The sequence below is a fragment of the Humulus lupulus genome, chromosome 3, assembly GCF_963169125.1.
Source record: "Humulus lupulus chromosome 3, drHumLupu1.1, whole genome shotgun sequence".
NCBI classification, from domain to species: domain Eukaryota; kingdom Viridiplantae; phylum Streptophyta; class Magnoliopsida; order Rosales; family Cannabaceae; genus Humulus; species Humulus lupulus.
In genome coordinates, this window is record NC_084795.1 from 53,174,481 (window position 1) to 53,246,569 (window position 72,089).

Below are 72,089 nucleotides of genomic sequence, written 5' to 3' on the forward strand. Positions count from 1 at the left end.
GGAGCTGCCCGTGGGATCTTGGAAAACCTCTGACACTTATCACATTTTCGCACAAACTCCATCGAGTCTTCATTCATGGTCGGCCAGAAATAACCCTACCTTAGGATCTTCTTGGATAAGCTCTGCCCCCCAGCATGATCTCCACAGAAGCCTTCATGTACCTCCCTCATCAGCTCTTTAGCCTTTTTTGGTGTAACACACCTGAGTAGTGGCATTGAGTATCCTTTTCGGTATAGAACCCCATCGACCAGGATATACCTAACAGCTTGTCTCTGAAGGGTCCTGGCTTTACTTCTATCTGCTGGTAGTATACTGCTCGTGAGATACTCCAAGTATGGTGCCATCCATGTATCTGCTAACCAGACTTCCATATTGGTTTCATCTGCTCCTATGCTTGGCTCGTGTAGCCGTTCGACTGGCACTATATTCAAAGTGTCAACATCCTTCGCACTCGCGAGTTTGGCTAAGGCATCTGCGTTTGAATTCTGATCTCGAGGTATTTGCTGGAGGTATATTTCTCAAATTGTACCAACAGATCTTTGGTTTTGTTCAGATAGGCCACCATTTTTAGACCTCGTGCTTGATACTCCCCTAAGACCTGATTCACTACCAGCTGTGAATCACTGTAAATATCCAGCACTTTTATGCTCATGTCTTTGGCCAACCTTAACCCAGCGAGTAGGGCTTCATACTCGGCTTCGTTGTTCGAAGCGGTGAAATCAAACCTAATTGCGCAGTGAAATCAATGCCCTTCCGGCGTTATCAATATCACTCCTGCTCCTGCATGAGATTCGTTGGACCATCTGTCTGTGAATAGCTTCCACGAAGGAGCTTCAACTTGAGGCTCAGGCGCACTAGGCTTTTCACCCTGCTCGCTGTCTGGGAGTTCAGTAAATTCAGCAATGAAATCAGCCAAGACTTGTCCTTTTACTACTGCTCACGGTGAGTATGTTATATCGAACTGCCCGAGTTCGACTGCGCATTTCAACAAACGACCAGCAACCTCTGGCTTTTGCAAAACTTGCCGAAGGGGCTGATCAGTCAAGACTGTGATTGGATGGGCTTGGAAGTAAGGACGTAACTTCCTTGAGGCCAAAATAAGGCAATAGGCTAATCTTTCGATGGGAGGATATCTCAATTCGGCTCTGATTAACCTCTTGCTCACATAATACATCGCCTTTTGTACGCCTTCTTCTTCTCTTACTAACACCGCACTAGCAGCATATTTGGTGATCGCCAGGTATATGAACAAAGTTTCCCCATCTACAGGCTTTGATAAGACGGGAGACTGAGACATATGGGCTTTTAAGGCTTGGAAAGCCTGTTCGCAGTCTTCAGCCCATTCGAACTTCTTGTTGCCCCTAAGTAGATTAAAGAAAGGAACACACTTATCTGTTGATTTTGAAATAAATCTACTGTGTGCGGCAATTCTTCTAGTCAAACTTTGCCCATCTTTGATCTTTACTGGCGATTTCATATCGATCAGGGCCTTGATCTTCTAGGGATTAGCCTCGATTCCTCTCGAATTTACGATGAACCCCAAGAACTTCCTTGATCCTACTCTGAAGGAACACTTGAGAGGATTTAGCTTCATTTGATATCTATTCAAAACATTGAAACACCCTTGTAAATCCTTCACATGTCCTTCTGCCTTTTTTGACTTTTCCAGCATGTCGTCAACATACACCTCCATGTTTACTTCGATCAGCTCCTTAAACATGTGGTTAACTAGTCGCTGGTAAGTCGCACTAGTGTTTTTCAATCCGAAGGGCATTACTTTGTAACAGTATAGCCCTGTATCGGTCCGACATCTAGTGTGATCCTCATCAGGGGGATGCGTACTAATCTGATTCTATCCTGAGTATGCATCCATGAAAGAGAGGATCACATGACCTGTAGTTGCATCGACCAGCTGGTCGATCCTTGGGAGTGGGAAGCAATCTTTAGGGCAGGCTTTATTAAGGTCTGTGAAATCCACACAGGTTTGCCATTTACCATTCGGCTTGGGAACTAGTACAGGATTAGAGACCCACGATGGATAAAACGCCACCCTGATGAACCCATTCTCCTTTAGTTTTTCAACTTCCTCTTTTAAGGCTTTAGATTTGTCTTTATCGAGCAACCTTCTTTTCTGTTGCACGGGTGGAAAGCTTTTGTTGACGTTCAGGACATGGCTGATGACTGCAGGATCTATCCCAGCCATGTCTTTATGTGACCAGGAGAAAACATCCTGGTTCTTCCTCAAAAATTCCACCAGTGCGTGTTTGGTTGTTGCTTCTAAATTTTTGCCGACCTGTAACGACCCAAATTCCCTAATAAGGATTAAGGGCCTTGATTAGTGTGCCTGGAGGGCATAATGGGAATTATGTGTGACTTTAATGAGTAAAATGCATGATTATGATTTAAAGCATGTTATATGACTATTTGAATATTCGAGATCCATGACTATGTGTATTAGTATGCATGTAGGCCCTGATTAGGTTAGAAGGGCATAATCGTAATTTTGGCCATCATGGGCATAACTGTATTGATATATGTGATAATTGTTGAGACCACATTATTATGTGGATATATCTGTGATCTGTGACTCGAGACGATCCTAGCGAGCGGTTTAGCGGAAAAGTCACGGCGGGGATTTATACCCGGCTCGGGGTGAGCCTGGGGGTATAAATGGGAATTTAGTGAGTATATTGGAGTCTATTTTGACATCGAGGAAGATAATTGGTGATTAATTAGGTATCGGGAGGTAAGCGAAAAATATTAGAGACACTCGAGGAATTAGAGGGAATTGGGGTGAAATGACCAAAATGCCCCTAAGTGGATTAAAGGTTTAAAATTAAAAGGGAGGGCATAAAGGTCATTTGGCTTTTAGGAGATAGGTATTACTGAGGCTTTATGTTAGTGGAAGTGGTAGAATACTATAGAAGTCCGAGGAAAGAAAGAAAAGAAGGAAAAGAAATAAAAGGGAAAGGGAGGAAAACAGAGCTGGTTTTCTAAGGGTCGGTTGGTGATTTCCTTCACCATTTCTTTGTGTCTTCTTGGAGAAAAATTCAGAGGAGAGCTAGGTAAACTAAGCCATAAGGTTTCTGAGCTAAGCTTGAAGATTTGGCAAGGGGTTTAGCAAGGATAGGCCATTTACTTGAGATAAGACTTTGTAGTACCTTCAGTTCTGGTTTTGGATTTTAGCTAAGATATCTAAGCTGTGTTGATGGGGAATTCTAGGGAAGTTGGAGCCAAGGGTTGAGGAAAAGCAAGCTAAAGAGGTCTAGAGGCAACTTGAGGTCGAATTTCCATCAAAGGTATAAACTCTGAGCTTTTAACTTTGATGTTTTAACTGGTTTCTGCTGAGTTTTGAAGTTTAGAAGTGGCCATGGTGGATTTTGAGATTAGGGATGCATGTGCTTGGGTTTTGAGTATTTGGGGTGCTTGGGATGATTGGAATGTCTTAATAAGCTTTTTATTTTTATTTTGGTGAAGGTTTGGAGAAGTTTTGGTTGAGTTTGGTTCGAGGAAATCGTAGGAAGGGAAATTGGGAGGTTGGTTGTCTGTGACTAGCGCTACAGTGCTAGCCTTTGGGCACTGTAGCGCTAGGCCATGCTTTCTAAGGGATTTTGCTTCTTCTTTTAGCGCCCTCCTAAGAGCGTTGTAGCGCTGCCCTGTTTCTAGAAAGGGATTTTAGGGTTGATTACAAGGGTTTTTGACCAAGGGTTTGGGGTGTGATTCCACCACCTTGTTTGGTGGAACTAGGACTTCCCGGGGGCTCGGGATTGGTCCCGAGGCTAGGTTTTGGACTTGAGGATTGGTGATTACTTTGACCAATGGTTGTAATTAGGTGAGCGCTAGGGCTGGAGAGGGATTGTGCTCAAGGAGTCAAGTGATCAAAGCTAGCGAATGGAAAGGTAAGAAAACTGCACCCGGTTATATGTTTGTGATGGGACTAAGTGCTTCCGATATTTGTATTATGTCAATGATGGTATTATGCCATGGGACATGTGATAGCGGCCTAAGGGTGTCGTACAGAATATTTGCGCACAGGGCGCGGCTTGGCCATTGGTAGCGGAGGACAGCTTAATATTCACTGAGCTCGGTTTAAGCGGGCCGGAGTCAATGGGATAACGGAGGGTGCGGCCTGAGGGCGGTAAACCTAGTTATCATATGTGATTTGGTGTATGATATGAATTGATATGTTTAGTATGCTGAATACTTGACTATTCTGAGTGTTGATATGATTAATAATATGTGATGCAACATGAGATATTGACTTGTCTGTTGATTGCTTATGCTCTGTTGTTGTGTTTTCTTGCTGGGCCTTGGCTCACGGGTGCTATGTGGTGTAGGTAAAGGCAAAGGCAAGTTGGACCAATCTTGAGATGGAGAGCTGCGGGGTTGAATGTACATAGCCAGCTGTTCGATCGCCATGGTCGAGGAGTGGATCAGGATAGGGATTGCCTAACTATCTGTTTTGCCTTTATATTGCTTGATATTGTATTTAATTCTTGAATCTTTTGTAAACGGTTCAATCTTAACATTTTTGGGATCGCGTGTAAACTAGAAATGTTTCTTTATGAAATTGTGACTTTTGATACCAAAACATTTTAACCCTAGTTCCTTTATAGTTTCAATAACACGATTTAAACTAAACGACTTGATTAGCAAGTATGGCACTTTATAAACATACAGTGTTACGGTCTTGGCTATCCAGGGCGTTACAACTTGGTATTAGAGCGTCCTAGGTTTATGGGTCCTGAAGACTGGCCGGATATGTACATTCGCCGCGAGAGACAAGCTCAACTCAGGGTTTGGTAATTGTGTATACTTGATTATGTGTTTAAATGATTTGAGTGAGATATGATTGGTTATATCTCCTTGGTTAATAGGGAGCATGAGATACTGATAGGGCCTGGCCCTTGACTATTGCATGATGATATTGAGGCGTACTTATTAGCACTGCTGTGCATGTGGATGAATATCTAAATAAATTGCTACATTTTGATTGCTTGTGAATGATTGGAGTTCCAGTGATGGATCATAAAAGGATTATTACCCTGTCATCATAGCCTAATTGACGAGTCGTTGATTGCAGATTGACTTGAATAGTTATGCGTTCAAGAAAATCTACGCGACTAGCCGGCAGGTCTGGGGCTAGAGATGATGATCAAGGCCAGACCCCTCCGCCAGTCCCTGAGAACTGGTAGCAGTTAATGGCAGACATGCAGGCTCAGCTTCAGAGCCAAGATGATCAGATTCGAATTCTGCGACAGTAGGCTCCATCAGGGAGTGTTGCCCCCGTCGTGCCACCTGCAGTGGTACCGGTAGTGCAGCCAGTTAAGGTTGGGAACAAGTGGGAACTGTTGTATGAGCGGTTCAGGAAGCAACAGCCCCCGATCTTTGAGGGAGGACTAGATCCACTGAAAGCTGAATAGTGGATGACTATGATTACTATCATTCTTGATTTCATGAGGGTGGAAGGACATGACAGAATGGCCTGTGCCACTTATATGCTGAGGGAGGATGCCCAAATCTTGTGGGAGGTGGCATCACAGACCAGAGATGTTACTACATTGAGTTGGGAGGGGTTTAAGGATTTGTTTAGTCAAAAGTATTATAATGTTGCCATCAGGGCAGCGAAAGTAAATGAGTTCGTGGGGCTGGTTCAACGTAGTATGATAGTTACAGAATATGCCTTGAAGTTTGACAGACTTGCGAAGTTCGCACCAGATCTTGTGCCTACTGATGCAGCTAGGCAGGACAGATTTATTAGAGGGCTGAATGTGATGATAGCCCAAGATGTGAGAATTACCACAGTTCCTGGAGGGACAACTTATGCCCAGGCTGTGGAGAAGGCTCTTACCGTTGAGGAAGCAGAGAATAAGATATGGAGAGAGAGAGTGCTGTGAGGAGAGAGGGCCGCAGGGTGGTGCCTCCATATTCTGGTTCTGGTAGGGGCGGAGGCCCCAGTGATTTGAAGAGGAAAACCCCTGAGGCTTCGATCGCTCTTGGCTCTGATAGGAGAGGTCGGGGTACTCAGGGTGGCCGTCAGGGAGGCAGTGATTTGTGGAGGACCTATCCGGAGTGCATGATGTGCAGGAGACGCCATACAGGTGAGTGTCGGGCTAAGGCCTGCTATGTGTGCGGGGTGGTGGGACACCTCAGGAAGGATTGCCCGAGAGTGAAGAAGGGAGATACAGGGAAGGTGGATAGCTTGACTCCAGCTCGAGTGTTCACCCTGACGTAGGCAGAGGCCTAGGCTAGTCCCTCGGTAGTGACAGGTCAGCTTTCTAGCGCTGGTACTCCTTTTACTGTTTTGATTGATTATGGTGCTACGCATTCATTTGTATCTGATAAGGTGATTGATAGATTGTGTAGACCTAGTGAGTATAGTACTTCAGGGTTTAGGACTATTTTGCCTACAGGAGAACTGGTAGTATCTAGGAGGTGGATTAGAGCACTGCCAGTGATAGTCGATGGTAGGGAGTTGTCAGTGGACTTGATTGAATTGAGTATGGAGGACTTTGATATGATACTAGATATGGATTGGCTAATTAGATATGGAGCTACCATTGACTGTAGGAAGAAGATGGTGACTTTTGAGCCAGAGGGCGAGGATCCCTTTGTCTTTGTGGGAGCAGTGCATGGACCCCGCGTACCCAGGATATCTACATTGTGAGCCAGAGACTTATTACAGGGTGGATGTATGGGCTTTCTGGCTAGTGTGGTGGATACCACCAGAGTTTCACCAGTAGGACCGGAGGAGACTAGATTGGTTTGCGAGTTCTTGGATGTGTTTCCTGAGGATTTGCCTGGGTTGCTGCTGCGTAAAGAGATTCAGTTTGTCATTGAGTTGGCGCCAGGGACAGAGCCAGTGTCGAGGGCACCGTATAGGATGGCACCGACAGAATTGAAAGAATTAAAGATACAGCTGCAAGAGCTTCTGGATTTGGGGTTCATCAGGCCTAGTTACTCGCCTTGGGGTGCTCCAGTTCTGTTTGGGAAGAAGAAGGACGGGACTCTGAGAATGTGCATTGACTACCGAGAATTGAACAAGTTGACTATCAAGAATAAGTATCCCCTACTAAGGATTGATGACTTGTTCGATCAGCTGCAGGGTAAGACGGTGTTCTCGAAGATTGATCTTCGATCTGGTTATCACCAGCTGAGGATCAAGGATGAGGACATACCTAAGACGGCCTTTCAAACGCGGTATGGGCACTATGAGTTCTTAGTCATGTCTTTTGGTTTGACCAATGCCCCACCAGCCTTTATGGATATAATAAACAGGGTGTTCAAGGATTTCCTAGATCAGTTTGTTATTATCTTCATCGACGACATCTTGGTGTATTCCAGTTCAGAGGCAGAGCATGAACTTCATCTTCGACAGGTTCTTCAGAGGTTGAGGGAGCATCAGTTGTACGCCAAGTTTAAGAAGTGTGAATTTTGGTTACCCGAAGTGACATTCCTTGGACATGTCGTAGGTGCAGATGGGATTAAGGTGGATCCATCTAAGGTGGAGGCAGTTAGGGATTGGCTGAGGCCAAGGAACGCCTCGGAGGTGCGGAATTTTCTTGGTTTGGCAGGTTACTACAGACGGTTTGTAGAGGGCTTCTCAATGATAGCAGCACCGATGACAGAATTGACACGGAATAATTTGAAGTTTATTTGGTCAGATAAGTGTGAAGACAGTTTTCAAGAGTTCAAGCGATGGCTCATTACAACGCCAGTGTTAAGTCTTCCTTCGGGGGAAGGAAAGTTTGTTGTTTACTGTGATGCATCGAGGTTGGGCTTAGGCTGTGTGTTGATGCAGAATGAGAAAGTCATAGCTTATGCATCACGGCAGCTGAAGGAGTATGAACAACGGTATCCTACTCATGATTTGGAGCTGGCAGCAGTGGTTTTTGCACTGAAGATTTGGCGACACTACCTGTATGGGGAGAAGTGTGAGGTATACACTGACCGTAAGAGTCTGAAGTATTTCTTTACACAAAAGGACCTGAATATGAGACAGAGGCGTTGGCTGGAGTTGGTAAAGGATTATGATTGTGATATTCTTTACCATCCGGGGAAAGCCAATGTGGTGGCCGATGCATTGAGCCGCAGGGGTCCAGGTCAGTTGTATAGTTCTATCCAGATCTCAAGGGAGTTAGCTGATGAGATGGTCAGAGCAGGGATAGAGTTGGTGGTAGGCCGGTTGGCCAATATTACTCTGTAGTCGACCCTACTAGAGCGGATTAGAGAAGGGCAGTTGATAGATGCTCAGTTATAAAGGATTAGAGAGGATGTCTTAGCGGGAGTAGCTAAGGAATATTCTGTTTCTGAGGTCGATTTTCTTCGGTATCAGGGACGGATTTGTGTTCCAGCTGATGAGGGAATTAGAAAAGAGATACTAGATGAGTCTCATACGACGCCGTACTCACTTCATCTGGGTACCACGAAGATGTATCAGGATCTACAGACTTTATATTGGTGGCCCGGGATGAAGAAGGATGTGGTGGAGTACGTTGCTAGATGCTTAACCTGTCAGCAGGTGAAAGCTGAGCATCAGCGACCAGCAGGGTTGCTTCAGCCTTTAGGTATCCTTGAATGGAAATGGGAGGATATTACTATGGATTTTGTGGGAGGTTTACCCAAAACAGTAGGACTTCATGACTCGGTGTGAGTGATAGTGGATAGATACACCAAGTCAGCCCATTTTCATCCAGTGAGGTCGACATATACTGTGGATCAGTATGCTGAGTTGTATGTGAGGGAGATCGTACGTCTCCATGGGGTTCCTAAGTCTATAGTGTCAGACCAGGATCCTATTTTCACTTCCAAGTTTTTGGTTGGTCTGCAAAAGGCTTTGGGAACTCAGTTAAAGTTCAGTACGGCCTTTCATCCTCAGACTGACCGACAGTCTGAGAGGATGATTCAGGTATTGGAGGATATGCTCAGAGCATGTGTGATTGATTTTGAGGGTTCATGGAGTAAGTATCTTCCGTTGATTGAGTTTTCGTATAACAATAGTTATCAATCAACGATTGGAGTGGCTCCCTATGAGATGTTGTATGGGAGGAAGTGTAGATCACCCATTCATTGGGATGAGATGGGTGAGAGGAGATATTTGGGGCTAGATATGGTTCAGAGGACAAGTGAAGCTATAGAGAAGATCAGGGCTAGAATGCTCGCTTCTCAGAGCAGACAAAAAAGCTACGCTGACCCTAAGCGTAGGAACGTGGAGTTCCAAGTTGGGGACCACGTCTTTCTCCAAGTTTCACCATTTCGAGGGGTGAGGAGGTTTGGAAAGAAGGGCAAGCTAAGCACTAGATTCATTGGACCATTTGAGATCCTGGAAAGGATTGGTCAGGTGGCTTATAGATTAGCTTTGCCACCATCGTTATATGGGGTTCATGACGTATTCCATGTCTCTATGCTTCGGAAGTACGTCTCAGATGTGACTGATGTGTTGAGGTATGAAAATTTGGAATTACAGGTAGATTTGGCTTATGAAGAGCAACTAGTTCAGATCTTGGATCGAAAAGATAAAGTATTGCGGAATAAGAGTGCTATGGAGGAATAGTAAGGTCGAGGAGGCGACCTGGGAGCTTGAGATAGCGATGTGGGATCAGTATCCCGAGTTGTTCAGGTAAATTTCGAGGACGAAATTCTCATTAGAAGGGGATAGTTGTAACGACCCAAATTCGCTAATAAGGCTTAAAGGCCTTGATTAGTGTGTCTGGAGGGCATAATGGGAATTATGTGTGACTTTAATGAGTAAAATGCATGATTATGATTTAAAGCATGTTATATGACTATTTGAATATTCGAGATGCATGACTATATGTATTAGTATTCATGTAGGCCCTGATTAGGTTAGAAGGGCATAATCGTAATTTTGGCCATTATGGGCATAACTGTATTGATATATGTGATAATTGTTGAGACCACATTATTATGTGGATATATCTGTGATCTGTGACTCGAGACGATCCTAGCGAGTGGTTTAGTGGAAAAGTCACGGCGGGGATTTATACCCGGCTCGGGGTGAGCCTGGGGGTATAAATGGGAATTTAGTGAGTATATTGGAGTCTATTTTGACATCGAGGAATATAATTGGTGATTAATTAGGTATTAGGAGGTAAGCGGAAAATATTAGAGACACTCGAGGAATTAGTGGGAATTTGGGTAAAATGACCAAAATGCCCCTAAGTGGATTAAAGGTTTAAAATTAAAAGGGAGGGCATAAAGGTCATTTGGCTTTTAGGAGATAGGTATTACTGAGGCTTTATGTTAGTGGAAGTGGTAGAATACTATAGAAGTCTGAGGAAAGAAAGAAAAGAAGGAAAAGATAGAAAACGGAAAGGGAGGAAAACAGAGCTTGTTTTCTAAGGGTCGGTTGGTGATTTCCTTCACCATTTCTTTGTGTCTTCTTGGAGCAAAATTCAGAGGAGAGCTAGGTAAACTAAGCCATAAGGTTTCTGAGCTAAGCTTGAAGATTTGGCAAGGGGTTTAGCAAGGATAGGCCATTTACTTGAGGTAAGACTTTGTAGTACCTTCAGTTCTGGTTTTGGTTTTTAGCTAAGATATCTAAGCTGTGTTGATGGGGAATTCTAGGGAAGTTGGAGCCAAGGGTTGAGGAAGAGCAAGCTAAATAGGTCTAGAGGCAACTTGAGGTCGAATTTCCATCAAAGGTATAAACTCTGAGCTTTTAACTTTGATGTTTTGACTGGTTTCTGCTGAGTTTTGAAGTTTAGAAGTGGCCATGGTGGATTTTGAGATTAGGGATGAATGTGCATGGATTTTGAGTATTTTAGGTGCTTGGGATGAGTGGAATGTGTTAATAAGCTTGTTTTTTATTTTGGTGAAGGTTTGGAGAAGTTTTGGTTAAGTTTGGTTCGAGGAAATCGTAGGAAGGGAAATTGGGAGGTTGGCTGTCTGTGACTAGTGCTACAGCGCTAGCCTTTGGGCACTGTAGCGCTAGGCCATGCTTTATGGGGGATTTTTCTTCTGCTTGTAGCGCTGTAGCGCCCTCCTAAGAGTGTTATAGCGCTGCCTTATTTCCAGAAAGGGATTTTAGGGTTGATTACAAGGGTTTTTGACCAAGGGTTTGGGGTTTGATTCCACCACATTGTTTGGTGGAACTAGGACTTCCCGGGGGCTTGGGATTGGTCTCGAGGCTAGGTTTTGGACTTGAGGTTTGGTGATGACTTTGTCCTATGGTTGTAATTAGGTGAGCGCTAGGGCTCGAGAGGGATCGTGCTCAAGGAGTCAAGTGATCAAAGCTAGCGAATGGAAAGGTAAGAAAACTGCACCCGGTTATATGTTTGTGATGGGACTAAGTGCTCCTAATATTTGTATTATGTCAATGATGGTATTATGCCATGGGACATGTGATAGCGGCCTAAGGGTGCCGTACACAATATTTGCGCACAGGGCGCGGCTTGGCCACTGGTAGCCGAGGACAGCTTAATATTTACTGAGCTCGGTTTAAGCGGGCCGGTGTCAGTGGGATAACAGAGGGTGCAGCCTGAGGGCGCTAACCCTAGTTATCGTATGTGATTTGGTGTATGATATGAATTGATATGTAAAGTATGCTGAATACTTGACTATTCTGAGTGTTGATATGATTAAGAATATGTGATGCAACATGAGATATTGACTTGTCTGTTGATTGCTTATGCTCTGTTGTTGTGTTTTCTTGCTGGGCCTTGGCTCACGGGTGCTATGTGGTGCAGGTTAAGGCAAAGGCAAGTTGGACCAATCCTGAGATGGAGAGCTGCGAGGTTGAATGTACATAGCTAGCTGTTCGATCGCCATGATCAAGGAGTGGATCAGGACAGGGATTGCCTAACTGTCTGTTTTGCCTTAATATGGCTTGATATTGTATTTAGTTCTTAAATCTTTTGTAAACGATTCAATCTTAACATTTTTGGGATCCCGTGTAAACAGGAAATGTTTCTTTATGAAATTGTGACTTTTGAGACCAAAACATTTTAACCCTAGTTCCTTTATAGTTTCGATAACACGATTTAAACTAAACGACTTGATTAGCAAGTCTGGCACTTTATAAACATACAGTGTAACGGTCTTGGCTATCCAGGGCGTTACACAACCTTTACAACTCTGTTCGGAAACTTTTCATCGAGTTGGACCTCCTCAAGGTCCTTGACAGGTCCTACATCTTCTTCAAAATCCCGAAAGCGAGGATCTAAGTTTCTATCCTCACTTTGGGCAACACCCTTTTTGGTGACTTCATCACCTGATTGGGCTTGTACATCAATGGCCATCTGCAACTTTTCCGGGGGAGCACTCCTCGACAGACCCTTCTTGGCCTTGGTGATTGAGGCAGTATAGCACTCCCTTGCTTCCCTCTGGTTTCCCAATATGCATCCTACCCCTGCGTCTGTTGGGAATTTCATCCAGGTGCCATATAGAGGTGACGGCCCGAAGGTCAACCAGTATGGGTCTTCCAATTACAGCATTGTAGGCCGAAGGACAATCGACTACTATGAAAGTAGTGAGTAATGTCCTGGTAGCGGGCGTTGTACCTGCTGTTACTGGAAGCCTGATTGACTCTGTTGGAGCGAGTCCCTTGCCAGAGAAACCATAAATTGTTTGGTTGCAGGGCTCCAAGTCCTTGACGGACAACTTCATTCGTTCCAGTGAAGATTTATACAGGATGTTAACTGAACTTCCTGTATCGACCAGCACTCTTTTCACCATCATGTTGGCTATCTGAACATCCAGGACCAGCGGATCGGAATGTGGGAATCGGACATGCTGGGCATCGCAATCAAAGAAGGTTATTTCACCGTCCTCTGTCCGAGCCTTCTTCGATGCCCAATCCTCCATAGTCATCATCTCGATGTCCTGTTCATGGCATAGGGTCCGAGCATATCGTTCCCTTGCCTTTCCGCTGTTTCCTGCAAGATGTGGGCCTCCGCAGATGGTGAGTAAGGTACCAGCCACGAGGTCAGGCTGTAAAGGTGGCAAGCATTGGCTGTTGGAAAAACTCATTGCAAGATCTTTATTTATTTTCATGTAATTTACATATTATCAAATAAACATGCAAATTCCTAGAACATGCTTCTATGAAATTGATACAAATACAAAGTAAAGTAAAAACTTACATTCGCAGCGGAACTGGAACAACTCCATCCTTCAATCTCTCTAACCCTTGATTCCTTTCTGTAGCAGAGTATTATCAAGAGATTGAACAAGATCAGCAACACAATCTTCCTCACCAAGCCTTTGATCAACCTAGAACTAGTGTGGGCTGGTTCTCAACACATAAGATAGAGATCTAGAAAAGAAGAAGAGATTGTGGCTAAGAAAGGATTAGAGTGTCTAGGTTTTCACTTACCCAAATCAACTGAAACTGACTTGCCTTCATATGAAAACTCTATATATCATATTCCTTATATAGGCAACTTAATGAGATTTATTTAAATTTAAATTAATTAAAAATAATAAACAAAAATAAAAGCCTTGGGCTGCCATAAATGGACTTGGGCCCAATCTCTTTGTTTTGAATTTAAATCCCAACTGGGCCTAAATTCAAAACCTTTTATTTTATTTTTTTAATTAATTAATTAAATCCTTATTCAAATTAACTAATTATAATTTGAAACTTGATTTAATATTATTTATTTATATTGATACCAATTTATCAATATTAATCAATTTACCCAAAGATTCTCTTTTATTCTCTAAATCTCATATCTCTGTAAATTTTCCAAAATTGACCTAGTCAACTTTAAAAATCCTAATTGATAATTAAATCAATTAATTGAGACATTCTAGATGATTTACTAAAAGGTGATGCGGGGACCATGGATCCATGAAATCAAGCTCCAACAAGTTACCGTGAATTTATTTACGAATAATTTCACTACCTTATTAATTCCTCGTGACTCTACTATAGACTCGGAATTGAACTCTTAAATTCATAGAATGTATTTTCAAAACCATAAATACATTATCAATTGTTATAACCATTACAATCAGTCAATTCTTTATCGATGACTTATTAACGAGCTGGGTACAAATTACCGTTTTATCCCTCATCAGTATTTTATCCTTAACTCCCACTAAGTTCCTTATAAATGATATTTTCGTGAACTTAATCACAGAAATGAGATCTCAATCATTTAACCTTTTGAACAAAGCAATTAAGGAAATCATCTTTTCACTTCTCATACAGAAGTTATAGATTTTGTATCTATGAATAATACTCCCACTCAATTACACTAATAAATCTCCAAGATGTAAGTACGAGCTAGACCGTAGGGTAAGCTGGTAACGAACAAGTCAAAAGATTTAAATAATATAATTAGCAGAATATTATCACTCAGAATTAAGATCGACTTAATATATGGTCAACGTTGTGACATTGATTATATTTGATAACAACGATACTTATTTATCAATCAATAATCAATATCGGTCTTAGTCCGATGTAACTAAATACATCCGATCTTATCTACTTGGTCGAAGCCTTGGACAAGACATCACACCCTGAACGTGTAAGTAGATCATATCGTAGATTGCCTAATCAGTGAAAATCCAATGCATTGATCTAATCTTAGGACTCGTTCTTTTGAACATATAATTACAACTATAATCCATTGTGACCTAGTCACTATAATTGTAACTATCCATATGTTCGGGATTTTATTAAATGTTTGTATTATTTCAATAATCATGTAATAAAACAAGCAAGCAACTCAATTGTCAAACTAAATGATTTCTACTACTTTTATTGATAATATGAAATCGTGCTACATGTCCGACATGGTTTTATAAGGGCATAAAACCCAACAAACTCCCACTTGCCCTTTTAAAACAAATAGGACATGTTTCTCAAAACCATGCATTCTACATGCTTCACAATTATGTTTTCTTCTTATATCTTTGTAAAGGGATATGAAAGATTGCCTTACAATGCTATCTTCATCACCTTCACTTCACACCTTCGCCACACGTCCTCAATAATGTGGTACTTTTTCTCTATATGCTTTGCTCTTTTGTAGCTTCGAGGTTCTTTCGAATTCGCTATTGCCTCATTACTATCACTAGAAAAAATGAGTGGTTTATCCATTTCTGGAATAACACCGAGATCCGTATAGAACTTCCTTAGCCAGACTATTTCCTTAGCCGCCATAGACGCAGCTATGTACTCAGCCTCCAAAATGGATTCTAAAATGGCAGATAACTTAACGCTTCTCCAAATCATAGCTCCACCCCAAGAGTAAACACATTTTTTAGAAGTAGACGTCTTGTTATCAACATCAGTCTAAAATAAGAATATGTGTAGCCTAACAGGTACAAAGATCCACCTGGAAAGACTAACATATAGTCTCTAGTCCATCAAAGATACCGACTTCCATCTATTGTTTATTTCAAAGGTTTTACTAACACTTGCTCACCACTCCCACTGCATAGAAGATCTTCGATCACAACACACAACATAGCATTCATTAGACTTCTAATTTCAAATGCATAAGGAATTCATTACATCTTCTCTTTCTCTTGATGAGTCTGTGGAGACTGCTGCTTAGAAAAATAAATTCCATGTCAAGACACTAAACATCCTTTCTCGGAATTTGTTACAGAGTAATGACCAAGCACCTCACTAAAGTAGGTCGCTTGAGTTAGAGCTAAAGTTTAGTTATTTATTTCCCTGATGTTCTGAATACCAAGAACACGACTTGCTACAACGAAATATGGAATTTCGTTTCTAGCCAGTTCTTTATGTTTGATAATTTCTTGACATTGTTTCCAATGAATAAGATATCATCTACATAAAGGATTCAAAACACCACAATGTCTTTTTCCCTAAGTTGTAAAACACAAGGGTTAACTACATTTTGTTCAAAAACTCAGGTCTTAATGTCTCCATTTAACCTTAAGTTCCAAGAGCGCGAAGCTTGTTTAAGTCCATAGATTGACTTACTCAGCTTGCCGAATTTCTTGTCCAACTACTTTAAATCCTTCTGATTGATACATGTTAATTGTCTCATCAAGATAGCCATTAAAAATGCTTCTTTGATGTCCATTTTCCTTATCTCTTAATCAAGAGATGTGGCTATGGATAAGAGTATACTTAATGAATTTTAACATGGCTACTGGAGAAAAAGTTTTCTCTAAGTCAAATTTCTCTCTCTGCCACGAGTTGAGCCTTTAATGTCTCGACCTTTCTATCAGCTCCTCTCTTCTTCTTAATGACCCTCTTGCACCCCATGGGCCTAAATTCCAATGGCACATCTACAAGATCTCAGACAAATTAAGAGTACTTAGACTTTATTACCTGGTACTTGGCTTTGAGTCAAAAATCCCTTTCAGACCTACCCATTTCCTATTTAAAGGCCAACGAATCATTGTTACTTGTGTTCCCAACCAACTTGTGGGTTTCACTATCCATATCATAGGTACCGGGTTCCAAGAAATCCTCCCACTATGACGAGGCATCGTAACTTTCTGACTTGGATTAGTGGTTTCTAAATGTACCTTGTTTTCATCGACTTGAGTTGATAAGGATGGAACAATAGTTTATCATTTTTCCATCTAATACTATTTTTCTATGAGACTTGAAATTCATTATGTAGCCGTTATCCAGAAAAGTAGCATTTGTAGAGCCAAACACTTTCTTGTCTACTGGACTATGAAATAGACCACCCTGAGTACCTTTAGAATAGCCATCAAACAAGCAAACCCTCAGCTCATTGTTCTAGATTTCTACATTTTTCCTCATGTAAAAAACATGACACCACCAAATTCCATAATGACGTTGTTGACGGTGAAATCTCGTCAACGAAATTAGGTCGGAAAACTTAAAGGTAAATGCGGCGGAGTTTAGATAAGAACTTAGAATTAACTTATGAAAGGATAAACACAGATGAACAATGGAGTGAAAAATGTATATTGCTTAATAGCCTCTGCATACAATGAATTTTCCAACCCCCTTTCAGGTGGTCTTAGAGTTCATTTTATAGTAGGCTCTAATGGCCTTAGGTACATAGTGGTCCAGGGGACCAAGTGGTACATATGTACTGTGTCAGGGGAGTGGCTTCAGAGGTTGTGGTCGTACATCCCGTACAGGAGCAGGTGTCAGGAGGATGTCTCCACTACTTGTCTGTACCCATGTCTGATGTGTGGTGGCAGGCGTAGTGGTGCAGGTGGTAGTGGTGTTGACTCTGACTCCTGGCGTTCCCACTACTTGTCTGGTAGGGGTACCATATCCGTACTCTGACTTCTTTAGGTTTGTAGGTACATTCCATATTATATTCATGTGTGTACCTTGCCCCTTATGAGTATTCTCACCTCCAAGGCCATGGGCACGGGACCATGAGGCCGAGATCATGGGCGTGAAGCCATGGGGCGAGGCCATGGGGCGAGGCCATGGGCGAGGCCATGGGGCGAGGCCATGGGGCGAGGCCATGGGCAAGGCCATGGGGCGAGGCCATGGGGCCGACGCCATGGGGCGAGGCCATGGGGCCGAGTGCATGGGCGAGGCCATGGGGTGAGGCCGTGGAGCCGAGGCCATGGGCGAGGCCATGGGGCCAAGTGCATGGGCGAGGCCATGGGGTGAGGCCGTGGAGCCGAGGCCATGGGGCGAGGCCATGGGTCCGAGGCCGTGGGGCCGAGTGCATGGGCGAGATGGGTCTCGCGAGGCTACTGAGCCTTGGCACCTATGCCTTGCCAACGTGGGCCACTTGGCATCGACTCCACGAGAAACGGACCCAGACTCGTGTTGTGATGGCGCGATGGTTTCCCGAGACGACGGTGGCCTAAGGGCCTTGCCTCGGCCTCATGCTTTCTCTTGATGAGATTATGAGCATCAACACTTGCCCCCCAGTCTAGGAAAGTACCTTTAGGTGCTCTTGTAGACTATTCACCTTGATTCCTATAAATAGGCCCTCATGCATGGCTTAATATTTTCACCTTACTCCCTTGGCTTATTGGTTGGAGAGCCCTTCTTTCAAGAGGCAAGGGGTTTAATCCCCCAGCACCTCACTTTTTCCATAGTTTTTATTTTTTTTTATTTTTTTTAAGTATGGGCTAATTTCTTGGGGTATCTATTTGGAGACTAATACATCCTTTTGGTCTATTTTTGCAGGCCAATACTGTGGCTCTACGGTTTCTCGACTTGTCTAGCAACCTCTCTGTGTCTACTGCTGAGAGGGACTGCCTTACAGCCCGGGTCCAGGAGCTCGAGAAAGAGCTTGAGAAAACCCAGTCTGAGCTAAAGAAGGTTCGGGCCGAACTTGCCACCTCGTCGAGGAGGAAGCTGAAGGCGGTTGCCAAGGCCAAGGAGCTAAAGGACCAAGTTTCCATCCTGAATAGCGAACTCCAAGCGACCAAGGATATCATGACGGTGTCGCAGGAGAGGGTTACTTATTTAGAGGCTGAAGTCGAGTCTATCAGGGTCGAACTTCAGACTGCAAGGGCCGAAGTCGAGGTTACCAGGACCCCTTGCAGGAGAGAAGTGCTTCCCTGGAGGCAAAGAAGACTGTCATTGAGTACAGGTCCATAGATCGCGCCCTTTACAACGTATGGAGGCAGGATCCCAATTTTGATTTTTTCTTCTTTTGGTGAGCATGCTGTCGCTCGAGCGGCCATGTGGGGTGTCTTTTATTCTACTGCATTCGAGGCCCTTTTGAGCCTGTATGATGGGGTTTGGTTGGTTCCCCTCTTTTATTTACCAGGCTGGAGGTCCTTGGGAGCCCATGTGAAAGGGTTCACTGGGACCTCTTTTAGTGCCCCTTGATTACTCTTATAAGGATATTTTGACCCCCTGGGTCCTAGCTATCCTTTTATATATTCTTGCGAGCGCTTATTACTTTTTTGCGAGAAGCGTCCCTCTCGTCATTATGCATAGTAATATTTTTGCAAGGGTCTCTTTTAGGACCCTTTTTGGCTAGACGGCTTGGTGGCCGCTCTAGACTTATCAGTGTTGTCACTATATATTTTTCTTTCGTAAGACCTTTTGGCCTCCTTGATGTTCACAAGGGTAGCTGATCCTTGTAAACCCAAGGGATGCCTTGCAAGGTCCTCTCCATGTTTTCTGTATTTAAGGACTTTGCCTAAGGCCCCGATATAAGGGGTCCTTCTAGGACCTCCCATTAAAGGGTCCTTTTTAGGGCCATGGTCCCTTTTGGGTCCTCCTGATGGAGGGCCCTTTTTAGGATCCTCCTGGTGCATAGGATCCTTTTTAGGATCCCGGTGCAAGGGGTCCTTCTTTGGGTTCTCCTGCTTGTTGCTTGCTTTGTCTTCACGGGCCACTTCCTCCTGATGGAGGGCCCTTTTTAAGATCCCCTATTAGAGGGTCTTTTTTAGGAGGGCGAGGGGTCCTTTTTAGGATCCTCCGTTAGAGGGCCCTTTTTAGGTTCCCCTTGCTAGCTGCATGTTATTGCCTCCTGTCCTGCCTCCCTGTCCTGCCCCCCAAGTGTTTGGTGAAATTTATTTTGGCTGACACTTTGGCTGATGCCCGCGTAGCGAAGAAAAATAACACATGAAGTTGCAAACAGTTTCATTCATAACACGCGGTTTACAACTGACTTTGTAAATAAAAAAGGGGGCTACATCTAACTAGGAGGTTACCTAGGTAGCCTCTTTGATTCTTACTTGCTTAAGCTAAAACAACGAAGAACAAACTAAACATAGGTTCTTTTGGCCCTGAGAGCTGAAGCCTTGCTGGTAGTACTTCTTGAGAGGCTCCGTAACCCGTGGGTCCAATCTTGTGCGGATCTAACTTGTGTGGGTCGCTCCTTCATACACAGCCATCGTCATTGGTATAGATGGTTTGGTGGCTGCGCGGAGGGACATGTTATAGCATTCCCTCACTTCCTTCTGCTCCCCTTTCACGCATGCTACTCCTCCAAGGGTTGGGAATTTCATAGCTAGGTGATACACAGAAGTTATCGCCTTCAATTCCCTCAGAGAGGGTCTCCCTAATACCGAATTGAAGGCTGAGGTGCACTCCACCACGACAAAGTTAGACATTATGGTGGTTTGCTTGGGTTGCTCCCCCATGGTGAGGGCTAATTTGATTTTCCCTATGGGTTGCATCGAATCTCCTGTAAACCCATACAAAGTCGTAGTGCAAGGTTTTAGGTGACGGAGGCTCAACCCCATCTTCTCCAGCGCTGGTCGATACAAAATGTCCACAGAGCTCCCGTTATCCACCATGACCCGACGTACCCTCATGTTAGCAAGCTGGGCGGTTAGTACCAGGGGGTCATTATGAGGGAAACGCACCCCCTGTGCATCTTCTTCAGTGAAAGTTATTGAGTCATTCTCGCCTTTGAAGCTCTTCGGGGGGCGCTGCTCCAAACTTAAAACACAAGGTGGTGGACTTCGTCTGGCCTCCTTGACGTACTTGTCTCGCCCCTTCCTTGAATCGCCTTCGACTCCTGATCCTCCAAAGATGGTCCTGACCTCTCCCTGCACTTCTAGGGCCACCCCTCGTGCCCGCGGAGGGGACTCTCCTTCTTCTAGCCTTTGGTTCTCCTTGCGCACATATCTGCCCAAATGTCCCCGGCGGATGAGCCCCTCAATTTCCACCTTCAAATGGCCGCACTACGCGGTGGTGTGGCCGATATCCTTGTGATATTGGAAATACTTGCCCGGGTCTCTTTTAGACCGATCCTTTTTTATTGGCGGGGGCCTTTTAAAAGGGACCCGGTTTTCGTTTGTAACGAAAATATCCTCTCTCGCATGGGTGAGGTCTGTGTAAAAAGTGTAGGGGCTCTGTATGCGGTCGCCAGAGCGTTGGTGCTTCCAGGGACGATCGTCCCTCGTTCCCTCATATACACCCTTCTTCTTGGCACGACTTTGGTTTTCCTAGGCAGAAGGTTTCGGGGGCGATGGGCCTTTTCCAACTTTAAGGTTTTTGTGACCATCCTCCACGCAAATGTACTTTTGCGCCCGCTGGTAGAAATCATCCAAGTCCGTGACCTCTCTCTTGAGCATGTTATCCCATAACTTGCTCCCTCGGCGTACTCCAGCGGTGATGGCCTTTTTCAGCTCTCGGCGGGTCAGGCTCCCTACCTTAGCCGCCTCCATATTGAACCGGTGGATATAGCTCTTCAAACTCTCATTTTCTCCTTGTTTCACATTGGCGAGGCTGGTGCTGCTGGAGGAATTCGTCAGAAAGTTGCTGCCAAGATCGGATGGACCCTGGTCTAAGCCTCCTGAACCATTTGTAGGTAGGTCCTCTTAAGGTGACAGTGAAGTAATGACATCACGCCCCACAGCCAATTCCCCTCAGCTTCATCAGGTCATTAAATGTATCTAGATGATATTTTGGATCTGTGTCTCCTTCGTAGGGGGTCATGTGGGGCTCTTTAAAGTTGGCAGGGAGCCTGATGGCCTAGATCTCCCTGACGAAGGGTTACTCATGGTCGATTTCTTCCTCAAAGACCTGGCCTCCTGATGCGGTGACGATCTTGCTTCGCAGGCTCCTCATCTCCGCGTCCAGATCCTGCCTCCTCTTGCTTAGAGTATCCCTCAGAGCGCACGGGTTAAGATCCGCCTTTCCCTTGCCTTCTCGAGGCACCACAGGGGGCGTGGTCCCTTTGCCCTTCCTCTTTTATTGAGCTCCTCCCATAAGTCTGAGGGTGCTCTTTTGGAGGTGACCTCATCCTCATTGCGAGGGGCTGCGTTGGTCCTCGACGCTGGCTTCTGGGTCTGCTTAGGCGGTTCAGGGTGATCACGTTGCTTCGCTCGGGGGGTGTTACTGGTTGTATGTCGGGTTCTCCCATCATCTACCAGTACAGTGGTCTCCACCCCATCCTTGCCCTTCTCCTTCCTCTTAGGCAAAGTTACGTTTGACTTGCCCTGTAGCAGGCCGTTCAGGACCTCTTGCATGTTTTCCAAGGTGGTTTCCAACCTTTGGTTCTTACGGTGGAGTTCACGTATTTCCTCCTCGTAAAACCGGGATTTCGAACTCGAGCTCACGGAGTGGACCCGGGGGTGCTTATCATGCCTACGGGCAGAAGGGCCCGGGTCTTGCCGGTCGGAGTTCGGTGCCTGCGGTGGTTTTGGGGGAGGGAACTCGTCAGTGTTTACCGGTGGTGCTCTTGGAGGACTTCCTCCAGGTGGAGCAGCTGGTGATGAGGCCACCCTATCACCTCCGTGAACCTCAGGGTCTTTCGGGGGCTCCACGTCTCTAGGTGGAGGAGCGTCCTTCATGGAGGCCTTTAGCTGGACTCCTTTCAGGTGAACCTCTACCTCCCGTGGCTCCCTCAGTCGCTTTGAGCGTCTTGGCATCTTCTTCTTGCCGGAAACAATGGTGGAACAGTAGCTTGAAACTAACGTTCCCACAGACGGCACCAAACTGTTGACGGTGAAATCTCGTCAACGAAAATAGGTCGGAAAACTTAAAGGTAAATGCGGCGGAGTTTAGATAAGAACTTAGAATTAACTTATGAAAGGATAAACACAGATGAACAATGGAGTGAAAAATGTATATTGCTTAATAGCCTCTGCATACAATGAATTTTCCAACCCCCTTTCAGGTGGTCTTAGAGTTCATTTTATAGTAGGCTCTAATGGCCTTAGGTACATAGTGGTCCAGGGGACCAAGTGGTACATATGTACTGTGTCAGGGGAGTGGCTTCAGAGGTTGTGGTCGTACATCCCGTACAGGAGCAGGTGTCAGGAGGATGTCTCCACTACTTGTCTGTACCCATGTTTGATGTGTGGTGGCAGGCGTAGTGGTGCAGGTGGTAGTGGTGTCGACTTTGACTCCTGGCGTTCCCACTACTTGTCTGGTAGGGGTACCATATCCGTACTCTGACTTCTTTAGGTTTGTAGGTACATTCCATATTATATTCATGTGTGTACCTTGCCCTTTATGAGTATTCTCACCTCCAAGGTCATGGGCACGAGACCATGGGGCGAGGCCATGGGCGAGGCCGTGGGGCCGAGTGCATGGGTGAGGCCATGGGGCCGAGACTATGGGCGAGTCCATGGGGCGAGGCCATGGGGCCGAGGGCATGGGGCGAGGCCATGGGGCCGAGGCCATGGGCGAGGCCATGGGGCGAGGCCATGGTCGAGGCCGTGGGCGAGGCTGTGGGGCCGAGTGCATGGGCGAGGCCATGGGGCGAGGCCGTGGAGCCGAGGCCATGGGGCCAAGTGCATGGGCGAGGCCATGGGGCGAGGCCGTGGAGCCGAGGCCATGGGGCGAGGCCATGGGGCGAGGCCGTGGGGCCGAGTGCATGGGCGAGATGGATCTCGCGAGGCTACTGAGCCTTGGCACCTATGCCTTGCCAACGTGGGCCACTTGGCATCGACTCCACGAGAAACGAACCCAGACTCGTGTTGTGATGGCGCGATGGCTTCCCGAGACGACGGTGGCCTAAGGGCCTTGCCTCGACCTCATACTTTCTCTTGATGAGATTATGAGCATCAACAGACGTAAACCAGGTTCACGACCATTTCATAAGTCTACTGGTGTCTTGGAGACAGCTTTTGAGATGGCACAAAATTAAAAAAAAAATATCACACGCGGTCTAGGTAGTATGTCTCCATAAAATATCAAGGTAAGAAGTTGGTAGAGTTTAATAGCTTATCATAGAACACACATTTTCATAAACATGCGATTCACATTGCTCAGCAACACTGTTCTGTTGCGGAGTCCTTGGGGCAGTTATTTTAAACAAATCTTCAAGTTCAATTAAATGATCTTGGTTCTGATTATCCAAATATCCTCCACTCCTATCAGATCGTAAGATCTTTAACGTTTCACCTAATTTGGTTTTAAAGTTATAGCAATGAATTTTTTGAACTTCTTAACAAATTCGCAGAATTCCTATGCTTTAGGTACTTACATGAGTCTCTAGAGCAATTGTCGATGAAGGTGACGAAATACTCATAACCACCCCTCGCTTGAACATTCATATGTCCCCAGACATTTGAACATACTAGCCCTAGTGGTTCTTTGGCCTTTTCTCCTATCACGACGCCTAACTCCTGCAATTAGGGCCATCATTTTGCCTTCGTCTCCCACTATTTTGGCTCCAGCAGCTGCTCGCATAAAACGCTGGACGTAGTCTTTCAGTGTTTCTCCTTCTTGCTGGCATATCTCGACCAGTTAGTTTGCTTTAGTTGGGTGCACACGACCCGCATAGAATTGTCCGTAAAACTCCTTTACGAACATCTCCCAAGATACAATACTTGCAGGAGGGAACTTAAAGAACCAGTCCTGTGTAGCATCAGAAAGTGTTGCAGGAAAGATCCTGCACTGAGCGTCTTCGGACACCTTCTGAATGTCCATTTGTATCTCAAATTTGTTGACATGAGATACCGGGTCACCATACCCGTCAAAGTTCGGAAGTGTGGGCATCTTAAACTTACTGGGAGTCCCTGCCACATCAATCCTCTGAACGAAAGGAGTGCCCCTTCTCCTGTCGTACTCGATGTGAGACATTCTTCCCTCGACCAGTTATTGTACTGCTTGGTTCAGGGCATCTATCTGGGCTTGAATGGCTTCAGGAATTTCCAGGGCCTCTTGTGCCGGGGGAATGTACTCGTCGTGCCGTTCGCGGCGGTCATTGAGCACATCCCTTAATTCGTCATCTCTTCGTCATTGCTCGCTGGCTCCGAGCCGGCTAAATACATTGTTTTGTCTGGGCTGCCCCCAGCATTACATCTCGCTCGTTGGTCTTCTCTAGGTGGTGGACTTCTGCCTCCACCTCTCTCTTCATTCCTTCGACCGGCATTCCCTCTGCCTGAGTCGGCCTCATTGTAGCCATGGCCATCTCTGAAACTCGATTGGCTATGGTGGGACCGACTGTCTCCTTGGCTGGAACTTCCGAAGCGTTACGGGGAGGCCTGTGCTGGTCAGTAGGTCCCCGTGCATTATCATGCCGTGGGGGGCCCCTGACCGCAGAGCCTGTCTCTGAGTTCCTTCTGTTGCCAGAAGGACGTGTCCCCTACTCGGTGGGTGCGACTCTTCACCCCCCTGGCGTCTAGGGCTGCGGGGCTGCTGCCCGGCCCTATTCTGCCTTGATTGTGGGGGATTACCGCGACCAGCCTGAGATGGAGGTTATGTCTCAGGGTCTCTAGGTGGGACGTCATCTTGAGGCATTGGTGGGTGCTCCCGCCTTTGAGGGCTTGTTGGCTGGATAGGAGGGCTAGGATTGGGACTTCTTTAAGGTGGCCCATTTGAGGGTTGATCAGGTTGCGAGGTAGGTGCATCCTGATTCCTAGCCAATTGGAGGGCTGCTTCGAGGGCTGCCATGGCCTCCCTTTGGCAACGGTCCATCTCTGCCTATCTTTCACTCAGTTCTTGGTGCTGACGCTCTATTTCTTATTGTTGTCGCGCCATGGTCTCCGCAGCACTTTCTTGACTGGCCCTCAGATTGGCCAATTCATCTTGCAATACTCTCAGAGTATTTCTCAGCATTTTGGAGTCCAGTTCCTCCTCATCAAACTCCAAGTGTGGCTCATTCTCAGCCATATCCGGAGGAGGAGGTTGAGATGGTGGAGCGCCAGCTGCCTGTCCAGTTTTCCTGGTTGTCTTTGCCATTAATTCAACCACTTTGTCTTTGCCCTTGTTTTGGTCAACTGACACGAAGTCAAATGCTTGATGTAACCGAAAGTATTGAATTAGATTTAATGGAAAGAATAGTAAACGACACAACAAATTATAGTGGTTCGACCCCTAGAATCGGTAATGACCTATGCCCACTTAAGCTATTATTGATATTGATTCTCAAAGGAGTGATCCAAGAACTAGAGTTCTTCGAGTTTCACAAGCCTTAGAGGGATGAATAATACAATTGAAAGATAATAGCTCTAATTCTCTTGTAAAGCATAAACTTAGAAAAAGCCAAAAGTCCCTTCCTTGAGCTATTTCTTCTCTATTTATAGGCTCAAGGAGGATTACAAAAATTTGTTACAGATATTCTTTCCTAAATAATCAGATACTCAGGAATTATGGGAGATAATCTCAGATATGATTATAAATGCACAAGATTTTCTCTAAACATACGGAGAATACGACCAAGCTGGTCGTATATAAAACCCAGATGTTATGCCAGGGGAATCTCCCTGGTCGATAGTCGAACAACACCTTTGCCAGGTGTCAGCCATGTGTTAAAAATGTCTGCCACGTCATCCACGCCTATTCTTTGGATAACAATTTGAATAAAACTTATAATTATCTTTTGTAATACCCAATTATGATCAATCCAATGTGATGTTACACACATATAAAAAAAAATTGGATTGATTTCCATGTATCGATTGTAACACATATCCTTTGGCCTTTCAAAACTTTCTTGAACTTATCTTTTTCTAACAAGAACATTTGATAAATGTCATTGGAAATTGTTATCCTAGAAGGAGGGTCAAACTTGGTTGCATATACTTCACAAACTGCCTAAACCCTTCCCTTCCACATCTCTAAATGAAAACTCATCCAGAACAATATACTTTGCTAAAGACTGTTTTGCTCCTTTGCTCCAAGAATCTGCTACTAAGCTACTAGCACACTCCTCACCCTTAGTATCCCCAACACATGATAAGACTTTCTGTTTCTTATCTTCAACTCTCAAAGGGTAGTTCTTACATTAGTTTTCTACATGATTACGCATTGTGCTAGTCCCATTTATTTTTGTGTCAGTTGCATAATTCATCCCACAATAAATACACACAGATCCTTGTTTATCTTTATGACAATTATTTCTCTTACTTCCTCCAATTTCAGGTTCTACAGAATTTTCCTTACAACTATCATCATCATTTGTACTAGACCCATTCTCAGATCTTAAACTACCTTTAGCAAGCTCATCTTTTTTATTTGAACCTCGAGAACCCATGACCTATAATGTTATATCAAAATTTGTTTAAAAAAAAAGAAATGTAAAAGAAATCAATACATAATATATATGAGCAACTACTTTCATAAAGCATAAAAGATATAACAAAAATGAAATGTAAAAGAAATCAATACATAATATATATGTGGATGCCAAAAATACACCAAGAAAAAAATCTCTGATGCCTGGTTGAAATGCATGGTCAAGGGTCACTTAGTCATGCTATCAGGCTCGGGCCTATAAGACTCACGAGACCACGTTCTAGCCAACACTCCCAAGCGCCCCACAGGTCTCTGTCTTGCTGAAGATTAGAACCCCTCGCCCCCAAATGCCACGCACCTGGGCCTCGCGAAGCCATCGCCTCGCATTCAGCCGAGGTGCCTCGCGCTTGGTGTGTCGGCCAGGAGGGCCTCGCGTCAGCGTCTCGCGCGCCTAGGCCCGTGCCGCACACCTGCGCCTCACGCCAGCGTCTCGCGCGCTCAGGCCCATGCTGCACACCTGCGCCTCGCGCCAGCACCTCGCGCCAACATCTCGCGTGCCCAGGCCCATGTTGTGCACTTGCGCCTCGCGCCAGTGTCTCGCATGCCTAGGCCCATGCCGCGCACCTGCGCCTTGCGCCAAAACCTCGCACTAGCGTCTCGTGCGCCCAAGCCCGCACCGGCACCTCGCGCCACACTTATTATATAGAAGAGATAAGATTTAAAAATGTAAATAAATTTATATTGATAAGTAAAACCAGTAAAGTAAGTACCACAAATCAAAGTTGGTTTTTTATACTTATCTATCTATGTGTCATCAAAGTTTAATGTAGAAAATAAAATAGACTAATGTGGTGCTTTTTTTTTTTTTTTAATGTCTAGCTGGGAATGGTTGTTGAGGCTATTGATGGATGATATGGACATAATACATGAGTATGTTGCTTGGACATTCATTAGTGAAAAATAGAAGGGATTGGCTCCTACTCTACAGAATCTATGTGAACATGTTGAACATAGATTTTGTGTGTCATTTGTATAGTAATTTCAAGTTACAACATTCTGGATTGGCTCTGAAAAATCATCTTTGGAGTGCAGCTAGGGCAACAACTCTCCCACAATTTGAGGCACAAATGGAAACACTTAGGAGTGAAGATGATGCAACTTGGTTGTGGTTAAAAGAAAAGCCTCCTTCTCAATGGTCTAGATCACACTTTAGGACTTCTACTAAGTGTGACATTCTTACCAACAATCTATGTGAGGCCTTTAATTCGGCAATTACGAAATCAAGGGACAAGCCTATTTTGACTTTATTAGAGGGCATACGAATTTACTTGCAAAAGTTAATGGTTGATAGAAGGACATGTGTAGATAAATGGAAGTTTCCAGTTGGCCCTAACATTATGAAGATTATAGAGAAAAATACAAAAGCTTCTGATTCATGTAGAGCTATATGGGTAGGAAGTGAAATGTATGAGGTTCATGATATTTATGGAAATCAGTGGGGAGTTAACTTAGCAGCCCTTTCATGCTTTTGTAGAAAATGGAATTTGAGTCGAATCCCATGTGCTCATGCAATAATATGCATTTGAGGTAGAAACATCAATCTCTTCAATTATGTGGACAATTGTTACCACAAACACACATATGCTAAATCATATAAATCTGTTATCAATCCTGTAAATGGACCTCAATTGTGGCATAAGCTTAGACAAAATCCCTTAATCCCTCCACCTATTAAGAGACCTCCAGGTAGGCCAAAGAAGGCTAGAAACAGAAATGCTGATGAGCCCCCACCACGAAACAAGATAAGAAGACATGGCATGGTCATGCATTGCGGCAATTGTGGTAGCCCCGGTCATTACAAGAAGAGTATTGCCCAAATCCACTCAAAGACATTAAAGAAGCATCAATTTCACAGGTTTTAATATGCTTTATATTTTATACTTTGTTTTATTTTGAATATTTGGTATATATTGTAACTTAATTTACTATAACATTGTAGTCGAAGAAACATAGCAGGAAGAAAAAGAAAGTCATTCCCATTGAGGTGTAAGATCATGGTTGAACCTGTGCATATATAGGGACAAGTTTTGATGATGCAATATATAAGTTTTTGCTATTGCTATTTTTTTTTTTTTTTTTGGTGGAGTAAGATGGTGGTGGAAAATGTGCATATGGAATTGGAACTATATGTTAGTTCATGAACATGTTGATATTGGACAAGTGGAAGCAACGTTTTGAGTGCATAGGAGCAAGTTTTTGTTTTGCACATGAGCATAATAGTTTTACTTGGATATATAAATAGCAACTTTTTGTTTTGCAGAGGTTTATTTTTTGGTTTTGACATGTAACGGCCGTTGATAATGTCATAGAATTAATAGAGATGACAATTTCAACTTCTTTTTTTTTTCTCTCTCCACTCTCACGTTTTATCTAATTATAGTTTCAACTTCTTTTTTTTTTTCATTTGTGTAATTACACTCAACTTATCAACTTTTACTTAAAAGAATAATTGTTTATTTGTTGAGTCAATCATAAAAATTATTTCTATATGACAAATAATAAAGAGTAATTTGGGTCCATTGATTTGTCACAAATTCCATGGCTGCAAAAAAAAAAAACAACTATTAATTTAATTTTCAGTAGACACCCTTGATTTTGATTTTCTATATGCAATGCATTTAACGGTGAAAGTAACAGAGTAAACCAAAATAGTAACAGCTGCAATTGTTTGATGACCATAGGGATTTAAATGCAAAAATGCAGAGTTTAGGGACCTAAATGCCAAAAACAAGAGAGATTGGGGTTTTTTGCTGCAAATAAGCCTTAAATTAATATATGACATATATATTATAATATATGTGATATATGAAGTATATATATATACATAATATTAATAGATAGGGGAATTCTTCTATAGGGGTATTCTCCTAAGGGTTTCATTTTAAGCTCTACCGGTGAGGCTCTCAGTGTTCTCGACCTGTGAACAATTTTCGGAGTGATTTTTTTTTATGACCGTGTATATTGTAGCTATTTAGAACATCTTGCAAATTTTCAAATTTTTTTGAATAGTTTGCAGTACAGAAAACTAGGTTCAAACATGTTGTTGCACACGTAACTAATTTTTTTATGCACGTGGAAATCAACATGTTTGAACCTAGTTTTCGGTACTGTAAACTATTTAGAATTTTCTGAAAATTTGCAGGATGCTCTAAATATCTACAATATACACGGTCATAAAATATCGCGTCGAAAACTGTTCATGGGTCGAGAAACATTGAGAGCCCCACCAGTAGGGCTTAAAGTGAAACCCATATAGAAGAATTATCCTCAATAGATATTTTAATAGTAAGGAAAATGGTCAGTTTCAGTTATCACTTAACTACATAATTTAAAACTGAAACTGACCATGAACTAAAGCAGTGGTCAATTTTTTTCATAGTGGCTTCGATGATGATGTGGCACCGTATTTTCAGTTTTTAAATGGTCAGTTACAGTTTTGCACTTTTTACTTTCACCCCTAATCCAACATGAGATCCCTAAGCCACTCGGCCTTTTTGCCAGTTGTCGCTAGAGCTATAAATTATGCTTCCCTGGTTGAGTGTGATATACAAGTTTGCTTATTTAAACCCCAAGATATAGCTCCTCCTCCAGAAGTAAACACACAACCGATGGTGGGGAGATTATCTCCCACTCCCGATATCCAACTAGCGTCGAAATATCCTTGGAAAATTTGAATAGTGAAGGCTATATTATTTGGTACTCTTAAGGTATTCTAGAATCCTTTCAATAGCCTTCCAATGCTTGATATTTGAATTGCTAGTATACCTACTAAATTTTCTAACCGCATATGCAATGAGCGGTGTACATTAGGCTCCCTATTGCACTTGCATATTCTAATTGAGCCACTGTTCTTCCTTCATTCTTTTCAAACTTCATGTTTGAATCGAATGTATTTGTCTCTTTGATTTTGAGAAGACTATATTTGTCAAGCACTTTCTCGACATAATGAGTTTTACTCAATACAAAACCCTCGCTATTTCTTCTAACTTTGATACCTAGAGTGGTATCTGTTGACCAGATTTTTTCGTCAACTCCATAAGTGAAACGAACAAGAAATAAGTAAAGAGCTATGTGATTTTTACGTGGTTTGACTGTTAACAAGGCATATTCCATGAGTCACTTGTATTATTGAGGACACTCCAGAATGACATAGTCCTTTGGATATTACAACTTGAGTAGAGGATGGTCTTGCTCCAAGGTAAAATAAGATTCTAGAAATTGGGGTTTCAGATCCCTTACAAATGACCCCCTGAGGTCCTATATATAGTCGACCTTAGGGGTAAGTGCTAGGTTATCAGCCTTTATTATAGTACAAATCATCCCCCATTCTTTGGAGATATTCAGGATATATTACACATGGTACTGGGTTATGGGCCCTCAGGGGTGGTGGTCTAGCCTAAAAAGTAGGTGGTCCCAAAATCTCCAACGGAAAAGGTTCCCCACGTCTGAGAAGAGTGTCCACCCAAATATCCGAGAATCTCGCAAGGTCGTTACAATGTGTTCTCGGCACCCTGAGACGTTGTCATGAGAAGATCGGATTTGGAGCCCCCCAATAAGTCAATCATTGGGGGTTCGCAAGAGTGGTCGAGGCCTCTCATCGAGTAGTATCAAGACTAGAGCTCGTTAGTATGGCATTGAGAACTCTTCAGAGAACCTCTCGTTCTTCCTACCACATGGCATCAACAAGTTGAAAATGACTTAGAACATTTGCCCCCCAAGTCTATAGTGTATAGTGTACAGTGGAGACTTCTCATTATCCGACACGTGGTAGAGAAAGTCTCTCCTTCTGGCTGGCAATCCCTGAGCTCGCTAGGACATGTGTCGGCCATAGGGATCACCTTAGAAGTTGTAACTGCCTTTAATGCTTGGACATATGGTGCTCGCTTAGTGGTCAAGGGCCTGCAAACGCATTAAATGCTGATGGCACATGTCTCCTTCTTATGGGTCGGGACTATGACTTCCCTTGCTAGTATGTCCCGAGTAGTAGGTCATCAACTCGACAGGTGCCTCGAGATGGTACTTTCTTCAGTCAGTTGTCAGATGGCACTCGAGTACTTGTGACCATCTAACCATCGATTCAAATTTCGCAACCTCCTATTCAAAGTCATAATTTTCTCTCTTTTCTCTTCACACCAGAAAAACCATACCCTCATCTTCTTCCTTGTGCGATCTTCACAGCAGTTTTCCCTCATCTTCATCTGCGTAAGAACCACTTACCAGACCTATCAGAGTTTTTTATTGTGTAAGTTCTCTATCTCTTAATTCTTTCCTTTATCAGAGCATGACTATTATGGCGGAGAGACATGCTTGGTTTCGATAATTGTGGGGTAGGTGTCTACAACTTCTGGTTAAGGAACCCCTTAGGTTCAGCTTCCCCTTCTGGGTTTTCCTTCTCCCTCACGAGCAATATCCTTTCGTGTGGCCAATTCTGGGTACTCTGGTGCTGTTTTCTTTGACCAGGTGCTTAACTTTTCATTTTTTGCTTCAGATGTCCCGTGACCCTGAACTCGAAGAGTTGATCTCACAGGGGTATCATTCATTCGATTCCAATTTCCTTTCATTGCTACGCAACGAGCCAAAGGAGCTCACTGTCGAGGAGTCTCCATTGACTAGGAATATTTGCCTACAAAGTGAATATCGAGAGCGCAACGACTTAGTCGTTTCATGAGAAACCGCAGCCCGTGAGTTCTGAGAACTGCATGAAGGCAGACGTCTGGAATTTGTGGAACGCACCCAAATCATCCCCACAAGATAATCATCCTCTTCATCGGTCGGAGTGACCCTGGCGATCCCAAGCCTTATGAGTCAGTTGAAAACTTCTCGAGCGGGCCCTTCAGGTCCTTTAGGTGTCCCCTCATCTTTGGCACCCATCCTAGACCCTGACAAATCTCCTCCAAAGGCGAATCATTTCGAATTGGAGGGTGTTGTTTCTAAGCTGGATTCAATATATACCCTGAGGGCGATCAAGGAGCATTATGGGATCTCCTCAAATTTATTTCTCAATAGAATAGCCGACGTGACAGAGAGGGTGTCGTACTCTTACAATGGGTTCTTTGCATGGAGCCAGGCCCATCTTGAGGCAGGGGGACTCTTCCACTTCACCAATACTTCATCGACTTTGTGGTGTGGATGCAGATCTCCCCCTTCAAACTTATCCTGAATGCCTACTGGCTCCTGGCGACATTCTACGTCCTCTGTAAGGAGAGGAGCTGGGTCCTCCCGAGCCCCGAAGAGCTTCATTATCACTTCCAAATGAAGGCTACCCCGAAGAAAGGAGTTCGGGAGGACTACGGGTTCTACCAGCTGACCAAGTGGTCCTCACTCTATCAAACCCTCCACCATAATGAAAACAAACCCCGTGAATCCAAAAATAAATTCTTCCTCACTATAGGATTCAATAGGCGCAACAACCACCGACTCCGCCTAGCCTTTAACAGAGTCGGTATGTGTTGACTGTGTTTTTAGCCAACGACGTGAGAACGTTAAATACGACAAGCCTTCAAGAGAATGTAAACAACAATAGATAGTTTAATCAATGAAAGTAAATAACACAAGAGATTTTATAGTGGTTCAGCCCCGATAGTCGGTAATAGCCTAATCCACTTAGAGATTTTATTACTGTATTCATACTCAAGATCAGATGAACCAGTGTCAACTGAGTTTCTTCAGTGTAAATATTCCAGAATACAAAAAAGGGGTTCTCTCAAGAAAAACACACTTTCTCTCTCTAGAACACAGACTAATTCTTAATTTGCCAAAAAGTCCTTTTACGATCCCATCAACCCTCTATTTATAGGCTCGGGATCCTCAACAGATATCCCATTTAGATAGGGATATTTTATTATTCATATTATATTTAAATTACAAGAAATATTTAAAATACAACCGATTCCTCAATTTGAGTGAGGAATGAGAGATTCCCGGGTGCCCAGACCGATTCTTGCTGAAGTCATTCCGGGGATTTTGACGTAGTCTCCTGGTCAAACACATGCATGTTGATTACATGCAAGTATTGGTCAGATATACTCCTCCAAGCTTTCCTTGGCTCAAGGTTATGCATGTATGGCTTTCCTCGGACCAAGGTCATGCATACTTGGCTCTCCTCGGACCAAGGTGGTCCGAGCCACTCTCCTCTTGCCTTCTCCTCGGACCAAGGTGGTCCGAGCCACTCTCCTCTTGCCTTCCCCTCAGACCAAGGTGGTCCGAGCCACTCTCCTTGGCACCTCACCTCGGACTGGTTCGAGGCAACTTCCTTTGGCATCTCACCTCGGATAGGTCCGAGGAAACTTCCTTTGGCATCTCACCTCGAATAGGTCCGAGGCAACTTCCTTTGGCACCACGGATAGGTCTGAGGCAACTTCCTTTGGCATCACACCTCGGATAGGTCCGAGCCAATCTTGACCCCTCTCACCTCGGACAGGTCCGAGCCAATCTTCTTATAGCTTACCTCGGATAGGTCCGAGCCAAGCCCTAGGCTCCTCCAACTATGTCCGATCGGACCTTATGTAGCCTTTCCTTGGCCAAAATCTAAATCCATCTATTGGCTTGCATGGGACTTCTCCTCCTTAGCCTTTTACCTCGGATAGGTCAGAGCCAACCACCTAGGAAGCTTACCTCGGACATGTCCGAGCCAACCACCTAGGAAACTTACCTCGGACACATCCAAGCCAAACACTTGGGAGGCTCTCCTCGGATAGGTCCGAGCCAAGCACTCAGGGGCTCCTCATGCTAAGGTCCGATCGGACCTGCTGCTTTTGTCCCTCAAGCCAAAGTCCAAACTCATCCTTTAAACTCCTTAGACTTGAGTTTGAACCAAACACTTGGGCTTCTCGGACAAAGGCCCGAGCCAAGCACCCTATGGCCCAAGTATTCTCCTCGGGTGTATTTGGCTTGACCATGGCATCTCACAAGCAGTCCAAATTTTTCTCTGATGCATTGGGCTACTGCTAAGCCAGATCACCCAACTAATCCATGCCACGTGTCAAGTTTACTGCCACATCATCCTTTTCAAATTTTGGGATAACATTTTCCCCCCAAGTTTATTATATGATACATTCACATAATAAACTTTTTCTCTAGCTGACGTCATTATAAAGAATAATAACTGTTCATCTCCATGCAGCAAACTCACGATCACTGCAAAAAACTACCCATGATCGTGGAGAGAAAAAATATTCCCCGGAATGCCAAAGGTCCAAAAATAAACAATCAAACCACTTTTTTCCCTTTAAATAACCCAACTTTACATACTTTTCTTCACACAAGAAAAAAATCACATTTTTCAAAAACCTCTCATCTTCTTCCTTCTCTTTTGGCCGAAACCCCCAAGACTTCTTCTTCTTGCCGAATCTCCAAGATCTTCAAGGGAAGCTCTCCTTCTTCAAGCAATATTCAAGCAAGCCAAAGGTTCTCCAACCTTGAGTAAGTCTTCTTTTCCATGCCTTTACATTGTTATAATTTTTCAAAATATTTCTAGGGAATCCATGCCATGGCCGAAACTTCTTGATAGCTTTGTTTGTTCTTGAAGTTCTTATGGATGCTTGAACAATGTGTTAGCTTGTGGTTTTGATGATGTTTGTGGTATGGGTAACCCGAAATTACCTTTAATTTCATAGGAATTTCAAGACAAATGGGCTAATTTGACATGAATATGAGTATGGGTTTTGGGGTTTTTGATAGTATAATGGGTTTTCAAGAACATGAAAAAAAACTTTTCATTTCCATGCTTTGATCTTGTTTTTGTATGTGTGAAATGAAGAAGTGTGTTTAAGATAGGGGTTTTAGGGCTTTGCCCATTCGGCTTGGGTTTGAGGTAGGAAGAGTGTATAGTTAAGGGCTTTGCTCATATGGTTTGCCAAGAAAAATTCTGGGCAAGTATGTGGTCCGATCGGACCACATTTTAACCTCCTTGGGAGCCCATGTCCGATCGGACATAGTGGGTTGCTGGTGGCTAGGACCCTTGGAGGCGTAAGATGTGCTAGGCGTTCAGACACCACTCGCTCGGACCTTGAGGCGCACATCTCCTTGGACGAGCCGAGTAAGTACATCCGATCGGGCCATTGAAAATTCTGAACAAGTATGTGGTCCGATTGGACCACACTTACCATTCTTTGACTGCCCATGTCCGATCGAACACGTTGGGCTCGGACGCTCGAACGCCACCGCTTGGACCGCGCGGCACGCCTCTCCTCGGGTGTGCTATGTCTGATCGGGTCTCTTGGGGGGACTTGGCGCTGGGCTCGCACGGAGGCAGTTTCCTTGGTTTCCCACGGTTGCTGAACGTCTCTTTGGTCATGCGCATTAGCGTGTCTAGGCATCCAATCGGATGCACTAGGCAAGGCCACCTCCTAGGATCAATAACGTGGTCCGATCGGACCACAACCACTCTCCTAGGCTTCGGCCTTCTTTCTTTTCTTTCAAATGCATACCTAACCCTTTGGCATGCACACTCACACACATAGGGAATCTAGCCTCATAGGAAAACCCCAAAATTTTCCATTTATATAAACTTTAGTAACTTTCAACACCTCAAGTACTTTTTAGGCACTCTTGGGCACTAAGATTATTTTTTCCCTTGTGTGCTATATTTTTATAACTTAGACAAACTTTTCTAAGTATAAAAATAAATTTTATTCTTGGTGAATTTTTTTCTGTATGGTTACTCACCTCCCAATGTTTTATTCATTTTTGTAGATGAATCGCTCTGACTATAGGGGAGGTGACAACCATACGGACTCTGATACATCCATCCTGCAATCAATCGAGACTCCTCTAAATAGCGATTCCTCACCAAACTCGTCCATCGGTTGTACTCCAGAGGACCGCCTCCGCTGCTTCAAGCAGATCCTCCCTCTCTCAGCTTTGTATCTCCTCCACGAGGAACAGTTCCTTCAACAAGTTTCTCAGTCGACGATGAGGGTGAAACAATCCAACAGGCTTCCTCAGGAACATGATCCACAGGTTGCCCACAGGGCGATGTAGAAGGTGGTAAAGTGCAGTCACGCTCGCACTGCCACAACTTCATAAAAACCTTCTCAGAAATTTGCTATCACGATCCAGGACTTGGCTGTTCAGAGGCCACTTAAGGAGGGAGAAGAAGAACCTTCCTGGTTCATTGCCGAAGCTTCAAAGCTTAATCCCGTGTTGTTCCAAAAACACATTGAAGCTTTGGGATTGAGCAAGGCAAACGTGATATGTCCGGGCTCTCATCAAAGAGCCAATAGGCCTGGTGGAACATACTGCGCCTGGTCCAGCATCATGTGCACGCCAGAGCGACACTTCCACTACACCCTTATTTCTGGTCTGTAGTGGATTACTTCAATGTCTCCCCATTCCAGATCGCACCGAATGGGATCCAGGCACTCTCTGCGTTGTACATCCTCTACTTCCTGCATGGTTGGGATGAGCCCACCCCTCATGAGGTGCACTACTTATTTGACCTTAGGACCAATCCCTCACACAACAACACGGGCTTCTTCCACTTCTACCATAGGCATAGGGGGATTACATACCTCAATGGTGTCTCTCACAAATCGAACCCCGGGAAGTATCACAAAGAATACTTCCTTACATCGGACATTAAGGCCAACAACTTGGCCTTTACACGTGCGGGTCCATTCGAGCGACCATTGCCTAATAATGGGATGTTTGTGCGGGCCGAGAAGTTGGCTAGCATGAGTCCTAGGGAGAAGGATGTGAAAAAATTAGTCACTTTAGACCTCCTTCAGATGGTGGGCCTGGTGCCATGTGACCAAGATATGGCGGTGGAAAGTACCACTGGGGAGAACAACACGACTGATCAGTCCAACGCTGGCACGGAGCTAGTGACTGATCAGCTTTCTCTTGGACCTTCTCCGCTCTCTCGTATACCTCGTGACCTTGTCATTAGGGAGCCTGAGCCCCAGTGTAGATCTGCCATTCCCGCTCAGCCCGGGAAAGGAAAGGTTATCCAGGTTGAGGGGGAACTTAGCTCATCCTCGGACGACGAGGATGAGTTCCTCGATCAGATCCTCAACGCAGGTAACACATGTCTAGTGAACATAGGAATATTTTTGATAACTTGGTGATTCGAGAGTGACAAATTCTAGTATATACTCACGTACATTTTATTGTGTTTATATCTCTAACAACTTTGTGTTTTCCTCTTTTGCAGATCCAGAAATGTTCAGACAGTGCGTTGCCTCTGCTCCAAAGAGGAAAGTTGGCGATGGAAGTGGCTCCATGCCCCCGAGGAAGACTCCGAAGGTAGTACCGCCCAGCCAAGGGAGACAGCCCGAGGGACCGACTACACTCCCGCCGCTGACTCCCTCTTCGCTTCCTTCCTCGGTGAGCTTAACTCCTACCTTCCCGGCTAGCTCGAGTGAGGTCCTTCGCGCTGCCAGTGACATAGGAAAAGGACTGCTTGAGGAGATCGACCATGACGCTTTAATGCTCCAAAGTTTCGAATCCTACCCTCTGCTTAGCGTTGAAGTCGTCCTAAAAAGAGGGCTTGCTCAACTGATGAAGGTAGGTATTTTGTCTTAAGACAATTTGTTATTAATATTTTTGCTTGTAATGACCTTTCCTCTTTCGTGCAGTCACTTGTCACCATCAGTCATGCTTAGCTCCGAGTGGTAGATTACAAGGAGTTGATCAAGGTGCTAAACGATCAACTGGTGGAGGCCCAGGCCAAAGTAAAGACTTTAACGGATTCAGAAAAAGACTCCAAATCCAAGTTGGAGCAGGCAGAGAAAACTGTAGCTGAACGGGATGAGTCTCTCAGAAAACTTTCTGATGAGAATCAGCAGTAGGTTCAAAACAACAATTCCTTGACAGCCCAACTGGAGAAGTTGTCCCTCGAGAACAAGGAGTTAGCTCGGGATAATGAGAGACTGATCAGCGAAAATGAAGAGTTGAAACAAGAAAAGGAGTTTGATTTAATTCACTTTGAGGAGCCCAGCTTCGACTGCTTTTATCAGGTTTGGAAGTTGAACAAACCTCTCAACCTCGATTTTTTCACCAAGGAGGTTCAGGCAGAGGAGCTTGCCAGATGCGAAGCGAGGGCTGCTGAAGAAGCTGCCAATCCTCCTGCACTTGCACCCGCCTCCTCTACCTTGTCATTCTGAGCAAGAGGAGCAGCTGAAGCCGAGGAAGGGGTTGATCAACCCACCAGAGAAGCACCCCAATGACCCCCTATCATAGTTTATCATAGTTTGCTTTACTTTGTGTATTCTTGCTCAGATTAGTGAGCTATTTTGACACTTAGCACTTTACTTTTTTCTTTGTTGACAACTCTAAACTTTTAAGTCTTTATTATACATAGTAAAGTTCCTAGATGCCTTAAATTTCACATGAGTATTTAGTTCTCTAACTTAGAAATTTTAACCATTCCATAAGTCCATACTAAATATACTTCCTCATGCTCTTATTGCTCTAACTTTTTATGAGCATAAAATTTTATCATTACACGAATATCTGTTTCTAACTTAAAAATTTTAAAAATTCTAAGTTACTTAAGCTTTGTTAAACAAGTTAGCTTAATGGCCTTTTTAGACTTCCAAACTTACAAGTCAGCCCAAAAATAGATATATTTGCTCGTGTTCGTATTGCCTGTGTTGAAGTACAAACCAGTATACCCTATGTGCCCCCCAAGTGATTGAGGGTTGATAAATCCTTGATCACTTGCTACTTGACCGAATTTGTCCGAGTAGTTACTACTCGTGAAACACATAAAATATACGAACATATTTCAGTAGTTGACCACTACAAAAACATTATTTAAACGCTGGTCATTCATATCATGATACCGACTAGTTGAACACTGCCTGATATATATTTACACTTAGTTTTTAGAAGACCTGTTTTTGTTTAAATCATTATGACAGTTGAACACTGCCAAGCAAGAATAATCAACACATGTGCAAAATTTGTAGCAAGATTCGACCACGCTACGCGTGGTCTCTTTTATTACTCGTAATAATAAGTGACAAAACGTGTCTAACAACGAGTTCCAAACAAAATAACATTATTCAAAATAATGTGACTGGGTAGCAAATAACCAGTTCACAAACAAAAAACTTAAATAACAAGTTAAGCACTTGATACAAAGCTACTACTCTGCAAACAGTATTTATTGATAATATTTTCTCAAGTGCTCGCCATACCAGTAGTTCCTGATCGGCTCTCCATTCAACCGAGCAAGCTTGTAGGTGCCGGGCAGCAAGACTTGCTCAATTTGATAGGCCCTTCCCAGCTTGGTCCTACCACACCAGATGCTGGGTCTCTAAAAAACACCTTTCTAAGGACCAAATCTTCGACCTGGAACTTTCGATCTCGCACTCTGGAATTGAAGTAGCGTGCCACTTTTTGCTGATGAGCAGCAACTCTTAGGCTTGCCTCCTCTCTTCTCTCTTCGAGGAAGTCCAATGATTCTGCTAACAACTGATGGTTCTCCTCTTGGTTGTACATGGTCCTTCTATGAGATGGTGGGTCTATCTCCACAGGTAGCATGGCCTTATACCCATATGCCAAAGAGAATGGGGTATAACCAGTTGTCGTCCGAGCAATAGTCCTATATGACCAAAGGACCTCTGGTAACTCTTCTGCCCAAGCACTCTTAGCTTGCTCCAGGCGCTTTTTTAGAGTGTCCTTCAATGTTTTGTTTACCGCTTCAACCTGCCCATTGGCTTTAGGATGGGCTACCAAGGAGAAAATTTTGGTGATACCATGCCGAGTGCAAAAATCGGTAAATATGTCGCTGTCAAATTGGGTGCCATTGTCAGACACTATCTTCTTAGGTAGACCATAGCGACATATTATGTTCTTAACCACAAAGTCCAATACTTTCTTCGATGTGATCGTGGCTAATGGCTCGGCCTCAGTCCACTTAGTAAAATAATCTACCGCCTCCACTGCAAACTGCACTCCTCCTTTTCCTTTGGGCAACTTCCCGATCAGATCAATACCCCACACTGCAAAATGCCATGGACTTTGCATTTGCTTCAAAATATTTGGGGGCGCTCTGGGCACTTTAGAAAATCTTTGGCATTTGTCACACCTCCTCACATATTCCATAGAGTCCTCGTTCATGGTAGGCCAGAAAAATCCTTGCCTCAAGATCTTTTTAGATAGACTCTGCCCCCCAGCATGATCTCCACAAAATCCTTCATGCACCTCAGCTAATAAGTTCTTTGACTGGTCGGGTGTTATGCACCTGAGTAGAGGTAGGGAATACCCTCTCCTATACAACACTCCATCCACCATGGTGTATCTAGCAGCTTGCCTCATAACCTTCCTTGCCTCATTACGACCATCTGGGAGGATCCCTTGCTCAAGGTAAGCAATGATGGGAGTCATCCAGGTGTCAGCTATAGTGATCGCCATGGCCTCTTGTTTATCAATTCTTGGCTCCGCCAAGTATTCTACCGGAACTATATTCAGAGTTTCAGCGTCTTTTGCACTGGCAAGCTTTGCTAGAGCATCTGCATTGGTATTCTGCTCCCATGGTACTAGCTTGATGGTATACTCCTCGAACTGTGCTAGCAGATCTTTGGTCTTGTTTAAGTATGTCACCATGCGTAGGCCTCTTGCCTGGTATTCTCCCAATACTTGATAGACCACCAATTGGGAATCACTATTTATTTCCACCGACCGGGCATGTACATCTCTAGCTAGTCGCAAGCCTGCTAAGAGGGCCTCATACTCCGCCTCATTGTTAGATGCATTAAATCTGAATCTTAGTGCACAATGAATTCGGTGCTTCTCTGGTGTGACTAGTATAATTCCAGCTCCTGAATGGTGCTCATTTGACGACCCATCAACAAAAAGTTGCCAAGTAGGAATTTCTTCTTTTCGCCCAGTAACACTCTCTTGCTGGTCGGGAACATCAGCGATTCCGGTACATTCAGCGATGAAATCTGCCAAAGCTTGATCTTTAATAGCAGTCCTCGGTTGGTACTTGATTTCAAATTGGCCTAGCTCAACTAACCATTTCATTAGCCGACCAGACGACTCCGGCTTCTGTAAAACTTGGCGTAGAGGTTGGTCAGTAAGGACCTTAATGGGGTGTGCTTGGAAGTATGGCCGCAATTTTTGTGATGCAAGTACCAAGCAGTAAGCCAACTTCTCGATCATGGGATACCGGGACTCCGCTCCTATCAATCGCTTGCTAACATAATATACCGGGTGCTGCAACTTATCCTCCTCACGTACTAAGGCAGCACTAACAGCGTGCTCCGTGACTGCTAGGTACAGAAATAGGTCTTCTCCATCAACTAGCTTGGAAAGAACAGAAGGTTGGGCCAAATGCTCCTTTATCGCCTGGAAAGCTTGTTCACATTCTGCGGTCCACTCAAACTTCTTGCCTCCTTTAAGCAGGTTAAAAAACGGGACGCACTTGTCCGTTGATTTCGAAACGAACCTGCTTAGAGCCGCAATCCACCCAGTCAAGCTTTGCACATCCTTTATTCTTGTTGGAGACTTCATCTCTATGAGAGCCTTGATATTCTCTGGGTTTGCCTCTATTCCTCGGGAGTTAACAATAAACCCAAGGAATTTTCCAGAACCCACTCCAAATGAACACTTGAGGGGGTTTAACTTCATGTTATACTTCCTCAATATTGCAAAGCACTCCTCTAAGTCTCCCACGTGCCCCCCAGCTTCCTTTGACTTCACCATCATATCGTCTACGTATACCTCCATGATCTTGCCGATTAAGTCACGGAACATACCATTCACCAAGCGCTGGTAGGTAGCTCCTGCATTCTTCAATCCGAAGGGTATGACCCTATAGCAGTATAGCCCTATATCTGTTCGGAAGCTGGTATGCTCTTCATCAGGAGGATGCATGCTGATCTGGTTGTACCCCGAATACGCATCCATGAAGGACAAGGTCTCGTGACCAGAGGTTACATCAACCAACTGGTCTATTCTCGGTAAAGGAAAGCAATCCTTCGGGCACGCTTTGTTTAGATCAGTAAAATCTACACAAGTCCTCCACTTTCCATTGGGTTTGGGCACCAACACTGGGTTTGAAACCCAAGCTAGGTAGTGTGCCTCTCTGATAAACCCGTTCTCCTTCAATCGCTCTACCTCCTCCTTAAGAGCCTTTGCTCGATCCTTGTCAAATAGTCTCCTCTTCTGTTGCACTGCTGGATATCTTTCATCCACGTTGAGCACGTGGCTGATCACAGTTGGTGAGATACCCACCATATCCTTGTGAGACCAGGCGAAGACATCTTGATTCCTTCGCAAGAATTCTATCAGTTGTGCTCTCACTTCAGCTTTCAACTTCTTTCCAATCTTGACCCCTCTCGTCGAGTCATTCTCATCTATAGGGACCTCCTCCAACTCCTCGGATGGTCCCACATCACTTTCATAATCCCCAAAGCGAGGATCAAAATCTCTTCCCTCGCTTTGGGCAACGCCCTATTTGGTGACTTCATCACCAGATGGGGTCTTCTGCTCTTTCAAACTAGGAGTGCACTCCTGGCCACACTCCTCTAACATCTCTTCATCATTCACTACTGCAAGACTCTAGTCTACATCCACCTCCTCTTTCTCAACACACACAATCATGTTGTTCTCCTTGGCACTTTTTTTCGCCTTAGCTACCGAGGCATTATAGCACTCCGTAGCCTCCCTTTCGTCTCCTTGAACACAGCCTATGCCAGCGCTGGTTGGGAACTTCATAGATAGGTGCAAAATTTAAACTATCGCATGCAAGTTGGTGAGTAGTGGTCGGCCAATAACCACATTGTAGGCGGACGGGCAGTCAACAATCAAAAGCTCAGTCATCATGGTTTCATGCTTGGTAGCTTCCCCCGTCGTGACTGGTAACTTGATTGTCCCAGCTAGTGATAGTCCTTCTCCAGTAAACCCATAAATGACGTGAGAGCATGGCTTCAAGTCATTGATAGATAGCTTCATTTTCTCAAAGGAGGACTTATAAATGATGTGTACCGAGCTTCCTGTATTGACCAAACATCTCTTCACCTTCATATTAGCAATTTGGAATGTCACAACAAGAGGGTCATTGTGAGGATACCTCACGTGTTTAGCATCTTCTTCAGTGAAAGTGAGGGACTCACTTTCATACCTTGGGTTCTTTGGTGGTCGCTCCTCCACCGTCATAACTTCGGAGGTGGATGCTGCACTCAACTCATGACGAAGGTTGCGAGCATACCTCTCTCTCGCCTTGTTGCTATCTCCAGCAAGATGTGGTCCTCCACATATAGTATCTAATGTGAAGTCCACAGGTTCAGGTTGCAAAGGTGGGGACCGTTGCCGTTTGAACCCAAGATTATTGTTACTCCCCTCTCCTTGGGCTTTTTCTGCTCTGTACTTTTTTAGCTTCCCCGATCGGAGGAGAAACTCTATCTCATCCTTGAGGTAATTACACTCATTCGTGTCGTGACTATAGTATCCATGGAAACGACAGAACTTGTTCATGTCCCTCTTACTCATCTCCTTTTTTATTGGTAGGGGTTTCCGGTAAGGGACCTCCTGATGGCTGGCTAAATATATCTCCGCCCAGGTCGCTGAAAGAGTGGTGTCGTTGGTGAATCGAGGCTCATACTTCGTTGGCTTGTCGTTTGATCTCGACTTAGCCTTTTTCTCATTGTGGCGGTCAGACCCATTATTTCCACGTTTCTTACTACCACCTTGATCATTTCCTCCATCCTTGGGGGTATCACCTGATCCACTTGGTTTGTTCAACCCATTCTCTCCTTTCTCAATAGCGTCATCCAACTTCATGTACTTATCTGCCCGGTCTAAAAACTGCTGTAAAGTTGAAATTGGATGGCGGTGAATGTTGTCCCACAAGGGACTTCGATAGATAATACCGGAAGAGATTGCCACCATTTTCCCTTCATCTCCAACCGCGGTAGCTCGGTTAGCTTCTCTCATGAACCTTTGAATGTAGTTCTTGAGAGACTCATCCTTAGCCTGCCTAATATCCACTAAGTGGTTGGCATAAACAGGAGGGGTTCGGGCAGTACTAAACTGCCTGCAAAACTCCTTCCGAAAACTCTCCCAAGAAGTGATAGAGTCTAGTTTGAACTTCCAGTACCACTCCTGGGCGGTGTCTGACAATGTGGTGGGGAAGACTCTGCAGCGGTAGTCATCACTCACCCCGAGCAGCTCCATCTGATCTTCAAACTTCCCAACGTGCCTTACCGGGTCTGCCTTTTCTGTATAAACTGGCAGTACCGGTGCTTTGTACTTCTTTGGTGGTTGAGTTGCTCTAATTCTAGCACAAAAAGGGCTACCACTTCTGTGGTCTACCGGATCAATAACTGGTTGTTTTGACAAACTCTGGACTGCCGCTGTCAAAGCATCAAGCTGGGCTTGGATGCCTGGGGCCATTGTTGGGGACGCACTCTCGGGACCGCCTGGTCGGGCACTCCTATCCGGCACACCATCATCGAGTATTTCTACTCGACTGGTAGGACGGATTGAATCCTGCCCTTCGACTGGGACGGTCCTCCTTCTATCATCAATGACATCCCTCAGGTCCTTCTGAGCAGTGTTCTTTCCCAACTGGTCGAACACCGTACTCCGAGTCTTCTCGGAAGGTCTGCTAGGTGGAGCGTGCTCCTTGCCATTACGCTGGTTGGGATGCCGTGGTGGCTTTCCTGTTTGAGCTGGTTGATCTTCTCCTCCTCGTCGGTTATTATTCTTCTCCTTCGACTGGTTGGTGTGGTGACTGTCAGATTCATCACGCCCATGTCCATCTTTGATGTGGGAAGTCTCTTTGCCACGAGGAGCTCTATTGTGCTCCTGCTCAAAAGGTGTTTTCTTACTGCCTGACCTATGACTCCTTGACCTGGAAGTCTCTAATCTGTGAGCCCTTGAGGGGGTCTTAGAGTTCCCCCTTTGGGTTGAGGCAGTGCGTGATCGGTCTCCCTCCTCCTCATGACCAGGTGGGTTACCACCACCCCTGTCTGGTCTATCCGTTTTCTTACAACCAGCTTATATGGTCCTTGCCTTTGGGGAGGGTGCCACCCCAGGTGCAGCCTGAGCATTGGCTCAGGTCAATTGCGTAGCTGCCTCCAGAGCAAGTGCAGCTTCGCGATGTCGTCTGTCGGCCTCCTCCTGCTGTCGACGGATCTCCTCGCTCCTAGCGTCCATCTCCCATCTCTGCTTGGCCATTTCCTCAGCAAAGGCCTCCTGCCTAGCATTGAACTGAGCCAACTCCTCCTGGAATGCGCTCATGGTCTCCTGGAGCTCTTCAACTTCTGGAGCTACATCCTCGAGCATGACTCTAGGCTCATTCTCACGATCTTGAACGCTGGGACCCTCTGATCTAGCATGCTCCTTAGAGGTGCTTGCCCTCTTGGAGGCCGCGGTGGTGTTCTTAGGCGCCATATTGCTTCAGGGACTGTCTGTTTTTCTCTTCAGGCTCTCAATGAAAGCACCAAAATGTTGACTGTGTTTTTAGCCAACGACGTGAGAATGTCAAATACGACAAGCCTTCAAGAGAATGTAAACGACAAGAGATTTTATAGTGGTTCAGCCCCGATAGTCGGTAATAGCCTAATCCACTTAGAGATTTTATTACTTTATTCACACTCAAGATCAGATGAACCAGTGTCAACTGAGTTTCTTCAGTGTAAATATTCTAGAATACAAAAAAGGGGTTCTCTCAAGAAAAACACACTTTCTCTCTCTAGAACACAGACTAATTCTTAATTTGCCAAAAAGTCCTTTTACGATCCCATCAACCCTCTATTTATAGGCTTGGGATCCTCAACTGATATCCCATTTAGATAAGGATATTTTATTATTCATATTATATTTAAATTACAAGAAATATTTAAAATACAACCGATTCCTCAATTTGAGTGAGGAATGAGAGATTCCCGGGTGCCCAGACCGATTCTTGCTAAAGTCGTTCCGAGGATTTTGACGTAGTCTCTTGGTCAAACACATGCATGTTGATTACATGCAAGTATTGGTCGGATATACTCCTCCAAGCTTTCCTTGGCTCAAGGTTATGCATGCATGGCTCTCCTCGGACCAAGGTCATGCATACTTGGCTCTCCTCGGACCAAGGTGGTCCGAGCCACTCTCCTCTTGCCTTCTCCTCGGACCAAGGTGGTCCGAGCCACTCTCCTCTTGCCTTCTCCTCAGACCAAGGTGGTCCGAGCCACTCTCCTTGGCACCTCACCTCGGACAGGTTCGAGGCAACTTCCTTTGGCATCTCACCTCGGATAGGTCTGAGGCAACTTCCTTTGGCATGTTGTTGAGACTTCTCGGCAGTTTCCATTAATGTTCATCGAGGAGGAAGCCTTCAACCTCAAGATGGTGGTTCCCAATGCTTGGAAACCTGAGGGGAATGCTCCCGAGCCCCAAATTGAGCTGGTGGACGATGTCGATGAAAAGTTTGAGGTCGTTCACACTCAACGTGCCACTCATCGCCTACGCACCCTGAGGCAACGCGAAGCGGATAACCAAGGTGAGAAGATTTCTATCTTGGTCCCCTGGACTGTTGACGAGGGTCACAGTCTGAGACATGCTTTATTTAGTCATTCATTACGCATTTTGGGTACGCCAACCATCATTGGTCATAGGAGCAATACGTTAAGTATCTCAATCGGGTCGATGAAATAGTTCATCACCATCAGCCAGGGGATGTCGCAGGCACTACAGCAGTCAACCAAATCATATCCATATGTGCCCGAGGACTAGACGAGTATAGCACGAATGCAAACTTGGATCTAAGCCTACTCCTCGACACCATGGAAAAGATGGTTGAGGAACTAATCTCCTCGGAGAGTGATGAGTAGTGGAGGGACCCCTGACGGTGGGGCGACTACCCTTGTCATCCCTTTTACACATTCGCTCATTTATTGTGTTTAATTTCATAGGTTCCTTTAGCTAATTCCTCCATTTTATTGTTTCAGGAAAAATGGATTATGCTCGCCTGGTGGACGAGTAGAAGAAGGCGGTATTGGAGGCTAGGAAAAGGAAAAAGGTTGTTGGCGAGACCTCGGAGGGTCAAAAGAAAGTCAGGATCTCCACCTCCGACTTCCCCATTGTTGCTTGGGTCGCGGGGCTCTCAATATCCATGCGTGGGGTCCCGATCAGCGCAACCAGAACTATCCTAGCACCGGGATCTCGCCAAGGCGCGGTGGCTCCGTCTCAACCCTGTTGAGTTGAAGTGGGGAGGCTTTCAGTGGCTCAAGAGGCCTTGAAAAGATGACTCATTGAGTAAAATACATTGCTGAGGAGTCGACCTCCGCACTGATGGTCTTGCGAGGGCAAACCCCTCCCTTCCCCCCCCCCCCTCGACAGGGGTGTCTAGGACCGCACCCCAACAGGGTCTAGACTCTGCGGAGGCTTCGGCTCATGCTGGCTTCCAAGAGTACCTACGCAACCTTGCTGGACTGCTTGCCACTGTTGGAGATATTATGGGAAGCATTCCTCTTCAAAGACGGGCCCAATTGAAGGAGCCGAACATTGCCAGTCTCTCACAAAGCCAGTTTGTCACCTCTATTTTGGTAAGTTATCATTTATTTGGGCTATTTAGTTTTTCCTATTTATATCAATGGACGCTTTATTGTTATAAAGTACTTAATAAATGAAATGTCTATAATTACAAGAGTGCAATCTCATATTTATAGCGGAGTAATCATAAGATTAATAAATTAAGATTATCTAATTAAAGAGTTTAATTAATAATCACAAATTTATTGGAGCTTGGAATTATAGGTTTATAGGTCCCCACAGCAGCTCTATCAACACTATTCAAGGCAAGAGTTGATATAAAGGGTAAAATGGTAAAAAGACATATTTGAATAAATAATTGTGGAAAAAATCTTAGACCCTATTTTGTAGGGAGCTACACGCACCAAGGAGTCCCAGGGACTCACTTGGGCGTGTAGCACAGTAAAGAATCAAGAATGGATTTTTTGCTTCTATTTATTTAATTAATTAATTAATGGATAAGTCAAAAGTTAGTTTTGATGTTTACATTATTAAAATAATTAAATAATAGTTGAGAAAACAAATCCCCCTATTTTGTGGGGTACTGCACGACACACACAATCCCTGGACTTGTGTGTGGCGTGCAACTATAGTAATCAGGGAGTGGATTTTTCACTTTTATTTATTTAATTAATTAATTAATGAAAAATTCAAATTGATATTTTCATTAATAAGATAATTAATTAATTAAAAGATAAATTGTAATTGGTTGCATATTTATTTTTTCAATTTAAATATTTTCTAAATAAGTTAGACTTATTAGAAAATAACAATATACTCAATTATTCGCTCTAAGAAAAGAACGATACTTTCTGTTGACGGTGAAATCTCGTCAACGAAATTAGGTCGGAAAACTCAAAGGTGAATGTGGCGATATTTAGATAAAAACTTAGAATGAACTTATGGAAGGATAAACATAGATGAACAATGGAGTGAAAAATGTATATTGCTTAATAGCCTCTGCATACAATGAATTTTCCAACCCTTTTTCTGTAGGGGTGATCATCTATTTATATTGGAGCTCTAATGGCTCCTTTGTACATAGTGGTCCCTCAGGACAAAATAGTACATGAGTACACTGTCAGGATAGCAGTACAGGTGCTAGTGGTGTTGGAAGAGTGGTGTTCTTCTCTAGTACATGTCAGGGGCTTGAAAAAGTGCTCTTGTCTTGGTACCATATTATGCCCCCACTATTTGCCAGGTAATGACCTCATAAGCGTGTTGAGGGAGTCCTGGCCATGTACCATTCTTGTACTGCCACTACCAGTCTGGCGTGGACACCGTACCATCTGTATTCTAACTCTTCGTTGTAATGCCCCGAATTCTCCGGTGTGTTTAACGGCGTGAATAGTAGGCCGGGAGGGCCATACTTGCTTAATTATGCTATTAATTGATTAGATGCATGTATATGCTGATTATATTATGATATGATGTGAAATGCATGCATGTGAGTCCATATTTTTATCCACAGGGGTGTGATGGTAATTTGGCCCGTTGAGGGTAAACTGATTTTTTGTTCGCATGTTGGTGATATAATTTGAGACCACATTATAATGTGGGTTTGTTCGAGCTATTTGGCATGAGACGATCAAGGAGTGTTAATATCGGTTTGGTCATAACGGGCTTAAGCTCGGGGCTCGGGGTGAGTCTCGGGGTGCTTTTAATGATTAGAGTGTTACCGGGGATTAAAGGGTAATGGGATGTGAAATATTGGTGTTTGAGAATATTGATATTAGCGGGAATTGGGAAGCGTTAGTTATCATTAACGGTGTAGGTGGTAAATGTCAAAATTACCCTTGAAGTGGTTATAGAAGCTTTATTAGACCTAGGGGTATAATGGTCATTTGTGATTTGGATATATATGATGTATAGATGGCTGTAAAACAGAACCCAAAACAGAGTTTGCTTCATCCTTCCCGTACCTTCATCTTCCTTCATTCCCCTTGTGAGTTTTTGTGATCTTGTTGAGGATTTGAGCTTGGGAGCTAGGCCTTGACACTTTGGGAGAGTGTTCCACAGTGGAAGAGCACCATAACCTGAACTTGAGGTAAGATTTTAGCCATCAGTTTCCATGTATGCTCTGTTTTCGTTCATAGTTTTCAGTTTTAGATTTTGGTATGGAAAGTTGGAATCAAGGGGAGTTCTTGGGATGTTTTACTTGGGATATGATGAGGGATAGTTATGGGTGATGTTTGGAGGTTTAAATGGGTGTTTGAGAGAGGTTTGGGTGGTGTTTAAATTGGGTTTGAAGGGTTGGTTCCAAGGGTAAACGCAATGGAGGAAAAACAGGGGTTTTGGCTGAAATGGAGCTTGCGCCGCAGCATGGCAGGGGTGAGCCGCAGCCCTTGGGGGCTGCTGGGTTTAGGCGCCTCTGTCTGAGGGGCGGGCCGCGGCATGGCCAAGGAGGGCCGCGGCCCTTAAGGCATTTTTGGCCAAAGTGAGCTTTTTAGCATGGGGATTCAAGCCTAAGGCCTCGGGATTGAACCTACTACCCGGTTGAGTAGTGTTTGAGGTCCCGGAGGTTAGGTTTTGGTTTGGGAACCTTTTATTATTCATTTTATTGATGGAATCCCATAATTTGGTTATGACCAGGTAACCGCTAAGGGACCAAAAGGTCGATCGTTCTCAGGGTCACTCTTTTATTTGTTCTAGCTCGGAACCGGAGGTAAGAAAACTGCACCCCAAGTGTGACATGAATGGATATTTGTGAGGCATGTTGGTTATGTAATATGGACATGGATTGAACATGGAATTCTTAGCATATGTTGTTCACTTGAGCATAGCACTGACTAATTAGTCAGGTTTGGCAAAGGTGCTAGTATCAACTGTGAAGCTGTGACTGATTAGTCAGGTTCGGCAGTGGTACTGGGCACTGGTCACGTTGCACTGACTTGTCAGTCAGAATTGGCAAAGGTGTTAGTGTCAGCTATGAAGCTGTGACTTATTAGTCAAGTTCGGCGGTGGCACTGGACATTGGTCACTTAGCGCTGACTTATTAGTCAAGGATGGACTTAGCGTGGTTCACGCAAGCCAACAGAGATTAGATCTAATCGACTATTAGCATTGAATGACTCGAGGAGCATTAATGCCTGACCCACCCTGAGGGTCGATGAACAAACAGAGCTTGGAGGCTGGTGGCTTACCTAGCAGCCACTCTCCCGCTAGAAAAGAGAGCCTAGAGGCTAGTGGCTTACCTAGCAGCCACTCTCCCGCTAAAATCATGTGATGTTCATTTGCTTGTTGAAAGCTTTATGTTCAGTGTGATTATAATGATAATCATTGTTATGAAAAGTATTATGCTTTCTTGCTGAGCTTTGGCTCATGGGTGCTATGTGGTGCAGGTAAAGGGAAAGAAAAGCTCACCTAGCCTTGAGTGGAGAGCTGATGTGGTGATGTGTACATATGCGGCTGCTTGACCACCACGGCCAAGGCGTTCTCAGAGGAACTAGAGGGTTTACCCTATTTTTGCCGCTTAGGTCAGCGGGGACTGTAAATTTAAAACTGTAATGACCATTTTGTACTGAGAACCACTTGTAAATGTTTTGTTTAGCTCTGCAGAGCAGTTTGTAATAAAATCTCCATTTCCTTTTTATTGGTTTTATACCTTAACCTGTTAATTACACTTAGAGCACGTTTTTTACCAAAGGACTCAGGTAGTGAGTCAAATTTCTGGTCCACCGTTCACCGTAACTGTTCTGGGGTAGCCAGGGCGTTACATTCGTGCTCCATGATCACCACGTGGACACCCCTAAGGACGAGGCTGGTGTGTGAGAGGAGGCCACCACGAGGACCATGGAGTGACTGTTGCGTGTGGTATCTTGGGGGCCGCAAGACGCTTGTCTTCTGGTGGTGTCGCAAGGCGCGGGGCGCGTGGGTTCGAAGGGCGCGGGGCGCGCGGACGCGAGGCGCGCGGGCTCTTTACCAGTGCCCAAGGTGGAGTGGTCAATTTGAGCAGGGTCCTTTGGAGTAGGGTCATTTTGAGAACTAATTTGAGGGTTCAAATGGACTTCAAACATGGTTTCTTTGGACCTTCCAAGGATCTTAGGCATGAGGTGTGGGTTCTTTACCGGTGTTGAATTTTGAGCATCCACACTTGCCCCGCAGTCTAGGAGAGGACCTTTAGGTGCTCTGGTAGACTCTTCTCTTTGATTCTTATAAATAGGTCTCCATGCCAGACCTATACCGTGGCTCAGCTATTTGCCGACTCGGCTCATAACCCTTCCATGTCGAATGTCGAGAGGGTCTAGGAGCTCGAGGGGGAGCTTGCTGAAACCAAGTCTATGCTAGAAAGGGCCTTGGACAAAATTTCTGCCTCATCGAAAAAGAAGAAGAGGGCAATTGCCAAGGCCACGATGTTGCGGGAATGGGTCACCAGCCTAGCGGCCAAACTCCAAGGTGCCAAACTCAAGGTCCTTAGAGTGTCTCGCAAGGCTAGGCGGCCCTTTGGGACCTATGTTTGGATGCGTGCGTCTATGCATGCGGGACACAGGAAGTCTAGCGAGGTTGCACCCCATGTGATCACTTAGAGGCAGAACGCGATGTCTCGCGTAGACACGACGCGCGTAGGAAGCCAGCCGTGGGCCTCGCGTAGCGAGGGTGGCTCTCTTAGATGGAATTCACAAAGGAAGAATTCCTACATTCACAACTTCGGTGCCCACGACATCTCTGAGCGTCAAGACAAGTAGGGCCTTGCTATGGGAGGGCCTCGTGCACCTGTCCTCTCGTGACGCATAGCTTGGCCTCTTAGCCTAGCAAGGCCATACTTCACGGCTCATAAGGTGATGCTTCCCTTGGGGAAATCTCCCGGTTTCACAAGACTTACAGGTCTGAGCCTGATAATGTGACTAAGTGACCTTTAGTCTTGTATTTTAACCATGTACTGGAGATTTTTTTTTTATGGTGGATTTTTGGTATCCACACTTGCCCCCCAGTCTATAAAGAGGCCTTAAGGCTTTCTTGTAGACTCTTCTTTTTTTTTTTCTTTTTTTTTTGTATTTATCATGCTGGAGGTCCTTTGGAGCCCACGTGAAAGGGGGTTCGATAGGTCTCTCTTTGGTGCACCTTGATCGTATCTATAAGGATATATTGACCCCTTGGGTTCTAGTTATCCTTTTATATATTTTTGCGCGCGCTTATTATTTCTTGCGAGAAGCGTCCTTCTCGTCATTAGGCATAATACTATTTTTGCAAGCGTCTTCTTTGAGACCCTTTTTGGAAGCGTATACTTTGGAGACCCTTTTTGCCAGCGTCTACTTTTGAGACCCTTTTCTCAAGCGTCTACTTTGGAGACCCTTTTTTCAAGCGTCTACTTTTGAGACCCTTTTTTCAATTTTTGAGGTGATCTCCCACCGGGTTAGGACTTTCATGGCTAGATGGTCTTCGTTTAATCTCAAACTTGGTCAGCAACCCCTCTAGCACGACGCCCCCTTCTATATGTAATCTTCAGACGTATTGGTAGTAGGGTAACTGGAGGAAGGTTCGCTTTCTTCAACATAGAAGTTCTTATGGCCCCCTTCCACACGTATGTACTTCTGTGCTCTCTCGAAGAAGTCATCCAAATTCGAAACTTCTCTTTCGAGCATGTTACCCCACAACTTGCTTCCTAGACGAACTCCGGCTGTAATAGCCATCTTGTGCTCCGCTTTGGTTAAACCTCCCACCTTTGTTGCTTCTATACTGAACCTATGGATGTAGTCCTTCAGACTTTCATTCTCGCATTGTTTTATGTTAGCGAGGCTGGTAGTTGGCATGACGTAATCACAGGCTGCATGGTGTTGCTGAAGAAATTCATCAGAGAATTGTTGCCATGACTCGATTGTTCCTGGCCTTAACCTCTTGAACCACTTGTACGCCACTCCTTTAAGCGTAACGGCAAAGCAATGACACTTTGCCCTGTTGTTGACCCCTCTTAACCTCATCAAGTTATTGAAGGAGTCTAAGTGATATTTTGGGTCTGTAGTACCCTCGTACGGAGTCATGCGAGGCTCTCTGAAGCCAGTGGGCATTTTCTCAGCCGGAATCTCCCTTGTGAAGGGTGAATCGCAGTTGAATTCTTCGTCATCCATGTGCCCCCCAAGTGCAGTGGTGATCTTGCCTTGAGGGCTTTGCATTTTGGTGTCTAGTCCCCTCCTTTTTTTGCATAAGGAGTTTTGCAGGTTCTCGGGCTAATCCCTTGCCTTGGTTGTGTTCCTCAGGGGAACCGCGGGGGGTGCGTTTCTTACTTCTAACCTCTTCCCATGGAGCTCTTTTCTTAGGCCAAGGGGTGCCTCTTTTGAGGGGACTTCGGCCTCGTTCTTACAACCATCATCTTCCCTCCGCCTTTGCTCCTGGGGACATTTCGTCGGCCTAGGTCCCCCATGGTACTTTTCCTGGGGGGTTTTACTGGTGGTAAGTTATGCTCCCCCATCGTCTATGGGGACAGTGTTTTCCCCTTTTTCATGCTCCTTCTCTTTATGCTTAGGGAGGGGTATGCTTGACTTCCCTTGCAATAGGTCGTTTAAAACCTCCTGCATGTTCTATATCGTGGTTTCCAGCCTTCGAGTCTTTTTATGCAACTCGTGAATCTCATCCTTGTAGAAGCGAGACCTTGAGCTGGAACTTACCGAGCGTACTCCAAGACCCTTGCCTGGCCAGTGCGTTGAGGGACCTGGGTCCTGGTGGCCTGAGCGTGGTCTCAACAGGGGACGATTAAGTGGATACACTAGCGGCACTGAATGACCACCGCCGGGCTGGGTAGCTGGGGACGATGCTTCCCTCTCCTCCCCCGGGGGAAGAGGTTCCTCCGGTCTACCTTCATGCCTAGATGGAGGTGGGTCTTTCTTGGACGCCCTCCACTCTACTCCATCCCCGCAAACTTCATCATCTTGCATTTTCCGTAGGCGTTCTGAACGTCTTAGCATTTTTCTTTGTTGGTAGTGATGAAAGAACGTTGGCCTGATGCTTGTTCTTCCCACAGACGACGCCAAACTGTTGACGGTGAAATCTCGTCAATGAAATTAGGTTGGAAAACTCAAAGGTGAATGTGGCGATATTTAGATAAAAACTTAAAATGAACTTATGGAAGGATAAACATAGATGAACAATGGAGTGAAAAATGTATATTGCTTAATAGCCTCTGCATACAATGAATTTTCCAACCCCTTTTCTGTAGGGGTGATCATCTATTTATATTGGAGCTCTAATGGCTCCTTTGTACATAGTGGTCCCTCAGGACAAAATAGTACATGAGTACACTGTCAGGATAGCAGTACAGGTGGTAGTGGTGTTGGAAGAGTGGTGGTCTACTCTAGTACATGTCAGGGGCCTGAAAAAGTGCTCTTGTCTTGGTACCATATTATGCCCCCACTACTTGCCAGGTACTGACCTCATAAGCGTGCTAAGGGAGTCCTGGCCATGTACCATTCTTGTACTGCCACTACCAGTCTGGCATGGACACCGTACCATCTGTATTCTAACTCTTCGTGCTCCATGATCACCACGTGGACACCCCTAAGGACGAGGCTGGTGTGTGAGAGGAGGCCACCACGAGGATCATGGCATGACTGTTGCGTGTGGTATCTTGGGGGCCGCAAGACGCTTGTCTTCTGGTGGTGTCGCGAGGCGCGGGGCACGCGGGCGCGCGAGGCGCGTGGGGCGCTTGGGCTCTTTACTAGTGCCCATGGTGGAGTGTTCAATTTGAGCAGGGTCCTTTGGAGCAGGGTCATTTTGAGCACTAATTTGAGGGTTCAAATGGACTTCAAACATGGTTTCTTTGGACTGTCAAGGGACCTTAGGCATGAGGTGTGGGTTCTTTACCGGTGTTGAATTTTGAGCATCCACACTTTCCATCTCTCCCTGAAAAGATACAGAACCAATCTCAGGCCTATTCTCTTGATCTCATGTGTTGAGTACATCAATTTGAATAAAAAATATACCATCATTTATTCTCTAAGTGCCCACACACTTCTTAAGGTGTAGAGAACGTTGTGGAAGATCTTGGTGTGAGTACCTGGGAGCAGCTTGGATAGGAAGATCATTTATTTTACGAAAAGATAGCAAAGACACTTGATATGCATCAAGAGGTATGTTCTTAATTCTTTTCTTGTTTATGATTAATGTACGTATATTAATGGATCTGCATATTTACAAGTAGTTTAAATATGTTACAAAAATTTTGTTGTACACTGGGCCAACCCATCACACAATTCTGTTGCGTATTAGGAAACTCGTTCCTAGCAATAATTTGCATATATATATATATCATGACCTTTTGATTTTAGTCAATTTCTTTTAACATTTTTTCCTATACGTTGCTTGGACATTGAGGCTTCGTGATGCTCTTAGGCCTATTAGTATAGGCTTACACCTTAAGACTTTGACTAACAACGAGTTATTCAGGCAACCTTATGCCTAGTTTTACATACCTTCGTGCAACTTGTTTAACTACAACCAAACTTAAATGTCTTTAGGTTACTTTCGCACTTATGATAGTATGCCTTTTAACCTACTCTCACACTTTCGTGTAAGTTTCGAGTTATTTGAGTACTTGCTAGCTTAACACTAAGGCCTCGGAATGCACTTAGGTCTTGTGGTACCTTAACTCGATCATCTAAACTTTAGTTTTTTTTTTCTCTTTTTGACCTTGAGACACCTCTTTTAGGTCTCTCTTTATTAAATTAGATTTAAGTATTCAAAGCTTAGTGTCATTGCTCCTCGCGTTGATTTTGAGCCCTAAGGCTCCGTAGTCGCGGGCGAACAGTGGTCGGAGACCGTGTTGAAGATCTAGCATACTTAATATCGACACTAGTGGCTGAAATGTTCTAAGGTTCCTCTTTCGGGTACCCTTTTTGCTAGGTTTCGCCTAGGTCTTGTTTGCTAGAACTGTTTCTTCTAAGTGATTCGAGCCCCTACTCATCTGCCCCCCAAGTGATTAGAGATTTGTGATTTGTAATCACTTGCGATAGGTGTTCGGGTGAGTCACATACGGTGCCCATTTTGGTTTATAATATAAGCAAAGTCTTTCTAAAAATACCTTGCTCTGTGTTTTAGTATTACACGATTTTCATCAACTTTTACTCATTATCCATTACATAAAAACAGAAATTAGTAAAGACAGAAAGTGAAACAGGAAAATGTTTTTCTCAGATCATCACTGGTAATACCGATGGAGGTGCTCGGCATTCCAAGCATGTGAGATCAGTTCACCATTCAGCCTGGCCAATTTGTACGTTCCTGGCCTAATGATCTCTTCAATCGGGTATGAGCCTTCCCAATTTGGGCCCAACACTCCCACTACCAGATCCTTGGTAGCCAAAAACACTCGCTTAAGTATGAGGTCTCCCACTGAGAACTTTCAGTCTTTAACCTTGGATTTGAAGTATCAAGCAACCTTTTGCTGGTAAGAAGTGACTCGAAGTTGGGAAAGCTTGCGATATTTTTCCACCATATCCAACGACTCTTGAAGTAACTCGTGGTTAGTTTCTGGGTTGTAGGTGGTGCGTCGGTGAGTGGGAATTGTTGCCTCTACTGGGAGCATAGTCTCGCATCCGTAAGCCATGGAAAAAGGCTATGTGTTGGGATTAGTGTCCTTTAAAGCATATGTATCGAGCAATGTTTTATGAAATAAATAATTGAAATGAATTTTAGCATATATTTATTGTTTATTATTATTAGAATAATATTATATAAATAGTAGAAAATTCTCTAATTCGTTATTGTGACTACAATCTTGTATTGGTACGAGATGATTAAGATTGTAGGGAACGAATTTAAATATTTCGCAATAAAAGAAAGTTATATGGAATCTTTGGATTGAGTATTGTAAGTACAGTTCAATAGTATTGTGAATACATGTTATCTAGATCTAGAGTACTGATGTAGAAGGACATCATAGTGGAGGTACTTTGTATAAAGTGGTTATACATGAACGAAACCCGATATGTTATTAATACTTAATAATACCATTTACTTTATAAGTATTGATTTAACATATTAATAAGATGATCATATACGAATTGATCTTAATCCTGAAGTTATTATGAACTCCTGTTTATGTCATATGAATTCTTTGATTCACTCATTATGGTTTGTTAGAATGATCAGACTGAAAACTTTTGTTTTGGGAACTCATTGATATAGATGGCGGGGTCATAATATACATATATGAAATCTATACACTTCTGAGAGGAATTGAATAATGGGTCTCTTAAGGGTTGACTTTTGGAACTAAAAGGTTATTGAGCTCAAATTCATAAATTAGTTTATGAATCAACATTCACTAGCAAAGTTAATGGTACTTAAGGAAACAAGATATAATTAAAGAGGTTAAACGATAATTAATTTCTACTTTAATTATGAACCATTAATAGAGAATTGAATTGTATGTAGTGATTAAATCGATGGACACTTTTTATATATTTAAAAGTACTCAATAAATAAATGTCTCTAATTACAAGAGTGTTGTCGCATATTTTTTGTGGAATAATATTGAGATTAATACATTAAGGTTATTATGTTAAAGAGTTTTAATTAATAATCCAAATTTATTGGAGCTTAAAATTATAGGTTCATAGGTCCCTGAGAGGACTTTATCAACACTATTCAAGGTGAGTGGAAATTGTGAAAAATCAAGATAATGGCATATTTCGAAGAAATTTGTTCTTCAGGGTCAAATATGTAATTGAGACAAATTATTTAATTAATGTGGAAATTTACGAAATTGACATTTTAATTAAAGGAATTTTTGAAATTACTTTTTTTTAAATAAAATGGGGATTTCGAAATTGGCATTTAAATAATTAGAATAATTAATTTTGAATTAATTGATTTTATTTATTTAAATGAATGTTAAAAGATATTTATGATAATTCAAATTAGTTGTGAATTTTAATTAATATTTATTCTGTAATTAATGTGACAAGATAAGTTATCCAGTTTAGATATTTTTGAATAAATAAATAAATTATTAAATATAATTAAAAAAATTGGTTGGAACACATCTCTAGAAATAGGGATGCTACACGCCAACCACAGTACATAGACTATAGTTGGCGTGTAGCTATAGTAACTGATTATTGGATCTTGATATTTTTCTTTTATTTATTTAATAATAATAGATTTATAGTTGAGATTTTAAAATTTGAATTTAAGTAATTCTTATATAAATCTATCAGATAATATAGTTTTCATATAGATACATAATATTTCAGAATATTCAAGAAAGAGAAAATATATCGTAATATTTTCCCATCTCTGAAATTTGTCTCAGAACTCTGTCACATACTTAATATTCCAAGATCTCATGTGTTGAGAATCTCTTGTGAATCATAAATATTTTCCTAACATTACTATGCGTGCCCACACGTCTTGTGGTGTAGAGATACATCTTGGAAGATCTTGGTCTGAGTATTTTAAAGAATGGATTTTGATTGCATGTTTGTTGGAGATACAAAAAGGTAGCGAGGATTCTTGATAGTTCTTCAACTAGTAAATCATCATCTTTTTATTTCTCTATGATTAATGTTTTACATGTTAATGGATGTGGTTATTTAAATAAATTTTTTTGAAATCTTTGGGCCCAACACCCCGTGCTTTTCGTTGCGCATATGGTAAACCAGTTACCAATAGTATGACCAGTTGAAGTTCGAGGCATAGTTCCGTAGGCCCGGAGTAGCTGGGATGACTCCTCGAGCCAGGCTCCCTTAGCCTACTTTAGCCAGGCTCCCTTAGCCTACTTTAGCCTCTACTTTAGCCTTGAGCCAGGCTCCCTTAGCCTACTTTAGCCTCTTCGTTGCGCATATGGTAAACCAGTTACCAACAGTATGACCAGTTGAAGTTCGAGGCATAGTTCCGTAGGCCCGGAGTAGATGGGATGACTCCTCGAGCCAGGCTCCCTTAGCCTACTTTAGCCTCTTCTTTAATGAGGTTTTCAGCATTTTGTTCACAACTTTTACTTGGTCGTTTTCCTGAGGGTGGGCTACCGCCGAGAAACTTTTATGTATTCCATGTTGTTCACAAAAATCCGTGAAGAGGCTGCTGTCAAACTACAAACTATTTTCGGATACCAAAATTCTCGAGAGACCATATCGACAGATAATGTTCTTGATGAAAAAGTCCAGAATTTTCTCAGAGGTAATGATTGCAAGTGGCTCTGCTTCTGCCCACTTAGTGAAACAATCGACAGCTATAACGGCATACCAGACGCCTCCCTTCCCTTTAGGCAACGATCCAACCATGTTGATCCCCCACACAGCGAAAGGCCATGGGCTAGTCATCTGAGTCAATTCATTCAGGGCTGCTCGGGGTATGGTAGCATATCGCTAACACTTGTCACACTTTTTTACATATTCTGAAGAATCCTTGTTCATGGTCGGCCAAAAATAACCTTACCTCTGGACTTTCTTTGACAAACTATGCCCCCTAGCATGGTCACCACAAAATCCTTCGTGGACCTCTTGCAAGATAGCCCAGGCCTCCTCAATGGTAACACACCTCAGCAAGGGCATGGAGTATGATCTCCTGTATAGCTTGGCATCCATGGAAATATATTGAGGACTCTGGTATTGCAGTTTTTGGGCCGCATTTTTGTTGATTGGGAGCTCTCTGATTGTCAGATACTTGACGATAGTGCCCATCCACGTATCTTCATACCTAATCTTTCACACCTTCTTGACTTTCTGAATGCTCGGAGCTGCCAGAAAGTCAACAGGGACTACCCAAAGGAGTTCGACATCCCTAGTGGTCGCTAACTTTGCGAGGGAATCCACGTTGGAATTTAGTTCTTGGGGGACCTACGTAATCGAGTACTGCTAAAAAAATTGTAGCAATTCTCGCGCTTTAGCTAAGTACGAAGCCATCTTGGTGCCTCTGGCTTGATACTCCCCTTTTGTTTGGTTCACCACTTATTGCAAGTCGCTAAAAATTTCTAAACCCTTGACTTGTAGCTCCCGAGCCACTCTTAGTCCGGCGAAAAATGCCTTATTTTTTCTTCGTTATTTGAATCTTTGAAATCGAACCTCAAAGCACTATGGACTCAGTGCCCCTCGGGGGATACCAAAAGGAGACCAGCCCAAGAACCATTCTCATTTGACGATCCATCCACGAATAACTTCCAGGCATTTATCTTTGCTTCATCCTTCTCCGACTCGTCGCAGCACCTATGCACTAAGCAACGAAGTCCGACAACACTTGTCCCTTAACCCCTGTCTTGTGGGAGTAGGTTATATCATATTGACTAAGTTCTATCACCCATTTTAGTAATCTTCCCGAGGCCTCTGGCTTCTGCAGAACCTGCCAAAGAGGATTATTGGTAAAGACTTTTATCGTATGCGCTTGAAAATAAGGCGGAGCTTCCTAGAGGCCACTACTAGACAGAACGTCACCTTTTCCATCAGGGGATATATGGACTTAGCTCCCAGTAAGCTTTTGCTAACATAGTACACGGGATGTTGCGTTTTGCTTCTTCGTGCACCAAAGCAGCACTAATCGCATGCTCTGAGATGGCCAAGTATAGGAACAAAAATTCACCATCTATTGGCTTCGAAAGGATGGGTGGTTGTGTCATATGGGTTTTAAGGGATTTAAACGCTTGTTTGCACTCCTCAGTCCATTTGAACTGTCGGGACCCTTTGAGGATATTGAAGAAAGGTACACACTTGTCTGTTGCCTTGGATACAAAGCAACTCAAGGTTGTTATTCTCTCGGTCAAACTTTGAATATCTTTCCTTTTCTGAGGGGAAAATATATCAAAGAGAGCTTTAATTTTCTCTGGGCTTGCCTCTATACCTCGCGAACTCATAATGAAACCTAATAACTTCCCAAATGCAACACCGAACGTGCACTTATGTGGGTTCAACTTCATGTTGAACTGGTGTAGAACTATAAACGCTTCCTTTAAATCTTGAATATGTTCCACAGAGGTCTTTGAATTTACAAACATATTGTCGACATACACCTCCATGTTGCACCTGACTTGATCCTTAAACATCTGGTTGACTAACCTCTGGTAAGGAGCGCTTGCATTCTTCAACCCAAAAGGCATCACCTTATAATAGTATACTCCCTTATCGGTGAAAAAATGGGTGTGCTCTTGATCGCGAATATGTATGGCAATTTGGTTGTAGCCAAAGCAGGCGTCCATGAAGGTCAAAAGTTCGTGCCCAAAGTGGCATCGACTAGCTGGTCAATGCACGGTATGGGGTAACAATCCTTCATACAAGCCTTGTTTACATCCGTTAACTCTATGCAAGTCCTCCAAGTTCCATTAGGCTTTCTTACTAGAATTGGGTTTTCCACCCAAACAGGGTATAGGGCTTCTCAGATGAAGTTATTAGCCAACAACTTTTGGACTTCGCCCTTCAAAGCCTCGGACCGATCGAAGTTTATCAACCTTCTCTTTTGTGGGATAGGAGAGGCGTTCTTGTCGATATTGAGGGTGAGGGCTGGTGACATGTGGGCTAATTTCAACCATGTCAGCGTGGGACCATGCAAAAACATCCTAGTTTTTATGAAGGAAAAAGAAAAGGTTTTCGCGCATGTCCCGGCTTAGGCCTCGCCCAATCTTTACTACCTTGGAAGGGTCCTTCTCGTCTAGCTGTATCTCTTTTAGCTCTTCCTCTGGTTCTATAGCTGGATGCTCCTCTTCTAACCGTGGATCTAAATCTTCTTCTACCCGAAGGACCTTGAGAACTTGCTCGCCAGGTTCAGGCATTATCGTTTCTAGTATTTCCTAAATTATCACCATGACTGGTGGGCTCGATTGGTTTGGGAGTTGCATCGATACATTGTAACCTTGTTGTGCCTCCTTTTGGTCTCCTTGGGCCATCTTGAGTCCTGAGTCAATCAGGAATTTCATACACAGATGTCAAATCAAAGTTATGGTTATTAACTCTACCAAGGCTGACCGTCTGAATATCACATTGTATGTCAAGGGGCAGTCAACAACAACGAAGGTATGGTATTTAAAGGCTTTCCTTGGGGCCTCTCCCAATCTTACTGGCAACTTGTTTTGTCCCGCAGGAACCACCCCTTCTCCTGAAAAAACTGAACAAGGTAGAAGTGCATGGCTGCAAGTCTTGGACCTCGAGCCCTATCTTGTCAAATGCCCATTTTAACAGAACGTTCACCAAACTCCCATGATCTACTAAAATGTGTGCCACAATCTTGTTGGCGATTTGAGTTTCAATCACTAACGGGTCATGAAGGGGGAAGTGTACTCTCTTAGCATCTTCCTCCGTAAAGGTTATTGCTTGTTCGGTCATCCTCGACATCTATGAAGGGGATTGCCCCAATATGTAAATCTCTTTGTCATGATTTAGGGCTCGAGCATATCTTCTCTGTGCTGACCTCGACTAACCCCCCAAGATGCGGTCCTCCTGAGATGGTGTTCACCCATCTGTTAGGCCTCGAGGGGATTGGAGGTTGCCCCTGATTTCTAGATGGTACATGATTCATGGTCGCCTGAGCACCTAGTGCTACCAGAGGAGGTGGTGCCACTTGCGCCCCTTTTGCGGCCTGCTGCCCCTGCTGAAAACAGGCAGCGACTTTCCCCGAGTATAGTGTCAGAGGTGCCCCAACTTCAATAGGTTTTCAATCTCATCTCAGAGTTGTCGACATTCATTTGTATTATGCCCGATATCGTTACGATACTTGCAAAATTTTGAGAGTGTCTCTTTTCTCAATCCCCCATGATTGGTTGAGGTTTCCGATAAGGAATCTGCCTCTCAGTTGCCACGAAAATATTCTTGCGAGTCTCCACTAACTCAGTGTATTCAACGTACTGGGGGTGTATTTTTCTTCCTTTATTTTCCTACCCCTCTTATTTCCTCCTCGGGATTGGCTCTTGCTACCCCTCTTTCTGCTCCCCCCGGTTATTACTTTGTATAGTCGGCTCGCTTTGGGCCATTAGGATGGCACTAAAATTGAGCTGGGGGCAGAAAAATTGTACGAAGTGTGGGGAATCTTGTTGGGGTTTTATGCCCTAATTAAAACTCAATTTCTTTGTAATCTCATTTATTATCAATAAAAGAATAGAAATCAATTTTTGACTTGGTCAATCACTTTGCTCACATATTTTATTTTCATGATTATTTGTTTAATATAAAATTCTATTAAAACTCGAGCATACATCTAATTGTATTTATAGTGACGTAATCACAGTGGAATATAAATATGATTATATGTTAAAAATAAGTTAGTCCTAAGATTAGTCGGTGCACAGGATTTACACTGACTTGCCAATCTACGATATGATCTACTTACACATCGTAGTGTTATGTTCTTTTCAGAACATTAAAAAATTAGATAAGATTGGATGTATTTGTTACATCGGACTGGACTGATATTGACAGTAGATAGAATAAGTAAACATACCGTTATTATCTATTCTAGTCATATCATATAGTTGACCATAGGTCAATTCAATCTCAATTCTGAGTGGTTAGTATTCTAACCGATTGTATTATTTGAGTTCTTTGACTTGTTCGTTACCAGCTTACCCTATGGACTAGCCCATACTTACATCTTGGGAACTTGGTAGTATAATTGAGTGGGACTGTTAATCGTAAATATGAACATCTATAGCTTCTGATGAAGAAGTAAAACGATGGTTTCCTTTTAGTTTGGTTCAAGGTGTTAAATAATAGAGATCTCATTTCATTAATTAATATTAGTTTACTGAAATATCATTTACAATGAACTAAGTATTTTAAGGATAAAATACAATGAGGGGTAAAACGGTATTTTAGTCTCATCTCATTATAGATCGTCTATAGAGGATTGAGTGACAATTATGGTTGTAACAATGGATAACTAATAACGTATCTATATTTCTTATAGAGCGTTCTATGAATTCAAGAGTGCAATTCTGAGTCTTTAGTGGAGTCACGAGGAATTAATAAGTTAGTAAATTTATTTGTTAAATTTATGATAACTTATTGGAGTTTGATTTCATAGGCCCATGGTCCTCACTGTATCTTGGATAAAATCATCTAGATAGTCTCAATTAATTAATTTAATTATCAATTAGAATCATCAATGTTGACCAAGTCAATTTTGGATAGTTTCACAGAGTTATACAATTTACAGGAGAAAAGAGAATTTAGGGCATATTTATTAATTAAGACAAATTGGTGTCTAAATTAATAAATAAGTTTAAATTAATGTTCAAATTATAAATAATCAATTTGATAAAGGATTTAAATAATTTTTTAATTAATTAAATCAATAGAAAATAATGCAGACCTTGATTTTAAGTCCAACGGGCTTATAATTAAATGAGAAATTTCACGGGCCTAAAGCCTATGATAATTTCGACCATAAGGCTGATATTATCTATTATATTATTAATTTTTTAATAAAAATAAATGAGATAACTGAGCTTATAAAAGGAATGCCAAGTGAGAGTTGAAAACAGATGATTAGACGATCTGACAGATGATCTGAAGATCTAGCTTTGATGCTTTAGGGTTTTAGACTCTCTCTACAACATAAGTCATTTTCTAAGCCTCAATATTCTCTTTTATTCTTCTTCTTTCTGTATCTATCTCATGTGTTGAGAATTTCCCACTCTAGTCTAGGTGATTCTAAGGATACATTGGAAAAGTGTGTTGAAATTTGAAGATCAGTTCAGTTTCTTGGTGATACCCTGCGGTAGAAAGGATACAAAGGTTAGAGAAACTAAAGGAATGACTTATTCATCCCGCTGCGTATAATGTAAGTGTTCTTATCATTATCTCTATTTAAATTCAATTGTAGAAACATGTTCTAGGTTGTCTTATATTAATGTGTTTAATATATGATTTACATGAAAATAATTAAGATTCTGTATAAGATTTCCAAAAAACCCCCCCAAGACTAGTGGTCGATATTTCGTTGTACTAGGGGTCGGCAAAGTACCCCAAGGTAGGGGTCGAAGACCTTGGTACAACACTTGAGCCTCCCCGCAACTCTATCAATGCATCTTCCCAATTAATGAAAGCCTGGGCTCGCCCGGCGAAATCACCCAACTTGCAACAACATTTTCTTTGTAGATCATCCCACAAAGGGATTCGTGGGAGGATCCCTGCTTGTAAGGCCATTAATTTTTGTCCTTCATCCACGCGTTTCATTCGGGCATCCTCCTGATTTAAATGGTTGATATACTATTTCAGGTTTCACCAAGCCTTTGTTTTATGTCGGCGAGGGCATTAACCTCGAAGTTGACTTTCTTGGCTACGACAAACTGTCTTCTGAATTCTGAAGATAACTAGACCATGAATGTATAGTTCCTAGCTTATACTTCTTGAACCACTCACTTGCCGCCCCCGTAAGAGCCTACGAGAAGCATGCATCCTCAGAGACTTTATGGACTATTATTTTCCTATTAAACCTGGCCAAATGGTTGGTGGGATATGTAGTCCCATCATACGAGTCCATCACTGGCACCCTGAATCCGAAGGGCATAGGCGCCTCGACTAGGTGGTGAGCACAGGGCTCGCCTCCATCTTCGTCGGAGTCTGAATCTCGTGCTTGTCGTTTTAGGAGTCTATCCATCTTTTGTCGCATTCTTGCAAGCTTTGTGACAACTGGATTATCCGCCAAGCTCTCGAGCCACACAGGCTGTTAAGCTTGCCTTCAGGCATTGAGGTTATCTCAGAGATCAAGCTGCTCAGGCCTAACTTCTTCCCTACAATCCTTCAAACCCTCTCGCAAATTAGGGAGCTCCTGCCCATGTGGACCAGGTGCCCAAGCGCCCATTCGACGAGTGTTCAAGCCCTCTAGGAGGTTGGGATTCTCCGCAATTAGGCATTGGAGGAACCATGGGTGGTACCTGTAGAGCCTGTGAGGCGTTGGGAGCAGGTTGATCAACAGGGAGTCCCTGTGCGGCCAAAGTTGTGCACATAGTATTAAGATTTTCCATCATAGTGGCCATGTTGGCTCGTTGGGTTTCCAGTTCTGATTGTTGTGCAGCTATTTGGTTCTGCAGGTCTACCACCCCCAAATCTTGAGGACGTGTCATACTAGAAATGTCTTCTTCAAGGATATAATCATCATCGGCCATGAAGTCGTCCTTTTGGTCGTTGCCATCACATTCATCGTTGGGATAATACTTGTAATGCCCCAAAATCCCTAATGAGGTTTAATGGTTGGATAAGTAGGCTGGGAAGGCCATAATTGATTTATTATGCCATTAAATGATTAAATGCATGTTTATGTGAATTATATTATAATACGATGTTAAATGCATGCATGTGGGTCCACATTTGATCATAGGGGCATTTTGGTAATTTCACCCGTTGAGGGCGTAATTGTGTATTTTCATGCATGTTGATGAACTATTGTTGAGGCCACATTATAATGTGGATTTATTCGAGCCATTCGGCATGAGACGATCTTTGAGTGCAAGTTAGTGGTTTGGTCATAACGAGATTAAGTTCGGGGCTCAGGGTGAGTCTCGGGGTAATTTGGTGATTCGAACATTGCCGGGAATTAAAGGGTAATGGGATATGATTTATTGGTATTTGAGAATATTGGGAATAACGGGAATTTGAGAGCGTTAATTATGATTAACGAAATAGGCGGGAAATGACGATTTTTCCCTTGGAGGCTGTTTAGGGTTTGATTAAGCTTAGGGGCAATAAGGTCTTTTCACCCTAAGGATATATTTAGCCATTTAAGGTTGTAGAACCTTGCCAAAATAGAGCACCATTCTCTTCTCTCCCGTACATCATTTCTCTTCCTTTTCCCTTTGGATTTTTTAGCTTCTTTTGAGGATTCAAGCTAGGGAAGTGGATCTTGAGGGCTTAGGATTGTGTTCCACCATTGAAGAGGGTTCTAAACTGAGCTTGAGGTAAGTTTCTAGCCATTAAAACTTTGGTTTGCTCTGTTTTTCTATTAGATTTCAACTTGGATTTCTAGGTTGGATAATGGAAATGGATGGGAGATTTTGGCTAGGGTTACTTGGGTTATGATGCCTAGGACTTGTGTATATGGTTTTTGGGTTCATTTGGGAGTCTAAATGAGGTTTAGAAGCTTGTTTTTCAGATTGGAAATGGAGGATTCGAAGGATGGGAAATCCAAGGTTGAAAATCCTGGTTGTAGCGCTACAACGCCCATTACTAGGCATTACAACGCTAGCCAAGGAGTGATTCTGCTCTGCGAAGGGCGCTGGGGCGCTAGGGGGATAGCGCTACAGTGCTACCCTGCATTTTCATATTCCTGTTTTAGGCACTTTTGAGGGTTTTTGGCTCGGGGTTTCAATTCCTAAGGCTTGGGATCAAATCTACTCACCATTTGGGTACAATTCGGGGTCCCGAGATTGAGGTTTAGGTCAAGAACCTTTTATTGTTGATTTTCATTAATAGAGGTTATAATTGGTTATGACTAGGTAACCGCTAAGGAATAAAAAGGTCGGTCGTTCTCAAGGGTCATTTGTTTACTATTTCTCGCTCGAACCAAAGGTAAGAAAACTGCACCCCATATGTGACATGCATGGTTATTCATGAGGCATGTTGAGTGTTTAAATGTGGTCATTGATTGCATATCAAATGCTTAGCAAATCTTTCTTACTTGTGAATGGCACAGACTCATTAGTCAGAATCGGCAATGGTGTCAGTATTAACTATGAAGTTGTGACTCATTATTCAAGTTTGGCAGTAGTAATGAGCACTAGTCGTATGGTATTGACTCATAAGTCAAGAACGGTCTTGGTGTGTTTAACGCAAGCCAAAAATATTAATCTAATCGACATCAGCATTAAATGACTCATCATGAGCATTAATGTCGGACCGACCTCAAGTTCGATGAAAAACAAAAGCGCTTGTCTAGCCTATGGCTAGTCACTTAGAGCCATGGCCAAAAGGTCCAGGTGACTAAATCATCACATGGCTATGAGTGCTGAGCCCATGTTAGCGACTCACTCATCAGTCACTCATCTGATTCAAGATAGTGACTTGCTCATCATTCATTCATCTTATTAGGGCTATAAGCCCCATCATGGTTAACAGAACCTCGAAGTGATATTCACTCATCTGTTCAGGGCTATAAGCTATGTATGATTATCATGATCATCGTTTGATATTATATACATGCAGTAATGAGTTTTCTTGCTGAGTCTTGGCTCACGGGTACTATGTGGCAGGTAAAGGGAAAGAAAAGCTCACCGAACCTTGAGTGGAGAGCTTAGGTGGTGATGTGTACATATGCGGCCGCTTGACCACCACGACCAAGGAGTTTCTCGGAGGAACTAGGGGTTAACCCTATTTTTTCCGCTTAGGTCGGCGGGTTGTAACTTTTGCACTGTAATGACCATTTTGAATTGTAAATAACTTGTAAACGCTTTTATGGGCCCATGAATAGCTTTATGTTTTAAATGAAATATATCATTTCCTTTTGATCGAGTTTTTCACCTTAGCCTAGTAATAACACCTAGATGCACATTTATAACCAAATGACTCGATTAGTGAGTTAAGCATAGTTCAAAGCTCACAGTAACGGTCTTGGAGTAATCAGGGCATTACAAAACTCATCTTCAGCTGGTATTTCGTTCCCTTCCTCCACTGGTGGGTTTGCAACAAGAGGAAGATCTTCTGGCCTCTCCTGATGCGGAGGAGCCTCGGGGTTCGCTCGAGATCGGTTTTGCATATCTATCATGGTCGAGGCTTCACTTTTGTTTTCCACAGCTCTCAATGAAAGCACCAAAATGTTGACAAGATTTTCCGTCAACTCCACAAACGATAGAAACGAACAAGAAATAAGTAAAGAGCTATGGGATTTTTACGTGTTTGGTCATTAACAAGGCCTAGTCCACGAGTCACTTGTATTATTGAGGACTCGCCGAAATGATGGATTCCTTTGGATATTACAACTTGGGCAGAGGATGGTCTTGCTCCAAGGTAAAATAGGATTCTATAAATTAGGGTTTCAGATCCCCTGCAAATGATCCCCTAAGGTCCTATTTATAGTCGACCTTGGGGGTAAGTGCTAGGTTGTCAACCTTTATTATAGTACGAATCATCCCCCGTTCTTTAGAGAATATTAAGGATATAGAAGGATATATTACACGTGCTACTGGATTACGGGCCCTCAGAGGCGGTGGTCTAGCCTAAAAAGTAGGTGGTCCCAAAATCTCCATCGGAAAAGGTGCTAGAGACCACCTCCGAGAAGAGTGGTCCTCCCAAATCTCCGAGAATCTCGCAAGGCCGTTACGACGTGTTCTCGGCACCTCGAGATGTTGTCATGAGATGCCCAGCTTCGAAGCCCCCCCTTGATAAGTCAATTTTTGGGGGTTCGCAAGAGTGGTCGAAGCCTCTCATTGGAAACTATCAAGACCAGGGGTCGTTAGTATGGCGTCAAGAACTCTTCGGGGAACCTCTCATTCTTCCTGGCACGTGGCATCGTTTGCTGACGTGGTCGACAAGTTGCAAATGACTAAGAACAAATAATATTTGAATTTGAATTTATATTAATAAATACTTATTTTTTATTAGTTTTAAAAGTATATTTCGTTAAATATTTAAAATATTCTGTTAAAGTTAAGAATTTATGTTATTTATATACTTGTTATATAAAAGAAATATATAAATAGATAAAAAAATGTGTTTCTACCATATTCTTAGTTTAAGTATTTTTTATTTTTTATTTTTAAGAATATAAATTATTTTTTTTAAATTATAGATAATATTTTGATTTATTTTTTTAATATATTTACGTCATTGATTATCATATATAACATTTTCCATTATTTCATATATTATTTAAGCCGCCACCCAAACTCTATGAGAAGTCAGTACTCAACGACTTGATCATAGAATTTTCAAAATTAGATTGTTTCAATTCTTTATTTCACTTGTTTCGCGTAGATCAAGAGATTCAACACGGAGAGAACAAATTCGTAACACGACACATCTCATGTGGCATGCCCATAATATTGATTTAAGGAAAGACACGTAATGGTATATTCAAATTTGGGCTAGCTTATGAACCTTCGTACCAGGTCTTTCTTTCTTTTCCAAACATATTCATTTTCATATTTTTATCCTATAAATTTTTTTAGTCTTATTAGGATTTTTTTTCTCCCGAATTATTACCACTACTAAATCGTGATTTCCGATTTTTTTTCTTTATTAAAAATTCCCCATTAACTATTCTCATTACTGAAATATGGGACTTCAGTATAATTTTGCTAACAGAACGATGATATGGCGATACTGGAGTGCTGATGTGGATTGTCACATATATAATTTAAAAAATAAATAAGACTTTACTCCCCAAACTTTTACCGTTACTAAATTATACCTCTCAAATTCTAAAATTTAAAATTTAAACAATATTTTGAATATTAAAAAGAAAATATAAAAAACATTAAACTAAAAATTCATTTAAATGAAATTAAATCATACAAAATAAAAACTTAAGGCGACATGGGTGACACCAAAGCTGAATGTCGCCAGGGACCCACATGAGCTCAGTCTGTCGCGATGTCGCTACCCAACTAACTTTAAGCTCATTCTGATACATGTCTAACACCCAAGCCAATTTTTTGTCACCATCAATTTTTTTTAAAATTTTAATGGTTTTTTTCCTTTTTTTAATATTTAAAAGATTGTTTAATTTTAAATTTTAAAAATTCAAGGAGCACAATTTGGTAATAGTAGTAGTTCGATGGATAAAAATCATATTTATTCTTTATATTATAAACGAGACATTGACATGGCAATACCACATCAGCCACCAAACTGCCACATCACCATTCTGTTAGCAAAATTGGACGGAAGTCTCACCTTTCAGTAACGTGAATAGTTCAGGGGGAATTTTTAACAAGTTA